A 72089-nucleotide genomic window follows, 5' to 3' on the forward strand; every position below is an offset into this window, starting at 1 on the left:
CACCGAAGGTACTGTTCCATGGTCTGATTGGTGCGTTCGGTCTGTCCGTCAGATTGTGGATGATACGCAGATGACAATCTGACGTCCACCCGCAACACTGAACACAATTCCTTCCAAAAATGTGAAACAAACTGAGCCCCCCTATCTGTCACGACCGCAGAAGGCAACCCATGGATTCGCACAATGGAGGACAAAAAAACCAAAGCCATTTCCCGGGCTGTAGGGATCTTCGGAAGAGGAATAAAATGAGCCATTTTTGTAAACAAGTCGACCACCACCAATATAGCAGTAAACCCAGAAACAGACGGAAGATCGGTCACGAAATCCATACTGATGGTGTGCCAAGGGGAAGGGGGAACCTCCAGAGGCTGCAACAAACCCGATGGTTTACTATGTGAAGGCTTACTGATGGCACATACCGGACAAGCCGCAACATATCCCTTTACATCCTTGGCCAATGAATCCCACCAAAACCATCTCGTACACATCTCCTTAGTCTTAGGGGTCCCAGGGTGTGCCACCAAGGCAGATGAATGACACCACTCCATGACCTGACTCCTTAAAACAGGGGGTACAAACAACCGATCCTCATAATACAACAATCCATCCCGAACTGATGCCTGAGGCAAAGTCAACCATGGTGTAAGATCCATCTCACGCAGTTGACGCTTAACTAATGTAGTAAACGTCTCGCTTTCCACAGCCCCAACAATCCTGTCTCCAGATATCATAGGCCTACTCTCTTTTTCCTGAGATAGCTCTTTGGGATCCACATGGATACGGGACAAGGCGTCAGATTTAACCTGCTGCGCTGCTGGTCTATACGTAATGATGAAGTCAAACTCATTAAAAAAAAGAACCCACCGCATTTGGCGTGGCGTCAAGGCTCGCGCCGAACGGAAGAACTCAAGATTCTTATGATCCGTGTAGATGGTAACGGTGTGTCGTGCCCCCCACAGATAATGCCTCCATTCCTCAAAGGACAACTTAACTGCTAATAGCTCCCTTTCAGCCACAGTATAATTGCGCTCTGCAGGCAGTAGGGTCTTAGAGAAGTAGGCAATAGGGTGCATACAACCTGTCTCGGCCACTCTCTGGGACAGCACTCCACCTACGGCACAAAGAGACGCATCCGTCTCCACAAAAAAGGGTAGAGCCGGATCAGGATGGATCAACACGGGTGCCGATGTAAATGCCCCCAACAACCGCCGAAACGCCCCCTGCGCCTCTGGAGACCACTCAAAGGATACCCCTTTACGTAGCAGCTGTGTCAGGGGAGCCACAATATCAGAGAAGTGCGAGATAAAACGCCTGTAGAAATTGGCGAACCCCAACAACACCTGTATATGTTTCACAGACGTTGGAACAGGCCAGGTGATAATGGCCTCGATCTTTCGCGGATCCATCCGCACCCCTCCAGCAGACACCACAAATCCCAGAAACTCTACTTGAGTAGTACTAAACTGGCATTTTGTCAGTTTCGCGTAAAGATGGTGCTCCCGCAACTTGCGCAAAACCTGAACCACATGGTGGTGATGCTCGGCCACTGTCTCTGAAAAGATCAGTATATCATCTAGATACACAATCACGCTCCGATCCAGGAACTCCCGCAACACCTCATTTATGAAATACTGGAATGCCGCCGGCGCATTACATAGCCCGAACGGCATCACACAGTATTCATAAAGGCCATATTTTGTTTTAAAAGCAGTTTTCCACTCATCCCCAGTTCGCACACGCACCAGATGGTAGGCGCCACGCAAGTCCAACTTGGTGAACACCCTTGCACTGCGCAGCTGATCTAGTAACACGGGGATGAGTGGAAGCGGGTATTTATTCTTGACAGTGGCTTTATTTAGCGTGCGGTAGTCCACACACGCCCGCAAAGTGCCTTCCTTCTTCGGAATAAAAAAAATAGCCGAAGAAACGGGCGAACACGATGGACGAATAAACCCTTGACGTAGCATCTCATCAAGATACACCTTCAAGTGCAACTCCTCCGGCTCAGAGAGAGCATACACCCTACTACAAGGAAGAGGTGCCCCGGGAATAAGATCGATCTTACAATCGAATGATCTATGTGGGGGCAAACCCTGCGCCTCTTCTACATCAAATACCTCCCTGAACTCCTGATATTGCAAAGGCACTGTGTCCATGCCAGTGGCAGCACAGGACAACGACAACTCCTTTTCACCTGCATCCTTATAGCAGTGCTTCAAACAATACGAGGAATCAAGAGACACTAGCCTTTGTACCCAATCTATCCTGGGATTGTGCTCCTGCAGCCACGGCACGCCCAAAACCATCCCGAAAGAGGGAGCATCAATGAGGTCAAAACACACCATCTCTGAATGCCCATTCTCGCACACCAGACACAACGGCACCGTCCTTTTCGTAATAGAACCCGATGTCAATTCAGTGCCATCAATCGCCCGCACAGGTTCCGGCTGATCCTTTACACAACATGGAACATTCAATTTCTTAGCCAACGTAATGTCAAGGAAATTGCCTGTAGCCCCTGAATCCAACAAAACCGATACCGGCACTTTTCCGCTGTACAGCGCCAAATGAGCATTAATTATGAAGTGCCTAGGGGCCCTATCTACTGCTCCAAGTACACTGTACTGTTGATCCATCCCTTCATAATACAAACAGGCCACTCTCTTTCCATAAGAGGTTCCAGAGGGTTTCACGGGACATTCCCTCGCAAAATGCCCCCCCTGGCCACAGTACAAACAAAGTCCCATCTCTTTTCTTCGTTTCTTCTCCTCATCGGACAAAGGCCCCCTTACTCCACCTATCTCCATGGGTTCAGACACACTCTTTGTCTCTCCTGCTCCCAAGGACTTATGATCAGGTCTCACAAACCCTCCCCTTGGCTGATAACGGCTTTTCTCTCCCCGTCTCTCTGCTAGGCGATGGTTAAGTTTAACTACGAGGTCAATAAAAGCCGCACAGTCAGTAGGGGGGTCTACGACCTGTGAGACTATGTCCTTCAGATCTTCGGACAGTCCCTGATAAAATAAAGAAGTCCTCTTGTCTTCGGGCCAATGTGTCTCTGACACCAAGCGATTAAAGGTGGATATATATGTCAATAAATCCTGGCGCCCTTGTCTTAACTTCAACAATTCCGCGTCACTTGCCTGCATAAAGGCGTGCTTTGCAAACAAACCACGCATTAGTTCCTTAAATGCAGGATAGTTTGTTAATACCGGATCATCCCTGTCTACGAGAGGTATAGCCCATTGTGCCGCTGTACCAGCCAAGTATGAGATCGTGAACGCCACTTTGGCCGAATCATTAGGAAAAGCAGTAGGTTTGCACATAAAGTGCAGTTGACATTGGTTCATGAATGTGCCAAATTTGGCGCTATCCCCTACAAACCTTTCAGGTGGTGCCAAAGGGACCGGAACCGGAGTATTCACGGTAACCGCCACCGGTACCCCCCACTAGCTCCCTGCCCTTGCCCACCAGAATATTGAAAAGTGGCTGGGTGTATCACCTGGGCCTGAGGAGTCCTAAGCTGTACTCTTTCCCTACTAAGTAGTGCCCCAACCTCTTGCTTCATAGCCACGTTCTCTTGTCGCAAATCATGGATCTGGCTTTGAAGGGCAGTCAAAGCACCCATGACATCCTGCAAAGTGGGAGTAGTACCAGCCGTAGCCCCCACGTCCTCATCCATCGTCGCTCAGGCAGTGCAATTATTACGTGGGCTCGTTATTCTGTTAGTTCCTGACCAGCTATGCCCATACACTGCAGGAGCGAAGATAGCCCCGTTCCTCTGAACCTACCACTCCGTGGCGCATACCATAAATAGTACCATGAGCCAACAGAATAGTAAGGGACAGGGGGCGGGAATAAGGGAAGGACAGACAAGGAATCCCAGATCTTCTCTCCGAGGGGAAGGGTCCTACTGCAGGGACCACGTCACTCCACGTACTTTATCACAAGGAACAGTCTGGAACAGTGTCTGCACACAAAAAGCAGATATCAGCAATATGAATACAAACAAGAAACCCTCTTTCTCCCCTCATGCACCCACACACCACCCTATAACACTCCTCCTTACCACCGTTACTTGTAATAGTCGCAGGGTGGAGTACTCCGTCCTGGAGTATAATTCCAAAGCCAGCAAGTAATATGCAGGAGAGCAATATCAGAGGTCCGGGATCAAAGAAGGAGGGAGGGTGGGCTAGACGGCAGGGATAATTGCCACAGGTAACCAGAGACCAAATGGGGGAAAATGATAAAGGAGGAAAAAGTCGTTAGAACGACTAAAAAAACCTCCTTGTAGCTGTGGATTTTAGTGACGTCCTAACATGCCGCCTGGAACAAGGACCAAAATCAGGGCAAAATAGGATCTACTCGCAGCACAACACAAGCGCTCCGTTGTGCGCTCTCCAATACCCGGAAACGCCTGAACCAGCACTCCGCCTCCGCACAAAGAGATGGACAGCCTGCACAAGAGGCGGAAGTGCGGAACAGCGTCTGCGTCACCGGGACCAATAGTCAAACAGCAGGAACAACCGGACAATCCAGCCGGATCACCCGAGTTCCACAAGAAGCGCCGGAGCCCCAGCACCTCTTAATCCCAGCCGGGATAAAAATCACCCCAAAGTAAGAATGTGATACCTAACACACAACAGAGACAAGACGAACAAACAACTAATCCTCAGGGACCCAAACACAAATAAACCAAACAGAAAGTCGAGGGAAGCAAGAAAATAGGAGGGAGCTAGGGGGGGGGGTCTGGGTTTAACAAGACTCTACAGGGATTAACAGGAGCCAACAAAATGGGGAATGCCACGAGCTCGTGAATGCAGCAAGGATCCTAAGGTACAACAAACAGCTCCCAGCACGAACCAGGAACCACAATTCAAGATAACGAGCACCGGGAACAGGGAAAACAACCCTTTTAACCCCGCCCGGCCCGTCACATGGGTGTTGTGTACATGGTAGGAGAAAGAGGACTTCTAGGCCAATTCCTAACAGGGTCCCAGCGCCTCAGACTGGAGAATACATGAATGACCCAGCCCTCAGACTTGCGTGTGCGGCAAGGGTCCTAGCGCCTCAGACTGGAGAATACATGAATGACCCAGCCCTCAGACTTGCGTGTGCGGCAAGGGTCCCAGCGCCTCCAACTGGAGAATACATGAATGACCCAGCCCTCAGACTTGCGTGTGCGGCAAGGGTCACAGCGCCTCAGACTGGAGAACACATGAATGACCCAGCCCTCAGACTTGCGTGTGCAGCATTGGTCACAGCGCCTCAGACGGGAGAATACATGAATGACCGAGCCCTCAGACTTGCGTGTGCGGCAAGGGTCACAGCGCCTCAGAAGGGAGAATACATGAATGACCCTGCACTCAGACTTGCGTGTGAGGCAAGAGTCCCAGCACCTCAGACTGGAGAATACATGAATGACCCAGCCCTCAGACTTGCGTGTGCGGCAAGGGTCACAGCACCTAAGACGGGAAAATACATTAATGGCCCAGCCCTCAGACTTGCGTGTGTGGCAAGGGTCACAGCGCCTCAGACTGGAGAATACATGAATGACCCAGCCCTCAGACTTGCGTGTGCGGCAAGGGTCCCAGCGCCTCAGACTGGAGAGCACATGAATGACCCAGCCCTCAGACTTGCGTGTTCGGCAAGGGTCACAGCGCCTCAGACTGGAGAATACATGAATGACCCAGCCCTCAGACTTGCGTGTGCGGCAAGGGTCTCAGCGCCTCAGACTGGAGAATACATGAATGACCCAGCCCTCCGACTTGCGTGTGCGGCAAGGGTCCCAGCGCCTCAGACTGGAGAATACATGAATGACCCAGCCCTCAGACTTGCGTGTGCGGCAAGGGTCCCAGCGCCTCAGAAGGGAGAATACATGAATTATCCAGCCCTCAGACTTGCCTGTGCGGCAAGGGTCTCAGCGCCTCAGACTGGAGAATACATGAATGACCCAGCCCTCAGACTTGCGTGTGCGGCAAGGGCCCCAGCGCCTCAGACTGGAGAATACATGAATGACCCAGCCCTCCGACTTGCGTGTGCGGCAAGGGTCCCAGCGCCTCAGATTGGAGAACACGTGAATGACCCAAGCCCTCAGACTTGCGTGTGTGGCAAGGGTCACAGCGCCTCAGACTGGATAACACATGAATGACCCAAGACCTCAGACCTGCGTGTGTGGCAAGGGTCACAGCGCCTCAGACTGGAGAACACATGAATGACCCAAGCCCTCAGACTTGCGTGTGCGGCAAGGGCCCCAGCGCCTCAGACTGGAGAATACACTAATGACCCAGCCCTCAGACTTGCGTGTGCGGCAAGGGTCCAGCACATCAGACTGGAGAATACATGAATGACCCAGCCCTCAGGCTTGCGTGTGTGGCAAGGGTCCCAGCGCCTCAGACTGGAGAATACATGAATGATCCAGCCCTCAGACTTGCGTGTGCGGCAAGGGTCACAGCGCCTCAGACGGGAGAATACATGAATGACCCAGACCACAGACTTGCGTTTGCGGCAAGGGTCACAGCGCCTCAGACTGGAGAACACGTGAGTGACCCAAGCACTCAGACTTGCGTGTGCGGCAAGGGCCCCAGCGCCTCAGACTGGAGAACACGTGAATGACCCAGCCCTCAGACTTGCGTGTGCGGCAAGGGCCCCAGCGCCTCAGACTGGAGAACACATGAATGACCCAGCCCTCAGACTTGCATGTGCGGCAAGGGTCCCAGCGCCTCTGACTGGAGAATACATGAATGACCCAGCCCTCAGACTTGCGTGTGTGGCAAGGGTCCCAGCGCCTCAAACTGGAGCATAGATGAATGACCCAGCCCTCAGACTTGCGCGTGCAGCAAGGGTCCCAGTGCCTCAGACTGGAGAATACAGGAATGACCCAGCCCTCAGACTTGCGTGTGCGGCAAGGGTCCGAGCGCCTCAGACTGGAGAATACAGGAATGACCCATCCCTCAGATTTGCGTGTGCGGCAAGGGTCACAGCGCCTCAGACTGGAGAATACATGAACGACCCAGCCCTCAGACTTGCGTGTGCGGCAAGGGTACCAGCCCCTCAGACTGGAGAATACATGAATGACCCAAGCCCTCAGACTTGCGTGTGCGGCAAGGGTCACAGCCCCTCAGACTGGAGAATAAATAAATGACCCAAGCCCTCAGACTTGCGTGTGCGGCAAGGGTCACAGCCCCTCAGACTGGAGAACACATGAATGACCCAGCCCTCAGACTTGCGTGTGCGGCAAGGGTCCCAGCGCCTCAGACTGGAGAATACATGAATGACCCAGCCCTCAGACTTGCGTGTGTGGCAAGGGTCCCAGCGCCTCAGACTGGAGCATACATGAATGACCCAGCCCTCAGACTTGCGTGTGCGGCAAGGGCCCCAGCGCCTCAGACTGGAGAACACATGAATGACCCAGCCCTCAGACTTGCGTGTGCGGCAAGGTTCCCAGCGCCTCAGACTGGAGAATACATGAATGACCCAGCCCTCAGACTTGCGTGTGTGGCAAGGGTCCCAGCGCCTCAGACTGGAGCATACATGAATGACCCAGCCCTCAGACTTGCGTGTGCGGCAAGGGTCCCAGTGCCTCAGACTGGAGAATACAGGAATGACCCAGCCCTCAGACTTGCGTGTGCGGCAAGGGTCCCAGCGCCTCAGACTGGAGAATACAGGAATGACCCAGCCCTCAGACTTGCGTGTGCGGCAAGGGTCACAGCGCCTCAGACTGGAGAATGCATGAACGACCCAGCCCTCAGACTTGCGTGTGCGGCAAGGGTCACAGCCCCTCAGACTGGAGAATGCATGAATGACCCAAGCCCTCAGACTTGCGTGTGCGGCAAGGGTCACAGCCCCTCAGACTGGAGAATACATGAATGACCCAAGTCCTCAGACTTGCGTGTGCGGCAAGGGTCACAGCCCCTCAGACTGGAGAATACATGAATGACCCAAGCCCTCAGACTTGCGTGTGCGGCAAGGGTCACAGCGCCTCAGACTGGAGAACACATGAATGACCCAAGCCCTCAGACTTGCGTGTGCGGCAAGGGTCACAGCACCTCAGACGGGAGAATACATTAATGACCCAGCCCTCAGACTTGCGTGTGTGGCAATGGTCACAGCGCCTCAGACTGGAGAATACATGAATGACCCAGCCCTCAGATTTGCGTGTGCGGCAAGGGTCACAGCGCCTCGGACTGGAGAACACATGAATGACCCAAGCCCTCAGACTTGCGTGTGCGGCAAGGGTCACAGCGCCTCAGACTGGAGAATACATGAATGACCCAAGCCCTCAGACTTGCGTGTGCGGCAAGGGTCACAGTGCCTCGGACTGGAGAATACATGAATGACCCAAGCCCTCAGACTTGCGTGTGGGGGGCAAGGGTCACAGCGCCTCGGACTGGAGAATACATGAATGACCCAAGCCCTCAGACTTGCGTGTACGGCAAGGGTCACAGCGCCTCAGACTGGAGAATACATGAATGACCCAAGCCCTCAGACTTGCGTGTGAGGCAAGGGTCACAGCGCCTCGGACTGGAGAATACATGAATGACCCAAGCCCTCAGACTTGCGAGTGCGGCAAGAGTCACAGAACCTTGGACTGGAGCATACATGAATGACGCAAGCCCTCAGACTTGCGTGTGCGGCAAGGGTCACAGCGCCTCAGACTGGAGAATACATGAATGACCCATCCCTCAGACTTGCATGTGCGGCAAGGGTCCCAGCGCCTCAGACTGGAGAATACATGAATGACCCAGCCCTCAGACTTGCCTGTGTGGCAAGGGTCATAGCGCCTCAGACTGGAGAATACATGAATGACCCAGCCCTCAGACTTGCGTGTGCGGCAAGGGTCCCACGCCTCAGACTGGAGAATACATGAATAACCCAGCCCTCGGACTTGCGTGTGCGGCAAGGGTCCCAGCGCCTCAGACTGGAGAATACATGAATGACCCAGCCCTCAGACTTGCCTGTGTGGCAAGGGTCATAGCGCCTCAGACTGGAGAATACATGAAGGACCCAGCCCTCAGACTTGCCTGTGCGGCAAGGGTCACAGCCCTTCAGACTGGAGAATACATGAATGACCCAGCCCTCAGACTTGCGTGTGCGGCAAAGGTCCCAGCGCCTCAGATGGGAGAATACATGAATGACCCAGCCCTCAGACTTGCGTGTGCGGCAAGGATCACAGCGCCTCAGACGGGAAAATACATGAATGACCCAGCCCTCAGACTTGCGTGTGCGGCAAGGGTCACAGCGCCTCAGAAGGGAGAATAAATGAATGACCCAGCCCTCAGTATTGTGTGTGCGGCAAGGGTCACAGCGCCTCAGACGGGAGAATACATGAATGACCCAGCCCTCAGACTTGCGTGTGCGGCAAGGTTCACAGCGCCTCAGACGGGAGAATACATGAATGACCCAGCCCTCAGACTTGCGTGTGCAGCAAGGGTCCCAGCGCCTCAGACTGGAGAATACATGAATGACCCAGCCCTCAGACTTGCGTGTGCGGCAAGGGTCACAGCGCCTCAGACTGGAGAATACATGAATGACCCAGCCCTCAGACTTGCGTGTGCGGCAAGGTCACAGCGCCTCAGACTGGAGAATACATGGATGACCCAAGCCCTCAGACTTGCTTGTGCGGCAAGGGTCACAGCGCCTCAGACTGGAGAACACATGAATGACCCAAGCCCTCAGACTTGCGTGTTCGGCAAGGGTCACAACGCCTCAGACTGGAGAACACATGAATGACCCAAGCCCTCAGACTTGCGTATGTGGCAAGGGTCACAGCGCCTCAGACTGGAGAACACATGAATAACCCAAGCCCTCAGACTTGCGTGTGCGGCAAAGGTCACAGCGCCTCAGACTGGAGAACACATGAATGACCCAAGCCCTCAGACTTGCGTGTGCGTCTAGGGTCACAGCGCCTCAGACTGGAGAACACATGAATGACCCAGGCCCTCAGACTTGCGTGTGCCGCAAGGGTCACATCGCCTCAGACTGGAGAACACATGAATGACCCAAGCCCTCAGACTTGCGTGTGCGGCAAGGGTCACAGCGCCTCAGACTGGAGAACACATGAATGACCCAAGCCCTCAGACTTGCGTGTGCGGCAAGGGTCACTGCGCCTCAGACTGGAGAACACATGAATGACCCAAGCCCTCAGAATTGCGTGTGCAGCAAGAGTCACAGCGCCTCAGACTGTAGAACACATAAATGACCCAAGCCCTCAGACTTGCGTGTGCGGCAAGGGTCACAGCGCCTCAGACTGGAGAATACATGAATGACCCAAGCCCTCAGACTTGCGTGTGCGGCAAACATCACAGCGCCTCAGACTGGAGAATACATGAATGACCCAAGCCCTCATACTTGCGTGTGCGGCAAGGGTCACAGCGCCTCAGACTGGAGAATACATGAATGACCCAAGCCCTCAGACTTGCGTGTGCGGCAAGGGTCACAGCGCCTCAGACTGGAGAATACATGTGTTAGAAATGGGATCCCTGGCTGGCCAGGGCTTGCGCCAAAGTCAGTCAGAGACCACCACTTCCACGTCAGGGCAAGGGAGTTACACGCCAAGATAACCCCTGCTCACCCCCTTGGTAACGTAGCACGAGCAATAAGGCTAAACTCGGAGGCAATGTGAGTTAAGTGTTTGCGCACGCAACCCCAGCAACAACACCCAAGGCTCACCACAAAGGAAACTCCACACAAGGTTATATATAAAAATAGCCTGTGTATTACACCAAAACACATTAGATGAAAACACACACTTTACAATGTGCCAACAGACACGGGCAGAATTTACAGGGGATATGTACAAGACAGGGCCACCTGGACCACTGTCAGGAATCAGTACTTTTAGAACTTAGCACTTAGAACATAGCATAGAAAATCACTGTAGCACAAATTAGCACACAACCAGTAACTACTGGTAACCAGGTAAGTACCACCTACGCAACCCTAAACACCTTAGGACAATGTCACGCATGGAACTAGGACTTTACTAGCACCACCTGTACTAGCAAGAACAACCACCTAAGTATCACAATACCTGTAGGGGTATAAGCACATAACACATGATGCATAAACATACATTCAGCGGTGTAAGGAAGGAAAACACATGATGCCTAAAAACATTCAGAGGTGTAGGAAATAACAATTGCGCAGAAATCACCTTAGCAAGTAAATCACAAGTTGCGCCAAACTCACATTAGTCACCACCTGTGACTGTCCCTAGGCTAACTGGCCTCTCTAGGGCTAGGCCGCCCTGTGTCCCAAAGTCAGGGGCCTAAATGTAGCAGTTGCCCATAAAGTGCTGGGCAACTGGTGTTGCAAGAAGGTCTCCTCGACCCTAGCCACGACAGAAAACATCGACAACCAAGAAGAGCTCCTGAACAAGGACCGACCGTCACTGGCCTGCTATCCAGATACTGAAGCGCTTGAACTTTCAAAATTCTCGGATCCCACTGTGCCATCCAGAGAAGGGTATTTCCTGCGTCGAAAGGAGGGAGCTTCGGCTAAGTAGGCCACGGACCGAGTTGAAATCTCAGAACGGTGACCTAGACACAACCAAGGGTCACCGGGAGAGAACTAAACGAAGTCTGTGGTTCTGCCCGCTACCGAGCACCTTGAAGATGATGGAAGCGCCAGATAAGAAGATGATGGAAGCAACAGGAAATACCCACTACAGAAACCCAAGAACAGACAAACTCCACAGCTCAAAGACAATTGTACTCTTCATCACCATCCTCTTCTGCTTTCTCCTCATGACCACGCTCTGGATTATGGAAGAACATGCACCTGCTCACGAAACATTCCTAACCACCGCTCAGCCTACCACCATGAAGGAACATTATCTGATTTCGCTCTCTCCTCAACTAAGAGAGAGGCGAAAGGAGTTTTGGAATAACTCTTTCGTGCAGCTACTTCACCAACACAATCTTGCCACCAATGCCACCAACTGCTGGATCTGTGGGTTGCTACCCCATGCCACTGGACATTCAATACCATTCATCCCTTCACCTTTCTCTGTTCACGGCTCCTGCCTTGCTTGGCTGATCCTCCTGCAAGAAAGCTATAAGGACAATGCCACCTCCAGCAGAACCGCAGCGCATTCTTCTCACGGGGTCGGGCGGAACAAAACAAAGACACACTTCTGCCCGCTGACCCCCAGCGACTCAATCCACGTGGACATCCCTGAAAAGGAACGAATCGAAATGCAGGTGTTTAACAATCCAACCAGACCCACCTTCTCCTATCTGCGGAAACGAACGGCTGCCACTCCGACTGTGGCCCTGTCGGTCATCAACGTCACAGGCCACATGTGTGTAGAAGGACTTGGGACACAGCTGGTGGGCCGCAGCGCTTGCCGCTTTACCAGAACTTTGGATTCCACGGATCCACCATCCTTTGTGTCATCCCCAAACATGTACTTCGTCTGCGGCACAAAGGCCTACACCTGGCTCCCCAAAGGCTGGGGGGGCACTTGTTTCATCTCCTTCGTCCTCCCCCCGACTTATGTGGCCCCAACGAATCACCATAGACAAAACGAGCCAAAGACATTGAGCAAGCCGACTCAACAGGAGCGCAGTTCCTCGATGCTATGAAAGGACTCGTCCCCCTCTGGGGCCCGATGGCAAACAGCCGTGCCATCCGACATCTGACTCAGGCAGTTGAAACAACCATGAACATCACAGCTGGTATCTTTGCTAACAACACTGCCGAGCTCCAAGCGGTCCGTCTGGTGGCTCTTCAGAACCGCCTTGTTCTAGATGTGGTTCTGGCGGACCGTGGAGGAGCATGCCGCATTATTGGGTCCAGCTGTTGTACATACATACCGGACAACTCACCCTCAGTGTACAAAGCCATCGAACATCTTCACAGACTCTCTTCAGAAGTCCACCAAGAACAGGAAGAATGGTCGCTTGGTGGTTGGTTCTGGGACACCGTTAAGAACTGGGGCTGGAGACTGCTCACCATTATCCTGATTCCTGTAGTTGTAATATGTGGTCTATGCTTAGGAATCCAATGTCTGCCACCTCTGTGTTCTTTATGTGCAAGTTGTATTTTCCCCAAAACTATGGACTTTGGAAGCGAACGCGTGAGGGCATTGTATGATACCGAGGTTAGGAATTTGATGAAAATTGACATTGAGTAAGCAAGTTGGCTAGATATGTTGAAAAGGGAGGACTGTTGAAAGTTAGGCTGAAACCGTCAACATTATCGGCGCCCTCTTGCTCTTCTCGAACCCTTTCGTGCCCGTAAACAGCCGCCATTTTGAACACCATGGCTTCCCTGCCCTTTTCTGATAACCAGCGCGTCTCTCTCCCTCTCCTAGCCTCGCAGGCATCCCCCGCATGCTGACAACCCCCTCGCCCTCACATGTCTCGGGTCATAAACCCCTCTTCAGCGCAGCTCTGCCTCGGAATCCCATCCTGTTCCCAGCACGACACCTCCCTTCATTCCTTTCATGGTCCCAGGTCCTTTAGATACAAACCCCTTTTTTCCTGTGTGCCCGTTTGTCTTCCCCGTTCCCAGGCCACCACCTGGCTCTGCGGATACTGTTTATTACCCCCAGTACAGTAGGAAGCTTCCTCCCATTAAAGGACCCTCGGGTCGATCAAAGCCCTCACCCTACGAGATCCGATCGAACCCCACACATTCCGTGAATCGGCGGAATATCCAACTGCGCGATAATCATCACCTGTTGTGACCGGGGTGGGGACTTCAACTGTAACTATGTGTGGGAACGGACTTGAAGGGGAGATTCCGAGGATGTCTTTTCATACATCAAAGTATTAACGAGAATGTGTTTCATGCAATAAAGTGATTAACTTGTGTATAAGAGGCCAGGCCTCAGAGATACGGGTAGAGCACCTCAGAACGATACCTGCTGTCCAACTGATGTGTTTCTCCTCCGGAGAAAATAAAACCTTGTTTCCTGCCTTCCAGTCTCCAGCGCCTGCCTCTTCATTTGTTAAATATCTTGTGGGTTCAAGAGGCGACACCGCCGGGCAATACTTAAGAACCTTATATTCTGGTTGGTGTCCTCCTCCCTTTTACACTGGTGCAAATAATGGGGCCACTTGTTGGAGCCTCGTGGGCTCAAGAACCAAAAGAAATGCCCCCTAGAGCCTCTCTGGGCTCTACAAACAAAGATGCAGCCTCACTGGGCGGTGGGGTCCCTCATGGGGGACCCGGGAACACTTGGGGCGCCTTGAGCCTCTCTGGGCTCTCACGACAGGTAGGCGCTTCTGAGCTTCTCGGGGCTCTTAAACAATTGTGGGCACTTTGGAGCCTCTCGGGCTCAACCAACAAAATATGCCCCCGGAGCCCTCTGTGGGCTCTGCACAAATGCCGCCTGCGCCGGAGTCCCCCCTCTGGGGACTCAGAATGAACAAATGCCCCCGGAGCCCTCTTAGGGCTTTAAACAATAAAGATGCCGCCTTGAGCCTCACGGGCTCACAACCACTCCGGCCCTTGCACTGGAGGGGAGGGGCGGGCACCGGCAATGTGCCCCGACTGCCCCCTCCCCTTTGCAGGCATTCACCGGGCTTGATGGCGGCTGGAGAAAGAGAGCTCCCGCTCCTCGGGACTCTCCTGAAGTCGCGGTCTCCTTGCTCTTCTATGCCGGTCACCACGGGGCTCTCCCTCACTCCTGGGAGCCCCGTGGCAGGCGCCGGCTACAGACTTCTTCTCCTCTCTCTCCAGTCAGGTCCCGGGCCGGCAGCCAATCAGAGCGCGGCCCGGGGAATGATGTCACGGGGTGTCCCGTAGTCCCACCCCCGGCCTGCCTGACTTCCTGGTCGCGGCTGGGCGGCAACGGGGACAAAGATAAATAAAGCGCTCCCAAAGCGCTAGTAAAAAAATAAAGCGCTCCCTGCGCTTTGAGGAACACCAAGCGCTTCCGGCGCTAGAGGGGCAATTACAGCGCTCCCAAGCGCTATAAGCAATAAAGCGCTCTCAGCGCTAGAAATACCAATAGAGCGCCATCAAGCACGTAGGGGGAGAAATAAAGCGCTTCCAGGCGCTTGGAGCAAAAGCAAAAGTCCAAGACAAAGGTCAGCCCCAGGTCCTTCAGGAATGCAGTAAGGCAGGGGGGGGGGCAAGTCTGGGCCAGAGGCCAGCTCACTGGGCCCTCCAGGCAGGAAGGCAGTTCCAAGTGGTGGTTCCTCCTGGCGCCATCAGCAGCAGCAGCAGCCCCCCTCAGTAAGATCAGGAAAAGAACAAATTGTAAGGGGACACAGCCCCTTCTTATACTTGAAATCCCTTCGTCTGTAGGTGCAGGGTGAGGGGAACCAGTCGCAGCTGGTTTTGGAGCACCCTTGATGGCTCTGTGCCGTACCAGAGGGCTGTCCCTGGTGTCCACATCGTGGATGCACCAGCTGGTGACGCCGGGGATGAGGGAGAAAAGGTCAGAGAACTGTCCCAGTAACTGGCGACAGCCCTCACGCTGCTCAGGGGTGAGGGAGGAGGAGAGACTCACTCCCTCTACGGAGCCATCTTTTTCCTGCGCACACAGGAGATCGGGGAGAGGCTCCGTTTCCTCTTCCTCTCCGTCGTCAGTGGCGAGGAGCAAACTCAGCTCGGACCGCACGAAGTGGGGTTTGAGGCGGTTCACATGGAGGACCCTCAAGGGGTTCCTGGGGGACTGCACATCGATGAGATATGTCATCTGGCTCTTGCGTTCCACCACCTTGAAAGGCCTGGTCCATTTGTATTGTAGGGCACAGGGTTCCACTGGGGCCTTCACCCAGACCTGCTGCCCGGGTTGAGACTCGACCAGAGTGGCTTTCTGGTCATACCAACGTTTCATCTCTTCCTGACTGGCCTCGAGGTTTGCCTCGGCCAGCTCTCGGAAAGTCCGAGTCTGGTTTCGGAGGGTGTGAGAATTTGGCCTGATATATGATGCTCACTAGTTCTAGTGATCACCTTGTATCAGTCCAAACAACCCTTATGGTGATTGGTTGTAAGTCAACCTTATAGACCAGCTATCCTAATGGTAGCATGGACAAAGCAGTCTTAGGCTAAACTCTTTTGGCATGTGAAGCCAGCTGTTTTACCACAATATAACCCCTTGAATACCAGATGAAAGGACACCACACAGGTTGTTATGAAAATAAACAGTATATTTATTAATAACACCACCTCTGAACTCTTTATGAGGTCAGAGAGCTAAGCACATGACAATCTCTTAAGAAAAATACGACAAGTTGCACAAAATTACAATGGTGCCCTAGAGGCACGACAAACCATATACTAAGTAAGTGGAAGGTGAAAGTCGATAGAAAGAATGGAGTTGTCCAGAGGCTGTAGGATCAATGGGACCACGCTACACTAACTCTAGGTAAGTAATAGGAGGCCCACGGAACGTGTGTGCAGAGTGTGAACTCACACGTGAGATGCGTAACAACGTCTATGGACAGTACAGTTCAAGTTAAAGGTGAGTACGGACAATCCTGACTAGGTAGGACTAAAACGACTGTGGAACTGAACACTAAGACAGTTAAACTACCCTTGAGCACCGAAATGCTCTCGTTACCTCACCCACGGAGTGCGGGTGCATAGGTGCCAAAGTGTGTCGGGTTCTCGCGTTCAAGTCAATGGAACCTGAAAGAAAAGATGCTGCAGGCGACCAGGAGGAAGATGTCCGGGGCGATCCAAGGGTGAATCGGTGAAGAAGAGGACCTGAAAGCAGAGGGGACAATGTTCACAGTCACTAGCCAGTGACAGGAGTGGAACCAGGAAGGAACCAGATGTCGTCGTCGCGATCAGGTGAAGAGTGGACGCTTGACTCTGCAGCCACATGGACCAGGAGGTGTCTTCGACAACCTGGATGGAGGCACAAGCTGTCCCACACAGGCTCTCGCTGTTGGCGGTGTTGGATCCGGAATCGGCGTCAACAGGCCTTGGCAAATGCAACCCACGCGGTGAGTGGAGAAAGCGTCTGGTGCGGACTAGGATAGTCCGGGGTGCCCCTCTTTTGGAAGGGAGCAAGGGCCAGTCTGGAGCAACCAGACCAGCAGCAAAGATTCAAAGGTTCGTCGTTTAGGAGGCCACTAGCCAGCTGGCAAGTGACCAGACAACGCGTTGAGCAGCAAACAAGCAGAAGGGCCCCACGCAGATCTCGTGGATGCTGGAAGGCTGATCTTTGGTGCAGGGGCTGCTCGGGGCTGGGGATTCTCAGTCCCCAAAGCACTTGGTCGAGTTTACCTCGGGAGTCGTGCTGGAAGCGAAGTGCTGGTTCGTTCAAGATGGCCGGTCCCACGTGTCTCGTCGCACCCACGGGTCTCAGCTGTGCTGCAGATGTAGGTAGAGGTCGGAGAGGTCTGGGAATCCGGGTCTCGTCGGGCTCTGAAGTCTGGATCCTCGAGGGAAGACGACAAAGTGAAGCCGCTGGACGCTTGATGGTGCCTGCAGTTGCAGGGTGGACACTTCGTGCCCACAAGGGAGATTTTCTTCAGTCTTCTGTGGAGCAGAACGTCGAAGTCCAGAGTTTCTTCTTGTAGAGTAGTTCAGGATTAATCTAATTTGGAATGGGACCAGCTCCTACCTTTATCCTGCTAATGGGGGCTGCACTACTGACTAGGTCCCTCCCCTGGGTGGGACCAGGAAGGGGGGTGGCTACACCCCCTATCCTTTGTCCGGTTTCCCTCCAGAGCTGGGGCTGGAGTGCCCCAGCAACTGGTTTGAACCGGTGTATGCACAGGGTGCCTTGTGTGCCCCAGGCATGTCTCATTCCTTTCAGGCCTCCCTACCTCAATACACAAAATCCTGTCTGGGGTGGTGCTAGCACCTCCCAAGGCAGGGAACCCTTTATCCAAGCCGCCCTCGCTGGAAGGACTCCCAGCAGCAGGAGGTCAGACTTGTGTCTGTGGTGGCAGCATCCATTTTGTGATGCCAAGGCTCGAGTTAACTTTAACCAGGGTTTGCAGTTACATACATGTCGTGTCCCTCTAGAAGGGTGGAATGCTACCCCCGTCGCTAGAATTGGCGAGGGGGTAGTATTCCAATTCGTATGACACCTTACTCAACATGTTTTGATAATGTTATACCAGAGTTAGCATTTAACCGCGAGGTTGATAATGCACTTAAGAGTATATGGTATAGCGTTATCATGGAACAGCTATTAGGACTTGGTTCCGCAAGCTGCAGACGGGCTCAGCTCATGCCAGAGCACCATCTCACATAATTCCAAGCACTCAGCCTTCAGGATTGTTAAGGCCTGCCTTAGGAGTGACTGATAGGAGGATATGTGTCCATTTTAGGGTTAGATATAGGTATACTATATCTACAGCAAAGGGTGATTACACCACCTTGCCCCAGCTGTCGTGTAGCCAGTTTTGTCAGTTTTAGATGGCCAGCCTGGGGTGGCATAATACATGCTTCAGCCCCTGGTAGGCCCTGGGTACACCTATGCCCTGGATACCTAAGGTGTACTGTACAGGGACTTATAAGGTGGCCCAGTACCAATTAGTAAATGCACCTAAAGTACATGGTTGTCAATTTAGAGAGAGAACAGCTAGGCTGTGGGTCTGATTAGCAGGCCCACAAACAGGGAAAGTCGTAAACCAGTGAAGCAAAAAGCAAAAATCTGGGGTGACCATAGGATTGCAGACCCCACTCTCCTACATAACCCCACCCCAAACTTAGGGACATTAAACTAACCTTGACCAGGTGAGTCTTCCTGTTCTAAGTGGAAATACCTGGAGAGACCATCTGCATTGCCATGGTCAGTCCGTGGTCTGTGCTCCACTGTAAAGTCCATCCCCTGTAGGGAAATGGACCACCTAAGAAGTTTGGGGTTTTCACTCTTCATCTGATTTAGCCATAAGAGGGGCTTATGGTCGGTCTGAATCTTGAAGTGAGTTCCAAACAAGTAGGGCCTCAACTTCTTCAGGGCCCAAACCACAGCAAAGGCCTCCCTATCAATAGCTGACCAACGTTTCTCTCTAGGGGTCAGCCTTTTGCTTATAAAAGCAATGGGCTGGTCATGACCATCAATATTCAGTTGAGATAGAACAGCTCCCACACCCAACTCAGATGCATCTGTTTGGACAATGAAGGTTTTGGAGTAGTCAGGACTCTTGAGAATAGGTGCAGTACACATGGCCTGCTTTAGGTCATCAAATGCCTTCTGACAGCTAACTATCCACTGAACTTTCTTTGGCATTTTCTTGCTTGTCAGGTCATTAAGTGGTGTCACAATGGACCCATAATTCTTGACAAACTTCCTATAGTAACCAGACAGGCCCAAGAAAGCTCTGACCTGTATCTGGGTGGTTGGAGGAGCCCAGTCCTTTATGGCCTGTATCTTGCTCTCCTGTGGTTCTGAAAATTCTGGACTCATATAAATAATTCTGGACTCGAGAATTAAACTTCGTCGAAACATGACGAATTCGGTATTAAAAGACCGAGAATGACGAGTACACCATGTACAAGCATTTTCAGCATATTCTAGTGACGATTTCGCCTCGAAATCGTCATTATCGTTCAGAACCCTCGGCTTCCATTTTATGTATGGCAGCCATTTTATGAGTTGCCCTTTACATAGGCTTATAATCCCGCTGAATTCGATCCCAAAAGGACACGTACACCTTAATCAACCTTCCTATGACCTGTGCAAGTTGGAACCATTGCCCCAGGCCGAACCTGTTAGGTCAGTTCCCCTCCCAGTGGCCGAACAAGATAGCATCAGAGCTCAACTAGCCATAAAACCTTTTCCATCGCACACACCTGCCGTATCTTGCTCACATCTGCCTCTGCTCTTTTTGCTTCACTTGCTTTATGATGGGGAGGTGCCCGTTTTTATTGGGGGTCCACTGATATCTGATGGAAACTGGACCTTGCCGGGTAATTTATTATGGGCTGGACGAAGTGAAATATGGACATGTCATCATGACTCTGCTTTTCCTTTTGTAACAGAGAAATGTAAATGGTATACTGTAAATTCGAAGAATGTTTGCCTGAAGCTGAATATTTTGTATAAAAAGAGAAGCCTGGTTTGATGAATTCGAGCAGTCTCCTGAGAATATACTCCCCGTGTGGTGTACTTCTAGGACACTTGTTACCTTGGTTGCAGCCAATAAATCGATCCTTGACTTCACCTAGAAGACTCTGAGTTTCTGTGGTCTAAATCAGGAAGGACTCGAGGTCTCTGGGTGTACCCTGACACCACTGGGTTACCGGCTCTGTGCCGGTCCTTAAAAACCCAGTACCTCAGTTGGCGCCCAACGTTTGGGGCGATTCCAGCGGTACCAGCCCAGCCAGAGGTTCGTGAGGAGCTTTGTGTGAAAATTCCGGAGGACGGCCAACCACTTCATCGACCCCTGCATGTCGACGTGGTCTGAAGGTCTTTGCTGCGAGGTTCCCCGCTTCCCGACGGCTACGAAGGACTGCTGCCCTGGCGATCGCCCTGATTTGGACCCTTGAAGTTTGGTAGAGCGAAACACTAAGACGAGTCTTCAGGTGACGTCATCGATATTTCAGTTAAGTATAAGTGGAGCGTCTCCCAGTCCTTAGTTGGTTTTAGTCTTGGGTATCCTTTGGGACCATTTTGGTACTTGCAAGCACCAAAGCCGAAGGACTCGTGTATTCACGAGAAATATCGTAATCGATAATCCTTTGAAGTTTGGAACTAGACTAGAGAAGCGAAGATGCCTGGTCTTAGACTTGGAAATTTGTTTTGTCTCGGTGGTAATAATAGGGACTCCCGATTGGAGGACTCATGTCCGGTTCCTCCAGTTGGAACTCCAACTTACGAGTTATATGTGAAACACGGAGTAGGCCCCCTCACGTACAACGAAGTATGGATCAAATACACCAGGAAAGATGGTGTTTTAAAATGCCCCCAACATGGTAGCTTTGATACCGAAATCTTAGATAACCTCGAAGTTAAACTTTTCAAAAAGAAAGCCCGGCCGGCGATGTTTGACTCTTTCCGCCTATGGCGTAAAGAAGCCAAACAAAAGGAAATTAAATTAGAGAAGAAAAATAAGAGAGAAAGGGGTATTTCCGTAATGCAAGCTGCTATGCAGTTTAAAGACAATGAAGAGGAACAGATGAGTGAGCAGTTGCACAGGCAACGTAAAATGGCGATAGATAAGTGCTATCCAGTTTTACCGCGTCAAAAGCAGGATGCAGCGAAAAACGTTGAAAAAGATCCATTAATGACGCATTTATTACGTTCACCACCCCCCTATGCGCAGAATCATACAGCACCTCTGCAACCCTTAGTTGCGCAACCTGTGATTGCATTGCCTCCTGCTCCTCTACAGCAATCACCAGCTGTTCTCCAGCTGGCTCTCGCTCCTTCGGTGCAGCCTCCTCAAGGCACACCGACTACATCTACTTCACCTGTGCTTTGTACGACTTTGCCTAGTGCACCTTCTATTTCTCCTAATGCTCCCTCTGCCATTGCCTCTACTTTAGCCTTATCTCACCCCGTTTTTCCACCTGTTCTCCCTTCAGTTTCTCCTTCCGTTCGGCAGAGTATGGCCAGCACTGTGACTAATATTTTCTCGCCTCTTTTCGGGTCGCCTACTACGACCCCTAACACAGGACGAAGACAGTTGCGGAGTCAACTGCCTGATTATCAAGAGAGAGATTTATTGAATAGTTTAGCTCGTAAGTGGGTTATGGATACTGTAAAGTATGATGTAGAATGTGTCATGGGAGTCTTCCGTCAGTGGGAAGCACCGACGCAGAGATATGTTTTTGAACAAATGTGTATTTTCCTTTGTGACGATTTGGAAGACAATGATTTGGAATATAACCCGCAAGAGTTGTGTCGTGTACGGTTTAGGTTTGGAGAGGGCATGATCGTAGGTCCCGATGTCGAGCGAGCAATTGAGATATTATTATCATATCGGAGTAAGGGGAGCAATTCTGGGTCACAATCTGAGCATGGTACATCCAGTAGGAAAAAGGCGCGACAATACCCCATGAGAGAAGTTCCCCCGCACTGGAGAGAGGGTGACACAACTACCGACCCACCTATTCTGCCACACTTTCAGCGTGTGTGGGTACATGTCCCATGGAAGCGTGCTGAAGTTTTAGCCCTTATACAGACATTACCCGATCCGCGTAAAAATCCTGCAGAGTATTACAAAGAGTTGTCACAAACTGCTGGGTCATGCATCATGAATTTAGCGGATATTGATATGTTATTTGGAAATGTTGTTCCGCAGCCTCTATAGAGTAAGATTCGTCATACAGATCATGATCAGGAATTAGGTGACTCATGGGCTAATATTACTGCTACAGATGCCCGACAAGTTGGTGGTGCTAAACCCGAGCCTTTAATCGCCGAACTCCCTGGTAAAATAGTTGATTACATGAAAACAATAATGCCTGCAATACGTGTAAATTGGGATAAGCTGTCTGCATGTAAGCAGAAGAAAGATGAAACGGTGTCAGACTTCTTCACCAGGTTTGAAGAAACATTCGTCGACCACAGTGGTCTAGATATGACCACGGAAGGTGGTCAGAGATTGTTCGTCGATAAATTTGTGCACAATCTGCTTCCGGAGTTGTGTAAGAAGTTGAAGGATTCGGAAAGTTCTTGGGCAGTTTCGTCTTCAGCACAGATATTGGCTACAGCACAATATTACGAAAATAGAGACAGGGACGAAAAAGATAGAGTAGAAAAGAAGACTAAAGAGTTGAAAACGAAGATTTTGTTACAGCAAGCATATCCGCCACGTGGTGGCGGTAATCAGAATAATAGTGGTCAGAGTAACTATCAGAATCATTTTCAGCAGCCTCAACAGTATCAGAGGAACTCGCACAGAGTCGAGTACACTCAGCCACGCGTCTCTGTAGGTCCCAACCAGTGTTCATATTGCAAGGAGGAGGGTCATTTCAAGTATAGTTGCCCTATTCTGTTACAGCGCGCGAATGGTGGTTCAAACACAAGAGGTAGAGGTGCTCAGCAAGCGCCTAGAGGTAGAGGACGCGGAAACATTCCCCAAGACGCACGTCCCCTTCCACCTCAAAATTCTATAACAAATTCGATCAGCAGAATAACGCATCTGGTAGGACAGCTCAGTACTACGCTGACGATTACTATACAGAGAGTGAGAATTGGGAAAGTAATGATTGCTAGGACAGCCATAGACAAAGAGAGGGAGTTGTTTCAGTTCCAGTAGATCAGAGTGGACCATATGTTGAGGTGATTGCATCAGGTGTGTCAGAACCTTTTCTGTTGGATACTGGTGCTACAAAGAGTTCTATTATGCACTCTAAACTCCCTGGCGCACCTTTGTCTGGTGAAATGAATGTTTCTGTAGGTTTTTCAGGCGCCCCGGTTCGGAACCCGATTTCTGACCCTTTGCCCCTTTCTGTTGGTCCTCGTGAATTAGAAGCACCCCTTATTCTGACAACGGGTTGTGGTGAAAACTTGTTGGGAACAGATCTTTGTACTGTTCTCCTTCAGGAGTACAACTTACTTTAGGTAAGAAAGTGGTTCCTGCAATGTATTTGTCAAGGGATGAACTTCCAACAGAATTGTCGTTTCTTCCTGATATTCCTCGGGCTACTGGTCCTAATGATGTGGGTCTTCTAGAAATACCACCATATGTTGTAACATTGAAAGCCAATGTTCAAATGCCACGAATTCCCCAATATAGAATTTCTAGTGAGGGCGAGAAAGCTTTGTTAGCGATCGTTTACGAGCTAATTGAAAAAGATGTGATTGAAGAGACAAGAAGCAACGTTTGCAATAGTTTAAAACGAACTGATCCCTCTCTGCCACCAGTGTACAGATTCGTGATTGATCTTAGAGAGGTGAATAAAATAGTTGTGCCACAATTTCCAGTTGTCCCCGACATTACGACATTATTAACTATGATTCCAGCTTCTGCCACTTGGTTCTCGGTGATTGACTTGAAGAATGCCTTCTTCAGCATCCCGATTGCCGAGGAGAGTTGGGGTATTTTTTCCTTCAGTTTAGGAGGACGCAGTTTCCGCTTTAAACGCGAACCCCAGGGCTACTGTGAAAGTCCATCAATATATAGTCAAGCTCTAAAAACACAGCTTGATACGATTGCTTTACCCGAAAATGCTACTCTTGTACAGTACGTTGATGATTTGCTCATTGCCGCAGACACTGAGGAAATATGTAAAGAAGCCACGTTGTCATTGTTGCGACATTTGTGTGATCTAGATCACAAGGTGTCTCTTTCAAAATTACAATACTGCCGACAAGAAGTGACCTACTTAGGTCACCTCTTATCGAAGGAGGGAAGGAAACTGACCCCAGAAAGAATACAAGCAATAGCGAAATTCAGTGTGCCAAGAACACAGAGAGAAGTGCGTGCTTTCTTGGGCATTACATCGTACTGTAGACAATGGATTCCAAATTTTTCGTTATTAGCCAAACCTTTGGTGGCAGTAACGTGTAAAGACACACCCAATCCAGTTCCTTGGTCTGAAGAGTGTCAGAAAAGTTTTTCTGAATTACGCACGGCATTATGTTCGGCTCCTGTGTTAGGTAACCCCAACTACAGTAAGCCTTTTACATTGTATGTCCATGAGAAGGAAGGTTGTGCATTGTCAGTGCTGACTCAGTTATTTGGGGACAAACAACGTCCATGCGCGTATTTTTTGTTGACTTTGGATCCGTTAGCTAGAGCATTGCCAAGTTGTTTAAGAGCCACAGCCGCAGCAGCTGTTTCTATTCGGCAGTCTGCTGGTTTAGTGATGAATAACACGCTAGTCGTGATGGTCCCACATGCAGTAGACACGTTGTTAAATAGAACCAAGACACAGCACTTAACTAATGCTCGATTGTCAGGTTACGAATTAACCTTGCTAGCCAGTCATGTGCACATAAAAAGATGCAACGTGCTAAACCCAGCTACGTTGTTGCCTTTTAGATACTCCTCTTGCGGAATGTGATGGTACATTGTGGGTGGATGGTTCATGTTTCAAGCTCCCGAATGGTGATACGACTGCAGCATATGCTGTCACGACTTTGCATACAGTTGTTGAAACCGCACGTATTCCACATAATTCAGCTCAAGCAGCGGAATTGATTGCACTCACGAGAGCATGTGTGTTGTCGAAAGGAATGAAAGTGACTGTCTATACCGACAGTCAGTACGCATTTGGGGTGGCTCACAGTTTTGGGCGATTGTGGAAGGAACGTGGATTCCTGACTTCGCATGGAGCTAAGATTCAGCATGGTCAGTTGGTGACTGAGCTTCTCGAATCACTGACCTTGCCTCTGCGAGTGGCGATCGTGAAATGTAGTGCTCACAAGAAGGTGACTGATGATGTTGGTCGTGGAAATGCATTCGCTGATGAAATCGCGAAAGAAACTGCAAGGAATGTGAAGAACCGAATGTATGTTGCAGGTCCAGCAAGATGGGTTTGTGATATTGGAATGTGTGAAGACACGATAGAGAGCGTGAAGTCCATTCAAGCCGAGGCCACAGAGAAAGAGTTGAGCATGTGGAGAGAAAGTACGGGTAGAATGGATGCGAATGGTTGCTGGATTGAATTATCAGAGCATCAGAGATGGTTGTTACCCAATGCGTATGTGCTTGCAGTAGTTACAATGGCTCATGGAATGGCTCACATTAGCGTGAAAGGGATTTGTAAGTTGTTGGCTCCAGTATGGCAAAATTCAGGAATTCCGAAGTGTGCAGAGAATGTGGTCAAGAATTGCATGGCGTGCTTGAAACACAACCCGGGAAGGGGAACCCCAACTCCAGCTGGTCATTTTGCGCCTCCTACGTACCCGTTCGAGGTTTTGCAGCTAGATTTCATCCACACGGAGAGGTGCAACAATCTAAAATACGTGCTCGTTGTTGTTTGTGCTTTCTCAAGATGGGTAGAAGCATATCTCCTAAAAGACAACATTGCCTTGTCCACAGCAAAAACCCTTGTAAAAGAGTTCTTCCCTAGATTTGGAATGCCTAGAATGATCTGGTCTGACAACGGAAGTGAATTTGTGGGTCGTGTGATGAAGAATGTGTGTGAAGGGCTGGGCATTCGGCAAAAATTTCATGCTGCAAATCACCCCCAATCAGCTGGATTAGTAGAATGTTATAATGGCACTCTTAAACTTAAACTGGCCAAAATCCAAGCGAGCACAGGCCTTAAATGGCCTGACGCTCTACCCTTAGCACTCCTATTTATTTTATTTTATTTTGTTTGAATTTATATGGCGCACAACTACCCAACAAAGGGTTTCCCGGCGCGACAGAATGACTGTGCATTCGCGAGTGAAACTTAGCCCCTATGAAATAGTCTTTAAGCTGCCCGGCCAATATATGGGGAGTGCCTAGACCCACGAAATACAGCGAGATAGAGCACCCTGTTTTGCTTGATTACCTGTACGAATTGACGGCTAAATTGCGTGTTTTGCATCAACAGGTACGCGACACCCTGCCTCCGGTCTCTGAGACTCCAGGACATGCCATAGAACCTGGATCCTGGGTGCTGGTAAGAAACTTCCAGAGGACTAAGAACGACCAGCCCAGGTGGACGGGACCACACCTCGTCCTTCTCTCTACCAGATCGGCGGTTCGGGTGGAGGGGAGGAAGGCCTGGATCCACGGGGTCCACTGTAAAAGGATCCCTCTACCTCTGCCGTATGACCAGTGGGTCCAGGAAGGTGTCGGCGACACAGAGAAAGACACCGTGCCCCGCTTCCTACCTTTCAGAGACGCACGTGTGAAAGGAACTAACTCTGAACGTGAAAGTGAGAACATTTTGCAAGAGGCTGTGCCACCATCCAAGCGATTGAACACTGCAGAGCCTGAACTCTTGTTTTTGGATCAGACAGTACCAGGGAAATGAAGATACAATTTGAGATCGAGAAATACGAACTAATAAAGTGATTTCCTTTACAATTTGAGACCAAGTCCTATGGACAAATAAACAAATATTGTTTTTTCCTTCCAAGTGCTATTTTTGCAAGTGCAGCTCTCCCATCTGAGAAACTTGCTTATTTTTATTTTTCGAACCGCCATCCGGGTTCCGCTGCTAGGGCCGCGGTTGCCCAAAAAGTCTTTGGGGTGCAGCTGACGACGTTAGGTCGGTAGTTCTGGTTGGTCCAAGGGAGTTGCCCTGGACCGACAGAAGCATTCCTTAGCAGAATCAACCTACCACCGCAGGCAGCACCTTAGAGAGGATGGAGTTTCCCGATGGGGAGAGACCTGCCAAACATACGAACTTTAAACGCAAATTATGTAAAGTGATGACAAAGAAAAGTTTTATAATATTTATTTATTTTATTTATTTTATTGAACTTGTATTGCGCACAGCTACCCGCAATGGGTTTCCCGGCGCCAGGGACAGACTAGAGAAGAAAAACAAGCAGTAGCTGAGAGAAAAAACAGAACTGAAGAATTTAGAACAGAAAAGTCTTTAATTTTTTACGGAAAGCAAAAAGGCTAGCTTCTGTTTTTAGCGCCAACGGGATAAATATTGTGCATATTTATGCTATTCAGTGTGATGATGTTTTTAATAAGTTATGTCTTATTTTCTTTTCGTGTAACATTTGCACCCACTGCATCGCCCATATCCCCTGCTACTGTTTCCTCTCATTCTTTCCACCCTCTTCCTGACCATGAATCCAATAGAAGGTTAGAGTTCATTAATAACTCCTTTGTTCAGCTGTTACACCAACACCAACTAGTAATGAACACGACTAACTGTTTGGTATGTGGCCTTGTGCCTCACACAACAGATAAAGGTATCCCTTATCTGGTTCTGCCTTTCAGTCATAATGGTTCTGTGTGGGCATACAGGACAATATTCATATATGCACGAGAGGTCCACCCCCTACGTTCTTTAAAAGATAACCCCAAGAATAGTGCTTTGGTTAGGGGTATAGTGGACATGATTAAGGGAGAAATCTCTTATGAAAACACCCCGAGCGATGAGATATTTGCATATGTAAATTGGAACGTGACCGGATATGAAGCCACTCTTAGTGAGAAACAGCAAGCTAAGGGATCGCCCCCGATTTGGATTGTACCCCATCAGGGCCACCTGTGTCTGCAAGGTATTGGCAAGAATCCCAGAGCTCTGTCGGGGAAGAGTGTCTGTACTGAAACATATGCTTTTGGGTCTCAGACTTCCCCTGCGTTTTTGGCAGCTAAGGGTACATATTTCATATGTCATGACAGAGCCTATACCTGGTTGCCCCCTGACTTCTCGGGCTCATGTTTTGTTTCGTTCCTGTTGCCTCCTACCTACACAGCAGCGGCAGACTACCACAGGACAAGGATAGTTAGAGGTGTCTTGAGCAAAGAAGACACTGCAGGACAAGAGTTTGGGGATTTCACAAAGGGTTTTCTGCCGTTCTGGGGATCCATGGCTAAAAGCAGGAACATAAGGCAATTGACAAGGGTAGTTGAGTCCACCATGATAGAAACTGCTGGTGCCCTTAGTAACTTGACTGCTGAGCTCCAGTCGGATCGTCTTATGACCCTTCAGAACAGGGTCGCATTAGACGTCATACTTGCAGACCGAGGTGGGATATGCAGATTGATCCAATCGAGTTGTTGCGTTTTCATCCCAGATAACGCTCCAACAGTGTATCAGGCCATCTCCAAACTACATAAGATTTCCGAATCTATTCATGTGGATAAAGGGGATTGGTCGTTAATGGGATGGTTCTGGGAACTGATATCCGCCTGGGGATGGAAGATTCTAATGGTCATTGGGATGGTCTTAGCCATTCTTTTCCTGTTCTGTCTGTGCATACAATGTGCTCCTGCAATATGTGGCCTCTGTGTTATATCATGTGTAAGGAAGCCTGTATCAAGAGATGAACTCCGTACTAGAATGATGTTACAGCAACATCTCAATGACTTTAGGGATATAGATCTGGACTCAGATTGACATGAGGATAGATTAATTGCCTATGTAAGGGCAAAAGGAGGGTTTGTGGTTCTGAAAATTCTGGACTCATATAAATAATTCTGGACTCGAGAATTAAACTTCGTCGAAACATGACGAATTCTGTATTAAAAGACCGAGAATGACGAGTACACCATGTACAAGCATTTTCAGCATATTCAAGTGACGATTTCGCCTCGAAATCGTCATTATCGTTCAGAACCCTCGGCTTCCATTTTATGTATGGCAGCCATTTTATGAGTTGCCCTTTACATAGGCTTATAATCCCGCTGAATTCGATCCCAAAAGGACACGTACACCTTAATCAACCTTCCTATGACCTGTGCAAGTTGGAACCATTGCCCCAGGCCGAACCTGTTAGGTCAGTTCCCCTCCCAGTGGCCGAACAAGATAGCATCAGGGCTCAACTAGCCATAAAACCTTTTCCATCGCACACACCTGCGTATCTTGCTCACATCTGCCTCTGCTCTTTTTGCTTCACTTGCTTTATGATGGAGAGGTGCCCGTTTTTATTGGGGGTCCACTGATATCTGATGGAAACTGGACCTTGCCGGGTAATTTATTATGGGCTGGACGAAGTGAAATATGGACATGTCATCATGACTCTGCTTTTCCTTTTGTAACAGAGAAATGTAAATGGTATACTGTAAATTCGAAGAATGTTTGCCTGAAGCTGAATATTTTGTATAAAAAGAGAAGCCTGGTTTGATGAATTCGAGCAGTCTCCTGAGAATATACTCCCCGTGTGGTGTACTTCTAGGACACTTGTTACCTTGGTTGCAGCCAATAAATCGATCCTTGACTTCACCTAGAAGACTCTGAGTTTCTGTGGTCTAAATCAGGAAGGACTCGAGGTCTCTGGGTGTACCCTGACACCACTGGGTTACCAGCTCTGTGCCGGTCCTTAAAAACCCAGTACCTCACTCTAATGGTTGAACCTGGCCTCCACCCACAAGGTGGCCCAGGTACACAACCTGACTCTGCCCTATCTGGCACTTAGTAGCCTTGATAGTGAGGCCTGCCTTTTGCAGGGCCTCCAAAACTTTCCTCAGGTGGATCAGGTGATCCTCCCAGGTGGAGCTGAAGACAGCAATATCATCTAGATATGCTGCACAAAAGTCATCCAACCCAGTGAGAACTTGGTTCACCAACCTTTTAAAAGTGGCAGGTGCATTTTTCAAACCAAAGGGCATCACCACAAATTGGTAATGACCTCCTGGGGTAGTAAATGCTGTTTTGGCCTTGGCATCCTCAGCTAACCTGATCTGCCAATAGCCAGCTGTTAGGTCAAATGTACTTAAGAAAGTTGCAGAAGCCAACTTGTCTATCAATTCATCTGCCCTATGGTATTGGATGGCCATCTGTCTTAGTGACAGCATTGAGACCCCTGTAGTCTACACAAAACCTCATCTCTCTCTTACCATCCTGGGTGTGAGGCTTTGGTACTAGAGCTACAGGACTAGCCCAAGGGCTCCCTGAGGGTTCAATGACTCCCAATTCCAACATCTTTTGTACTTATTGTTTTATGCAGTCCCTGACGTGGTCAGGTTGCCTGTAGATTTGACTCTTTATAGGCAGACTGTCACCAGTGTCCACCTCATGGGTGCACCAGTTTGTCTGACTGGGGGTCAGAGAAAACATTTGTCTGAAGGATTGAAGAACCTGTCTACAATCCCCTTGTTGATGCTCAGAGAGGCTGTCAGAAAAGACTACACCATCTACTGACCCATCATCAGGGTTCTGAGTGAGCAGGTCTGGGAGAGGGTCACTCTCTTCCTCCTTCCCCTCATCTGTGGCCATAAGCAAGCTCATGTCCTCCCTGTCAACAAATGATTTGAGCCTGTTCACATGAAGCACCCTGTGGGGGGTCCTGGGAGTTCCAAAGTCCACCAGGTAGGTGACTTCTCCCTTTTGCTCAATGATGGTATGGGGTCCAGACCACTTGTCTTGGAGGGCTGCTGGGGCCACTGGCTCCAGCACCCACACCTTCTGTCCTGCATGGTAAACAGTTAGGACAGCCTTTTGGTCATGCCAAGCTTTTTGAAGTTCTTGGCTGGCCTCAAGGTTTTTGGATGCCTTCTCCATGTACTCTGCCATCCTGGAGCGGAGACCAAGTACATAGTCCACTATGTCAAGTTTAGGCTTTTTGAGAGGTAACTCCCATCCTTCCTTCATAAGACATAGGGGTCCTCTTACAGGATGCCCAAACAGAAGCTCAAAAGGGCTGTAACCAACCCCCTTCTGTGAGACCTCTCTGTAAGCAAACAGAAGGCAGGGTAAAAGGATGTCCCATCTTCGCCTAAGCTTGTCTGGTAACCCTTTTATCATCCCTTTGAGGGTCTTGTTGAATCTCTGCACAAGCCCATTGCACTGTGGGTGATAGGGTGTGGTAAACTTGTAGTTTACACCACATTCCTTCCACATTGCAGTCAAGTATCCTGACATGAAGTTTGTACCTCTGTCAGAGACAACCTCCTTAGGAAACCCAACTCTAGTAAAAACTGCAAGTAGGGCCCTGGCCACAACAGGAGCTGTAGTGGTCCTAAGGGGAATAGCTTCTGGGTACCTGGTGGCATGATCCACTATCACCAGTATGAATCTGTGCCCAGATGCTGTTGAGGGGTCCATTGGTCCAACAATGTCAATCCCCACTCTTTCAAAGGGAACCCCCACCACAGGTAGCAGTATAAGGGGGGCCTTTGTTGTGCCACCTGATTTGCCACTGGCTTGGCAGGTGACACATGAGCGACAATCATATGAGGCATATGAGGCCAGTGAAAGTGTGGGGCAAGCCTGTCCCAAGTCTTGTTCTGGCCTAAGTGACCTGCAAGGGGAATCTCATGGGCTAAGGTGAGAAGGAAACCTCTAAGAGACAAGGGGATGACCAGCATCCTGGTAGCACCAGGCTTGGGGTCTCTTGCCTCAGAGTATAGGAGTCCATCTTCCCAATATACCTTATGGGCACCTGTAGCATTCCCTGCAGCCTCAGCAGCAGCCTGCTGTCTGAGGGGTTCAAGAGAGGAACAGTCTAACTGTGCCTGCCTCAAGTCTGCCCTGGAAGGTCCCCCTGTCCCCAGAAACTCAACCTGATCAGGCTCAAGCTCTTCTAGGACAGTTCCTTCTGGGGTCTTGGGGTCAGCCTCCTGAGAGGACTGATCCTCAACCTGAGGCAGGGGGGAAGGCTCAGCCTTACCCCTACTGCTCTTTCTCTTGGGTAGTGTCTGGTCCATTCTTCCAGGATCCAACACTTGTTCAGCTGGGCATTTCTTGGCCTGTGACCTGGTCACAGCAAGGACATGTGAGGAGGGACCTAGCATTTCTACATGAGTCCTGTACTCCACATCTGACCACAGTGAGGATTCCAAATTATTGCCCAAAAGACAATCTACTGGGAGGTCTGAACTAACTACAACCCTTTTGAGGCCAGTTACCCCTCCCCAGGAGAAATTAACAACTGCCATACTGTGATTGGTAGTGACATTGCTAGCATTGGTCACTAGGTAGTCTGAACCTAGCATGATCTGGACAGGGTCCACAAATGTTGGTGTCACCATAGTGACACTGGCACATGTGTCCCTGTAGGCCTGAGCCATCTTTCCATTAATTAAAGGCGTTTGCCTGTATTTGCCCAGTGTACTAGGACTTATAGTAGGGGTCATATCCATGTCCCCAGTATAAGCAAGAACTGCCTGAGTAGGAATTCTAACTAAGTCAGAACCCACCTCATTTCCCAGGGTTAACCCAACTATAGCCTTGGGAGGTGCACTACCACTAGTAACTGTACTAGGGGGTGCAGGTGTCTTAGGGACAGTAGTGGTAGGAGTTTGGCCTTTCTTGGTGCACTCACTAAACCAGTGAGTCTTACTTTTACAGTATTGGCACCATGGTTTCTTAGGACCATCATTCTTCTTCTTTTGGGAAGTTTGGGACCCACCCTATTATTATTATTATTATTTTGGAGTTTTCTATAGCGCTAGCCAGACCCGGAGGTATCGGAGCTCTTTACAACATTTATGTAAACAGATTCCATTGTTATAAACAGATTGTAACACCAGGAGTGCTCAGGTAAATAGTGAGTCCACGGTCTAAGGGGTTCGGTAATCCGCTTTGATGTAGTTTCTAGTCTTTTGTTCTGTGGTCTGGAGTTAAAGAGGATCCGTTTTTACTTTGTGAGGGTTTGATTGAGGAAGAGCGTTTTGAGCTGGCTCTTGAAGGCTCTGTAGGAAGAGTTCGTCCTAATGTGTATGGGAATGGCATTCCAGATTTTGGGTGCATTTCCGGTGAAGGATCTAGATAGAGTCTTTTGTTTGCAGGTTTTCGGAGGGATGAGAAGCAGAGCGTTAGTGCTTCTGAGGTTTCTTGTCTGTCCCGCTTTCTTGAGTTTGGCAGCTAGATAGGTGGGTTTGCCAGTATGTAGAGCTTTGTGTGTGAGGCAGGCGGTTCTGAAATTAGCACGCATTTCTACTGGGAGCCACTTGAGTTCAGTTAGCGCGGGAGTGATGTGTTCATATTTCTTCACCCCCGACACCATTCTGGCTGCTGCATTTAGTATTGTTCTAAGTGGAGCCAGGTGTAGTTTAGCTGTGCCTGTGAGGGTGGCGATCCCGTAGTCTAATCTGGATAGGACAAGGGACTGCGTGGCTTGTTTGAGGTCCGTTGGTGGGATGAAGGGTTTGATTTTACTTAGTAGCTTTAGGTTTAAGAAGGCACCTTTAGCGGTTCTCTTTATGTGTTTAATCATATCCAAGTTGGGGTCCAGAGTGATACTCAATGACTTCACTGAGTCTGCTGTGATGAGAGTGCAGTCTAGAGCATCAATAGCCTTTAACCATTCCGTGATCTGCGGGGTCTTTTCCTTACTGGCTAGGAGAAGAATTTCCCTTTTGTTTTGATTTAGTTTCAGATGGTTGCGGGATAGCCACTCTTGTACTTCTCTTAGGGTGATGTTTAGTCTTTGCATGACTGCTAGGGAGGAGGTTTCTAGGTTTATCTGGGTGTCGTCGGCATAGAGACGGAAGGGAATGTTGGCTTCTTTAAGGATGATGGTGTGTGGCTCCATGTAGATATTGAATAGCGCGGGTGATAGCACCCTCCTTAGGTTGTTGGGGCCCTTTTGAAAACTTCTGGTCATTTTGCTTATTATCATTACCCTTCTGGTCTGCTTTCTTCTGGCCCCCACCCTGGTTCTGGTTCTGCTGCTTGACCCTTGTCCTGACCCATCTGTCTGCCTTCTTTCCCAATTCTTGGGGAGAGGTCAGATCTGAGTCAATCAAGTGCTGATGCAACAACTGGTTCTGACAATTATTTAAGATTTGCTCTCTCATAATTAGATTATACAATCCTGTGTAATCAGTAACTTTACTTCCCAGTAAGCAGCCTTCCAAAGCCTTAGTGGCACAATCAACAAAGTCAGTCCAATCTTGAGCCTGAGTTTTCTGGGTGTCTCTGAACATTAACCTGTACTGTTCAGTTGTTAAGCCAAACCCATCAATCAGTGCATTTCTCAAGACTTGGTAATCATTTGCATCCCCATGTCTAACAGTGAGGAGCTTGTCTCTTCCTTTACCTTCAAAGGAGAGCCACAATATAGCTGCCCACTGACTCTCGGGTACCTGCTGTACTTTGCAGGCTCTCTCCAAAGCAGTTATCCACTTGTGGATATCATCTCCTGTCATATAGGAGGCCACTATTTTACTCAGGTTTCTAGTATCAAAACCCCTTTCTCTATCCCTAGAGATATTGCTGCCACCAGTGGGGACTACCCCACTCAACTGTTGCTCTCTAGCAAAGGCAAGCATCTCCTTGGCAAGGGCAAGTTCTTCCCTTTGGATCCTCAGATTAGCCTCCCTCATCTTTGCTTCATGCTCTCTCCTCTGAGGGGAAGTCATTCTCCTTTGAGCAGATGCATGAGAGTGCACAGATCTGTTGGAGTCCCTAGAATGAGATCTATCTCTTCTAACTCCAAAGTTAGGCCTGCTTAGGGTCAGCACTGGGGGTCCCCCAGTTCCTTCCCTATGCATGTCTAAGTTGGCCCTGGTTTGTCTGCTGACTACTACAGGACCTTTGTCTGCCTCATCCCCAGAGGGTTCCTCATCCTCCTCCTCCTCATCTACATTCTCTGTTTCAGGGAGGTCTCGATCACCACGAGTACCCTCTAAGGCTGGCATGCTCCTATCTGGATTAGAGGGGTCTGTATCAGCAGCCCTTCTGGCATCATATGTCTCTAAAAGACCTAACAGAAAAGGAGTGGTAGGGTTAGAACCCTGTTTCAATTTCCTGGAGGTACACAATTGTCTAATCTCCTGGAAACTGAGAGCTGCATATCTGGAATGGAAAGGACCTGTGGAGGGTCACTAACCGCTAGGGGAGTCTCTGAAGTCTCTCAATGGGTAGACATGCTTTCTAGTGAGGTGTAAGTGATGCACCTACCTACACTATGGGTTTTCCTACTGATCCCTTGCTAAGAGTTGTAGTCAGGGTGTGCTAGGCCCTTTCTACTATACCAGCTAGAACTCAGAGTATTTCTAAGCTTGTTATATGTACCTAGAGTACCTTATTTGATCTTTCAAATGATATTTCAAGATTATATGTGGTAAAAACAACAGCAAGCTCAAATCCCAACCGCTGCACACCAATGTGAGAAGTTGGCCTGATATATGATGCTCACTAGTTCTAGTGATCACCTTGTATCAGTCCAAACAACCCTTTTGTAAATCAACTTTATAGACCAGCTATCCTAATGGTAGCATGGACAAAGCAGTCTTAGGCTAAACTCTTTTGGCATGTGAAGCCAGCTGTTTTACCACAATATAACCCCTTGAATACCAGATGAAAGGACACCACACAGGTTGTTATGAAAATAAACAGTATATTTATTAATAACACCACCTCTGAACTCTTTATGAGGTCAGAGGGCTAAGCACATGACAATCTCTTAAGAAAAATACGACAAGTTGCACAAAATTAAAATGGTGCCCTAGAGGCACGACAAACCATATACTAAGTAAGTGGAATGTGAAAGTCGATAGAAATAATGGAGCTGTCCAGAGGCTGTAGGATCGATAGGACCACGCTACACTAACTCTAGGTAAGTAATAGGAGGCCCACGGAACGCGTGTGCAGAGTGTGAACTCACACTCAAGATGCGTAACAACGTCTATGGACAGTACAGTTCAAGTTAAAGGTGAGTACGGACAATCCTGACTAGGTAGGACTAAAACGACAGTGGAACTGGACACTAGGACAGTTAAACTACCCTTGAGCACCGAAATGCTCTTGTTACCTCACCCACGGACTGCAGGTGCATAGGGGCCAAAGTGTGTCGGGTTCTCGCCTTGAAGTCAATGGAGCCTGAAAGAAAAGATGCTGCAGGCGACCAGGAGGAAGATGTCCGGGGCGATCAAAGGGTGAATCGGTGAAGAAGAGGACCTGAAAGCAGAGGGGACAATGTTCACAGTCACTAGCCAGTGACTGGAGTGGAACCAAGAAGGAACCAGATGTCGTCGTCGCGATCAGGTGAAGAGTGGACGCTTGACCCTGCAGCCACATGGACCAGGAGGTGTCTTCGACAACCAGGATGGAGGCACGAGCTGTCCCACACAGGCTCTCGCTGTCGGCGGTGTTGGATCCGGAATCAGCGTCAACAGGCCTTGGCAAATGCAACGCACGTGTTGAGTGGAGAAAGCGTCTGGTGCGGACTAGGAGAGTCCGGGGTGCCCCTCTTTTGGAAGGGAGCAAGGGCCAGTCTGGAGCAACCAGACCAGCAGCAAAGATTCAAAGGTTCGTCATCTAGGAGGCCACTAGCCAGCCGGCAAGTGACCAGACAACGCGTCGAGCAGCAAACAAGCAGAAGGGCCCCACGCAGATCTCGTGGATGCTGGAGGGCTGATTTTTGGTACAGGGGCTGCTCGGGGCTGGGGCTTCTCAGTCCCCAAAGCACTTGGTCGAGTTTACCTCAGGAGTCGTGCTGGAAGCGAAGTGCAGGTTCGTTCAAGATGGCCGGTCCCACATGTCTCGTCGCACCCACGGGTCTCAGCTGTGCTGCAGATGTAGGTAGAGGTCGGAGAGGTCTGGGAATCCGGGTCTCGTCGGGCTCTGAAGTCTGGATCCTCGAGGGAAGATGACAAAGTAAAGCCACTGGACGCTTGATGGTGCCTGCAGTTGCAGGGTGGACACTCCTTGCCCATAAGGGAGATTTTCTTCAGTCTTCTGTGGAGCAGAACGTCGAAGTCCAGAGTTTCTTCTTGTAGAGTATGTAAGAAATGGGGTTACCCAAATCTCCAAGGGGGTAGCATGGAACCAAGCGCGCAGGCCAAACTTCGAAGGACATGTGAAGCACTCACACAGTACCCACAGTCAACACACCAGGCACACCACAAAAGAGGCAGGACACCAGTTTGAGTTGGAAAATTAAGAAGTTTAGTATCTCCAACCTGTAAAGCAAAAATGCATAACAGTGGCATCGTAACACGGCGCCAACTGGCACCAGAGCCAAGTGTATCAAGGGGGATTATTTACATGGGAAGTAGGGGCTGAGTCTGTAAGTCCATCTGAAATAAAGAAGAATCAATTAACATTGAACTTGGGGCCAATATGGCGGGGCCAACTCAGGCTCTCCTCCTTAGTGATAGACTGTAATGCAAAATACCATTAGTATGAGTACACATAACCTGCATTATCACTCCACCACGACCCCTGTAAGGGAAACTTCAGGGCATCACAGTAAATCCCAACATACAGGAACACCTGCAATAAATCAGCATAGGGATATCAAACATCAGGCGGGAAGCATTAATATGCATTGGCATCAGTAACCTCATATAACTGTAGGCCATAAGTCAGCAGCTTCCTTTAGGCAGGCCTAAACACTTTAGTGAAAATCAGATAACCTCGTGCCATCCTAATTCTTTAGCATTCCTGTAACATCTCATTAGAAGAACAAACGCTGCATTAACATCAGGTAGGGTCCTGGTATTCAATAAAACCTTAGATATGCGCGCTAGGCATCAAAGGGTACCTGGGGAACATGACTCCTTAGCCCCCCAACCTGCAACACAAACATCAGGCAGTACATTGACATCAATAACATATGCACCAGGCCTGTATCACATTTTCCATGAGCACCCCTGAATATCTCCTCGGGCAAGCAACACTTCCTTAGAGGGGGGCAGTCAGCCTCATCAGCATAGCGCCTGGGGATGCCCACCACTAACAGGGGCATTAACTTCCAGGCCTAAGAACCTCAACCTAGGGCAAACCCTCCTCTGGCATACACATATAACTGGGATGTCAGGCCTAAGTCCTTCCAGGAAAATCAGGCAGCAGGCAAAAATGTGCATGTCAATGAGCATCCCACTTGGCATATCAAACCGTTCCCCTGTGACTTCTAGGACGAGCAGGGGCTTCTGTAGGCAGTTCAGTAGGCCTTACTGGTATCCTGGGATTCTGAGGCAGCAGTCGCTAGGAGCCTTTACCCGGTTTCTGGGCACTTGGGCCCCACTCAGTCAACAGAGGGGATGGGGCGGACACCGACCCTGTGTCCCGTGGCCCTCTCCACCCTCCACACCGTATATTGTTGCCCGCACTCACCGGGCTGTCCAGGGGCTCCTTGGCGGTAGGGGCAGGCACCGACAATGTGCCTCGAGGCCCCTGCTGCACTGCGCTTCACTCGCGCCCCTCCCAGCGGTTTCTTCCTGCTTCTCCCGGGCCCCTCTGCCTCACGGGGACCCGGGGCTTCAATGCGGCGGGGGCAGGCACCGGCAATGTGCCTCGAGGCCCCGCCGCGCAGCACTCTCCACACGGAGCTCTCCTCACAACCGAGGGCTCCCTCCAGATGGCCAGCCGCGCTTCTCTTGGGGCACAGACCGGCGGGGTCGGCTCCCGCTCCGGTCGTTCTCTTGGCGGGGCTCCCCCTCGACCACGGGGGCTCCGCACTGGTGCTTCACCCGGGTCCCCCCCCTTCCTCACGGGGACCCGGGTGAAGCAAGGGGGTAGCATGGAACCAAGCGGGCAGGCCAAACTTCGAAGGACATGTGAAGCACTCACACAGTACCCACAGTCAACACACCAGGCACACCACAAAAGCGGCAGGACACCAGTTTGAGTTGGAAAATTAAGAAGTTTAGTATCTCCAACCTGTAAAGCAAAAATGCATAACAGTGGCATCGTAACACGGCGCCAACTGGCACCAGAGCCAAGTGTATCAAGGGGGATTATTTACATGGGAAATAGGGGCTGAGTCTGTAAGTCCATCTGAAATAAAGAAGAATCAATTAACATTGAACTTGGGGCCAATATGGCGGGGCCAACTCAGGCTCTCCTCCTTAGTGATAGACTGTAATGCAAAATACCATTAGTATGAGTACACATAACCTGCATTATCACTCCACCACGACCCCTGTAAGGGAAACTTCAGGGCATCACAGTAAATCCCAACATACAGGAACACCTGCAATAAATCAGCATAGGGATATCAAACATCAGGCGGGAAGCATTAATATGCATTGGCATCAGTAACCTCATATAACTGTAGGCCGTAAGTCAGCAGCTTCCTTTAGGCAGGCCTAAACACTTTAGTGAAAATCAGATAACCTCGTGCCATCCTAATCCTTTAGCATTCCTGTAATATCTCATTAGAAGAACAAACGCTGCATTAACATCAGGTAGGGGCCTGGTATTCAATAAAACCTTAGATATGCGCGCTAGGCATCAAAGGGTACCTGGGAAACATGACTCCTTAGCCCCCCAACCTGCAACACAAACATCAGGCAGTACATTGACATCAATAACATATGCACCAGGCCTGTATCACATTTTCCATGAGCACCCCTGAATATCTCCTCGGGCGAGCAACACTTCCTTAGAAGGGGGCAGTCAGCCTCATCAGCATAGCGCCTGGGGATGCCCACCACTAACAGGGGCATTAACTTCCAGGCCTAAGAACCTCAACCTAGGGCAAACCCTCCTCTGGCATACACATATAACTGGAATGTCAGGCCTAAGTCCTTCCAAGAAAACCAGGCAGCAGGCAAAAATGTGCATGTCAATGAGCATCCCACTTGGCTATGCATATCAAACCGTTCCCCTGTTACTTCTAGGATGAGCAGGGGCTTCTGTAGGCAGTTCAGTAGGCCTTACTGGTATCCTGGGATTCTGAGGAAGCAGTCGCTAGGAGCCTTTACCCGGTTTCTGGGCACTTGGGCCCCACTCAGTCAACAGAGGGGATGGGGCGGACACCGACCCTGTGTCCCATGGCCCTCTCCACCCTCCACACCGTATATTGTCGCCCGCACTCACCGGGCTGTCCAGGGGCTCCTTGGCGGTAGGGGCAGGCACCGACAATGTGCCTCGAGCCCCCTGCTGCACTGGGCTTCACTCGCGCCCCTCCCAGCAGTTTCTTCCTGCTTCTCCCGGGCCCCTCTGCCTCACGGGGACCCGGGGCTTTAATGCGGCGGGGGCAGGCACCGGCAATGTGCCTCGAGGCCCCGCCGCGCAGCACTCTCCACACGGAGCTCTCCTCACAACCGAGGGCTCCCTCCAGATGGCCAGCCGCGCTTCTCTTGGGGCACAGACCGGCGGGGTCGGCTCCCGCTCCGGTCGTTCTCTTGGCGGGGCTCCCCCTCGACCACGGGGGCTCCGTCCTGGTGCTTCACTCGGGTCCCCCCCTTCCTCACGGGGACCCGGGGCTTAGGGTCGGCCCGTCCTTCGCTGGCTGCCCGGCCGGCAGCCAATCCCTGCGCGGCCTTTCCAGGAGCACGGCCGCGCGGGCAAATCAGTGCGTGCCGTTGGCGGGCCGATGACGCGGCCGGTCGCCCCCGTCACGTGACACGGGCCCTGACGGCCTCAGGGCCTAGCGCGGCCCTCTCTTCACCTCGGCGGCCCTCTCCTGGCACCGGGGGCCGCCGCAAGGAGGCTCTCCACAGCGGAGGTCCCTCCCTTACAGCGCCGGGTCGCACGGTGATTTTCGGCGATATCCCACCGGCGCAAGGCAGCGCCAACACTCCTCGGGCTGAGGTGGTAAGGACGGCCACAACAAGGGGTAGGCTCCCTTTTATTAATTATTATTAATGCAGCAAGCGCGCCACAACGAGGGTAGGCTCCTCCAGCGCTCTTTCCCCTCACAGTTCCTTCAGGCCACCCAGCCCCAGCGCTTAGTAGGCAGTCCAGGGGCAATTTTTCTAAGGCAGGTCAGCAAGACACAGTTCCTCGGGGGCACAATTCTCCCCGGGCAGCTCCTCCCAGTCCAGCGTTTCCACAGGGGCCACAACTTCCTAAGGGGGCGGACAGTCCCAGTATAGATCCTCAGGGGCCCCTTCCTCACCTCCTGGGTGCTCCTTTCGCGCTGTGCTGGCGTAATTCACGGTTCCTTAATAGTGACAGGGACCTGGGTGGGCCCTCATAATTCAGGGGCGCAAGGGACAGCAGAGTAGGGGTGTTTTAGGGGTACAGGGCCCAGCTCACAGGCTCATGTGGCGGTAGCACCTCGCAGCAGGTCCCCTCTCTTTCTTGTCCTAGCTCTGACTGACTCTCTGGTGGCACATCCCCCTTACTTATACCCTCCTCCCAGGCAGTGCCAGAACCTTCTAGAATGTTGGCAAAACTGGCCTAAACTGGCTCAAGGGGAGGGGGTGAGCACCCTGGGTGCCAGGCTTTCCCTCCAAAAGCTAGGGGTAGCTGGGTAATAATAACTAGACTGCTGACCTATGCCAGTCCAGTGGCAAAACAACCCATGGCCATGGCATCCATCTTACATACAGTGCATTAGACAGGTGCATTTCTAAAATGGAGAAATTTACAAGTGCTCACACCATTACTTGACATTACATTTTTAACAAGGGGTCTCACACCACTCATGGCCTATACAGGTTTAATCCCATGGGGGAGACATTTCAAATTAGGGGGGGAAAAGCGAAAAATTTGGGGGGAAAAGGCCAAGTCCAACACTTAGCTCTCTCAGTGGTTGCCCAGGGAGCATCCCCTGTCTGGATTTTAGAAATACGGGTCTTGGCTTGTTGATGGTATAGTTTGCGGGCTAGAAATGAGCAAACCTTGCTCTTCCCCTAATAATACTTCTGTTTTAAGGCCAGTGGAGAGCGTTCAGCCTTGTTGGTCCTATGCACTCTCAACTGTCCCCACAGGATTGCAAGTTATCCTTTGATGTGTCTGGTGAGGGTGATTTGCTCAAGCATCTCAAGGGCCTTAACGTCTGCTGATATGTCCATTTCTACCAGTCCGGCCTCCCTCATTCTGCATTTGGTAATAGAAGAAATAACCCTCCTAATGGGAGCCTTGTACATGCTCCAAAGCATCTGATGCAGTGTGTCCAGGAGGGCATTGAGATCAAAAGACTTTATAATCCCTTTTTGGATCTTTTCTGTGTCTCGAGCCACTAGTCCATACCAGCTCCACTTGACCATAATCTGAGATTTAGATGTATGAGATGGTTGCGGTATCGAGATCCCGGAGTAAGGAGTATGTATGAAAGACATAATCAATAGGGGAGTAGGGGGCATGTACATGAGAGTAAAATGAGTAATCTTGCAAGACAGGATATCTATAACGCCAAGCGTCTACTAACACCAGATCTGCTATGCCACGCTTCAGCTTAGCAGACTTTGTGACGGTGCGATGATATGAAGCCATGCTACAGACCAAGCTACAGACCAAGATAAGTCTCCTTCCACTATACCATCACCCACCACATCTGCTTGTTGATCCCAAAGGATGCTCCAAATGTAAATGTCGAACATTTGATTGGGGGAGTAAATGTTAGGCAGGGTGAGAGGGCATGTGCCCCTTAAGATACTCAACTTTAAAAGGTGGTTGTGGAGCTGGATCACCCCTTGCACAGTGTGTCCACTCACCACTCCCAGCGTTTCAGTAGGGGCATGTGCCCAGTAACAAAGCAGATATTTTGGGTGTGACATTTGGTGATTGTCCTCCCTCAGGAGATGTGTCTCTTGGAGAAGGATGATGTCCAGATCATGTCTCAGGAGGTATCGCCAAACCTGCTTACATTTGTTAGGCGACTTTAAGGCGCAAATATTTCGAGAAAGCAGTTTATTGTGTGGGACTGTCCCCATGGCAGGGGTTAGTGCCCACAGCCACTAGAACAGAAGGTGGGCCCCTGTTATGGCTTGACAGGGGTAGGGCACGGTGGCACAGGCAAGGGAATGCCATATCCCAGGGGTCAAATAACCAAGATGCTGCTGGTCTCGTGAGCATTGTGTCTGTGGGAGGAGAGAGCGGGACAGGGAATCAAGGAGTGAATCACGTGCCGAAGTGTGGTTGTGTATAATTCAGACCATTAGAGAACTGAACATAGGCTCAGCAGTGGGCACTTGACCAAAGAAAGTAGGAAACAAACAGAGACAACAAATAACAGAGGTCCAACAGGCCCTAACATGTCCAGCAAAGATCGGCGTGTAAGCGCACAGATCCCACTAGAGGTGTCAGGGATGTCTGATTATAAGGGCAAACTCAGGTGATTTTCTACAACCTGCTCCTACAAGGGTGTTTCTCAATGGTCACAAGAGCAGACGCCAGGTGTCTCCCTGGTGCAGGCGGGTGTTGAAGGTGGGTTGGGTGGAAGGACGGAGGGAATTGCAGTTCAAGCAACAATCCAGGTATTGCGCCGGCTCCTCAACCTCAAGGTGCGACTCTACACACACTGAAGGAGTCTTGTTACCAGCAGTCCTCCCAGCATCGGAGGCAGGTCAGGACCAGTTCAAGGCTGGAAGAGGCGACCTCCAGGGGCCCTAACGTGGGTGGTCCCGTGCAGGTGGGGCTGGTGATGCTGTTTCTTGGCACTAGGTGAGATGCTTTCCAGTTGCAACAGGGGGCCAATGCAAAACGTGACACAGACCACAAGAATGAAGAGGGGGGCCTCAGAAGTTTACAGGTCCCAGGGTTGCCCACAGGCCTGTCACAGTTTCACGGGCCAGCAAGCGCTGTTGTTGCGACATGCAGGTGGGCAGCAACTGCTTCTCTCCTCTCAGGGCTTGCAGGCGTAACCCTATGTCAGGGCCTTGATTTTGGCATTTACCAGCACCCTCTGTGTCGGCACAGCTACTCACTGTTGGGGTGATCAGCAATTGATGCCTCACACTTTCCACTGGGTTTTATGCTGCAGGTCCAAGCCACCCACAGGCATGCCCCCGGGATCAAACAGAGACCAGGGGCACCCAATTCCATGCAGGTCTGGGTCCGCCCAGCCCCCACATGGCGTAGCCATGTCGGATGAGCCCCGATGATCAGGCATTCACTCTCAGCAGGGCCTGAGGTGTCTCGCACAGCCAAGTCGCTCCCGCAAGATGGCAGACCTTGATAAACCCACCAGCTTGCAGGATCCGCGATCACCCTCGGGGGATCCCCTCTCGTCTGGTCCACAGAGCTGCCCCGCCTATGGGGGTGTCCAGGAAGATGCCCATGGGGAACTGCACAAACAAGCAGGTCCCGGTGCTTCAATACTGCATGAAAGGCCCACGGGGATCCAGAGCAGAGACAAAACATGTCACACTCCATTTCCGTCTTCGCCACGGCCCCTGGGAGGCTTCTTTTAGTGGTTGTCTGAGGACCCAGGTTGAATTATTACCACCACCAATGCCACTATCATTTGTACTACACCCACAACCATTACTTCTCCTGTTACCATCTCCACCAACAACACCATTACCAACCACGATTACAATCATCAAAATAGTAACCACATGAAAGCCAGGCCTATTCTCTTTGCATTGATCGTTTGGTTTCTATTCAAAATATTTGGTAACTGTATTGATTGTTCTTCTTTATTGTTGCCTTTTTTCAACATGTTCTCTCTGGTTTTGCTCATGCCTGCCCCTATGCATCTTTTCAGTCTTTGTGCTTTTGTCTTCGCCCCCAGGAAGATCCCCATTTTTTGTTGATTTCTACAGTTTTTCTCTGTGTTCCTTCATGTAAGTTTCCATTCTATACTCCTGCAAATCTTCTTATTAGCAGGTTTATTGCCCTCTGTGAGAACCTATCATGAGCATATGGATTTTCTTCTAAAATCCTTAGGGTTTCAACAAATAGAGGAGCAGGGATTCAGATTACACCCTACTGCACAGGGTAATTGAGGTGTTTGGCGAGTCTGTACCTCTTTCCAAAGTTGTGCCTCAGGGGGGCACACTGATTGTACCTCACCTCATGTGTGTTGTTATGTTATGTTATGTTAGTGATTCTTGTATCGCGCGTGAATCACCCAGGGGCATCTCAGCGCTGTACCTGAAAGAGGAGACTCAAAGGGAAAGAGAGGACTGGCGTTGTACAGAAGGTTAAAACAGCCAGGTCTTTAGTTGTTTTCTAAAGGACATGTAGTTTGTGGATTCCCGCAGTGTCAGTGGAAGTGAGTTCCAGTACTTTGGTGCTACAAACGAGAATGCTCTGCCTCCTGTGCGAGTGAGTCGGATCCTGGGGACAATCAGAAGGGCCAGGGAGTTGGATCTAAGGTTACGCTCATTTAAGTGCTTGGTAAGTTTATTTCTAAGATAGGCTGGGCCCTCACCTCTGAGCGCTTTGAAAGTCAAACAGCAGATTTTGAATACGGAGCGCCTTTGGATTGGAAGCCAATGTAGCTGTTTGAGAAGAGGAAGAGATGGAGTACCGGGAGGGCTAGCTAAGACCATTCTGGGGGCCGTGTTTTGTATTACCTGTAATTTGGCAAGGGCTGTGTTTCCAATCTCTGCCAACAAGGCATTGCCATAGTCTAACCTACTTCCTATCATAGCCTGCACTATAGTTCTCCGGTGTTCCAGGGGTAAGTATGGAATAATTCTCCGCAGTAGCCGTAGATTGTAATAACAAGAGCCTGTAATGTTCTTTATATTTTCCTTCATGTTTAGCTTGGCGTCTAATTGAATTCCCAGGCTTTTTACGGAGGAAGATGGTGTTGGTGCTTCACCCAATTTGGAGGGCCACCAATCGGCAGTCCAAAGGTGTGCGGATTTCCCCAAGAGCAGTAGCTCTGTTTTTTCCGGATTGAGTTGTAGGCACTGTTCCCTCATCCAGTCTGCGACCGCTAGCATCCCATCCGTAAAACGTTGTTTCTCATCCGGAGGGTTGTTGCCAATTGGAAACAACAGTTGCGTGTCGTCGGCATAAGAAATTGTTTCAAAGCCAAAGGATTGGATGAGTTTAGCCAGGGGGGACAGATAAACATTAAACAAAGTAAGACGGAGGCACGATCTCTGTGGCACCCCTTTATTTAGCAGGAATTTATTTTTAGACGTGAAAGGTCCAAGCGTGGTAGTTTGCCATCTGTCCTTTAGGAAGTCTTTCAACCATTGTAGGGCAGTGCCCCCGATACCACATATACCTAGTCTCTCCGCTAGCCTTCGATGAGATATCGTATCGAAGGCCACGGAGAGATCTAGGAGGACTAGGATTGCTGAGCCCCCGGAATCGATGGTGCACCTTAAGGAGTCGGTGACGTCCAGCGTTGCAGTTTCGGTACTAAACCCTGGGCGAAATCCCGACTGGGAAGGATCTAGCCAGTTATTAGCTTCCAAATATTGGCTAAGCTGGGTATTTATATTAGATTCCAGCAATTTTCCCAGTAGAGGTAGCAGGGATATTGGCCGGTAGTTACTCAACTGCAGAGGGTCTGCAGTAGGCTTCTTCAGAATAGGCCGGACGGACGCCTCTTTCCAGGCCCCAGGAATAATGCCTGTTTCAATCGATGTATTAAAAATTCGTTGAACGGCTGGGGCACAGACCGAGGATATAAGAGCCATTGTACTGGGCGGGCAAATGTCCTGTGGGGATCCTGATTTGGCTGCTGATAGCAGTTTTATCGTCTCCAGGAGGGAGATGGGCTTAAAATGGTCGAGCGAAGCTCCGTTGGATACGAGGGGGATGCCTAACTTTTTTTCCTGTATCACATCTGTGTCTTGATCCAAGAAATTTGAATAGATTTTTTCAATTTATTCATGAAAAAAGTATGCAATGGAATCACATAAGTCCTGAGATTCTACTGGTTCTTATTTACATACTGAGGGTGAAGAGAAGTCTCTAACAATATTAAAAAGGGCTTTGGACGAGTTCTTAGAATTTTCTATCTGGTTTTGAATATGGACGCATCGAGCCTTTTTTATTTCAAGATGATAATGGGCTAGTGCACCCTTATATATGGTCATGTCTCCTTGTAGTTTTCCCTTCCTCCACTTTCTTTCGAGAGCTCTACATGTTGTTCTTAGGGACCTGAGTTCCTCTGTGTACCAAGGGGCCGAGATTCCCCTTGGCAATAAAGTGGCCTTTTTTTGTGGGATCACTGAGTCCAAGGTTTTAGTTAGGGCTAGATTAAAACTATCTAACATCACTGAGGGATCTTTATCCACAAGTTCCATTTTTATGGCTTGATCTATGTAAGGTTTGGTAAAACTATCTAACTTCAGTTTGTGCCATGGTCTTTTATACAGTCCTTGTGGGTATGTGGGCTTAACCTTATTTCTTGGCCCTACTTGAAATTGTAGGGAAAATTGAACTAGATAATGGTCTGACCAAGTAAGCGGCTGCGGCTGCTGTACTTCCAGCAGTTCTGAATTAGTGAATATGAGGTCTAAGTGTTGTCCTATCACTGCACCTACCAATGGCGTATCTGTCCTTGCTCCCACCTTTGTAATATCCCCTGGAGTACATGCAATAGGTTCCTTCAATTTCATGGGTCACATGCAGTACAAATGAGGGAAAACCTGCTAGTGACTGCACCAGCAGAAGACATGCACCAGCGCAATTCATATTAAAGGGGCTGCCCAAGTGTCTCTGGCTCCTTCTGTAATACAATATTTCACTGCGCACAAAGGCATGCAGCATCATTAAGCACTATCTAAAACAAGACCACTGGTAGATTGAAAATGCCAGGAAAGGACTAGTCATTCTACAGAGACAGATTTCTCTTTTATCATTCACATTACTTTGCCAGATATACCCCTTCTCTAGAAATTACATTTCCATTTTGATAAATGCCAATTCTCCAAACCTAAGGCCTGAACCAACTTACTTGCACTTTGGGAAAAATCTGATAATTGTGGGAAATGTTGCCATTTTTCTCCAGTGAAGAGCACTCTGCGATGGTTGCTTTGACGAATAAGAGAATTGGGTCTGCCCGAAGATTACTCTAACTTGCGCCTCCATCATGTGTTGGTTTTCTGGTCCAGCCTTCTACAACTCTAATTTCTACTCTGATAATTAACAAACTTTCATTTCCTTTACATTCTTTTCTCAAATACTTCAGTCTGAAACAACAGTTCTTAACCTGTCGTCTGCAACCCCTACTCAGGGGAATTGTGGCTATTTTGAAAATTAAATTAAAATACCAGATTAATAAAGTGCATTAACATAAAAAAGAAACATGTAAAATCTTTTTTTTAAATGGTATATACATGTGAAGAAATTTGAAAAAGAGGGCTAATATTTGAGATGGTACCCACAGTCCCTATATCATTCTGTCTCCCAGGTAGCATCCCATTCTCCCTGGCCCCTCCTCTGGATCAGTTAATGGTCCTGGATCTGTCCATCCTCTTCTTGGGTGGAGCAGTTGACTGGGAGAACATTGTGAATGTGTGCTGGTTCATTGACTGGCTAATGCTATAATGTGCACGAACACTCATGTGACAGCCGTGCTCTCGCACCATGTCGCTGATCTCATAATGACCAGTGCTGTGCCGATAACGCATCAGAAAATTCATAACTTCAATCGACGATACTGTAGTGTTTAAACATTCTACGATGCAGAATATTGCACTGCTAGGCACTTTCCTCTCAGCACAGGAGAATTATAGCTGATGTCCATCTTTCTGCCCAGATTTTGTTGGGTTTTTCCCAAGCACAGAGCGGTTTTCCATGGACAAGTTCCATAAGGTTTTACCTGACCAAATGTGTCCATGAGAAACCCACAAAGTGTAGTACTGTTACTCTTTTTGCAACACCCCTTAGATCAGAAACTCCAGTTTCTGCGCAAAATCGAATTTACAAACTTGTAATGAAGCTGTTTTTGGTGTCACAATGAAGGCATGATGTAATGTCAATGTTTTTTGCTCAAATAACATTTGAGTTCTAAGATTGACAGTTCTATTTTGTTAAGGATGTTCTAAGTTTGGAATGAGAGTTCTAATTTGGAATTGAAAGAATTCCTTTAGAATGTAGATTGGAACAACGCTTCTAATTTGGAACGTTCGAGCTATGTATGGAATGCAAATTCTACATTTGGAATGCCTCTTGCACAAAACATACATTTCTTTTAAGGTTGAAGCAGCCAGCAGCTATGTGTGATATCTTAATTTTGGGAGCAGAAAACAGTACATCCCAAGACTACATATTCCTTGGGCACCTTGACCCCCAGGGTATCCAGAACTACCTTCTATTGAATGGATGTGTGCAATGCCCTTGAAGCTGTGTATAGTTACACAGGAAGGAGTCTATGGGAGGCCAGGCCAGCAGAAAGGCTAACACAGACGAAGACTCAGAGCCCAGCCATAAGACCGCTGCCAGGCTCTGCTAGTCAGTGCAGAAGACTGATGTAAGGTGTCTTCTAACCCTTAGATCCCACCCTGCCATTTGAATACCTGAATCACACCTGTGAAATGGGAAGAGCAGATAGGAAGAAACAGAATGACAAGCTGTGCATTCCTGTGCAGTACACTAGGCCCATCTCACCATCGCCTTTACAGATTCTGTAAACATGAATGCAACAAAGAGAAAACAGGAAACCTTAATAATAAGATTATTGTAACTGACTTCCTTCGCTCAATCTTCTACTTCTTTGATGTTATGCAAAAGATGGACCTATATCTACCAACATAATGTATCACTGGTCCCCAAAGGCAGCCTTGAGTGTTATCAGCATTTCCAATCAATCGGTTGTGATGTCATCTCCTACACCACACCCCTGACCCTGGCAGGTTTGTGACATCATGTACTACATCACACCCCTGTGTCTGGCAGGCTTTATGACATCATTCACCTCTTTGCTATATATATAGGCATAGTCGGGGATGCCTGCAGTGTGTGTGCAGTCTGTGGACTGGGCTATGAATGGTGTGAAAGAGGTGTGAATGGGGGACTTGGGGGCACCGAGCTAACATCAGACTCACAGGATGGCCGCGGCAATTCTGCTTCTCGAGGCCTCTGCCATGTGTTGTTTGGTTGTTCAGTGGGAGACAACAGGCAGCACCTCGCAGACCGCCAGAGAGATGCACTTTGAGGTGGGAGGGACGGAGCTTTCCATAAGGTGTGGGAAGGCCTTATGAGGTTCCGTGTAGTTGCAGTAAACAACTTTTAATTGCTATTCCTGGGGTTCTCTTTGCAGGCAAATTGAATGTTGCCTTTCGCTCCAGGAACTCTGGCACCGCCCCTATCTGGAGCGGGGTGCGGAATGTCTGTGAGTCTAATGGGAAGCACGGTAGTATGAATGAAAGTGTGAATGGGGGACTTGGGGGCACCGAGCTAACATCAGACTCACAGGATGGCCGTGGCAGTTCTGCTTCTCGAGGCCTCTGCCATGTGTTGTTTGGTCGTTCAGTGGGAGAAAACAGGCAGCACCTCGCAGACCGCCAGAGAGATGCACTTTGAGGTGGGGGCGGAGCCTTCCATAAGGTGTGGTAAGGCCTTATGAGGTTCCTTGTCGTTGCAGTAAACAGCTTTTAATAGCAATTCCTGGGGTTCTCTTTGCAGGCGAATTGAATTTTGCCTTGAGCTCCAGGAACTCTGGCACCGCCCCTATCTGGATCTGGGTGCGAAATGTCTGTGGGTCTAATGGGAAGCACGGTAGTATGAATGAAGTTGTGAATGGGTGACATGGGGGCACCGAGCTAACATCAGACTCACAGGATGGCCGTGGCAGTTCTGCTTCTCGAGGCCTCTGCCATGTGTTGTTTGGTTGTTCAGTGGGAGAAATCAGGCAGCACCTCGCAGACCGCCAGAGAGATGCACTTTGAGGTGGGGGCGGAGCCTTCCATAAGGTGTGGTAAGGCCTTATGAGGTTCCTTGTCGTTGCAGTAAACAGCTTTTAATAGCAATTCCTGGGGTTCTCTTTGCAGGTGAATTGAATTTTGCCTTGAGCTCCAGGAACTCTGGCACCGCCCCTATCTGGAGCTGGGTGCGGAATGTCTGTGAGTCTAATGGGAAGCACGGTAGTATGAATGAAGGTGTGAATGGGGGACTTGGGGGCACGGAGCTAACATCAGACTCACAGGATGGCCGTGGCAGTTCTGCTTCTCAAGGCCTCTGCCATGTGTTGTTTGGTTGTTCAGAGGGAGAAAACAGGCAGCACCTCGCAGACCGCCAGAGAGATGCACTTTGAGGTGGGGGGACGGAGCTTTCCATAAGGTGTGGGAAGGCCTTATGAGGTTCCGTGTAGTTGCAGTAAACAACTTTTAATAGCAATTCCTGGGGTTCTCTTTGCAGGCGAATTGAATTTTGCCTTTCGCTCCAGGAACTCTGGCACCGCCCCTATCTGGAGCGGGGTGCGGAATGTCTGTGAGTCTAATGGGAAGCACGGTAGTATGAATGAAGGTGTGAATGGGGGACTTGGGGGCACCGAGCTAACATCAGACTCACAGGATGGCCGTGGCAGTTCTGCTTCTCGAGGCCTCTGCCATGTGTTGTTTGGTCGTTCAGTGGGAGAAAACAGGCAGCACCTCGCAGACCGCCAGAGAGATGCACTTTGAGGTGGGGGCGGAGCCTTCCATAAGGTGTGGTAAGGCCTTATGAGGTTCCTTGTCGTTGCAGTAAACAGCTTTTAATAGCAATTCCTGGGGTTCTATTTGCAGGTGAATTGAATTTTGCCTTGAGCTCCAGGAACTCTAGCACCGCCCCTATCTTGAGCTGGGTGCGGAATGTCTGTGAGTCTAATGTGAAGCAAGGTAGTGTGAATGAAGGTGTGAATGGTGTGAATGCTCAGTAGCAAAGGTCAAAACCTTGGCGTGGTGCTTCTGCTCACAAGTTTACCCATGAACTAGTGCTAATTTGACCTGTTTTGGATGAAAGGGGTGTGCAATGTCTTTGATTTCATTTTCTTCCTGTTCTGTGCCTTGTTCCTAGCTGCTTTCTTCCTGTCTTTTCTCTCCTGCTTCCTGGAGTGTTATCAGCATTTCCCAACAATCCCTTGTGATGTCATCTACTACATTATACCCTGGCCTTTACAGGCTTTATGACATCATTCACCACTCGGCTGTGTATAGAGGCGTAGTCGGGGATGCCTACAGTGGGAGTGCAGTCTGTGGACTGGGCTATGAATGGTGTGAATGAGGAACCTGGGGACACCGAGCTAACATCAGACTCACAGGATGGCCGCGGCAGCTCTGCTTCTCATGGCCTCTGCCATTTACTTGTTTGATTGTGCAGTAGGACAAACCGGGCACCAGCTTTCAAACTACCAGTGAGATGCACTTTGAGGTGGGGGCGGAGCCTTCCATAAGGTGTGGTAATGCCTTATGAGGTTCCTTGTCGTTGTACCAAAGAGCTTTTAATAGCAATTTCTGGGGTTCTCCCTCAGGCAAATTGAATTTTGCCTTGAGCTCCAGGAACTCTGGCACCGCCCCTATCTGGAGCTGGGTGCGGAATGTCTGTGGGCCTGATGTGAAGCAAGGTAGTGTGAATGAAGGTGTGAATGGTGTGAATGTTCAGTAGCAAAGGTCAAAACCTTGGCGTGGTGCTACTGCTCACAAGTTTACCCATGAACTTGTGCTAATTTGACCTGTTTTGGATGAAAGGAGCTGGCACTGTCTTTGATTTCTTTTTTCTGTTACATATCTTGTTCCTAGCTGCTTTCTTCCTGCTTTTTTCTTTTCTCAGTTTTAACATCTACATCTCACCTCATTCTCCACAAACTTTCTTTCATTCCTTCCTTGTTTAATTCTTCTGTTTCTTATTGTTTTAGTCTTAATTTTGTTCTTTTATCTCATTGACTTCCCACGCTCCTTATTGCTTTTCTTCTGTCTAAAGTTGATTCTCAGACTTTTTCTTGTCCAGAATATCTTTTCTCATTCCTTCGCCCATACTTTATCTTTATCTTTTGTTTCTTCGCCATTCTTTACAATGTCTTTATTTCATTTTTTTATTTCTTTATCATGCATTTTTACTTTCATCATGTTATTTTCTCTGCTCCTTATGTCATTTCTTTCCGACATCGATTTTTCATGTCTTTTCTTTTCCTCACTTTATTCGCTGCTGTTTTGGTTCTCATCTTACTCTGCCATTCTTTTATTTCTTACTTGATTTTGTTTGTTGGTGCAATTCCCAAGTTGTTTTATTTGCTCTTGATTTTAGTTTTTACAAAATGCACACAGATAATATGATAGGGCATCGGGCCATCCATAGTGATGCTGCAGCCCCAGGAGTATGGGGGAAGGGGTGGGCCAGACCGGCATGCGCAGGTAGCCTTTCTCCATCCCTTAGCTGTGCTTTACAGCCAGGTGGAGAACCAACACAGGCTCCCAGTTCCTGTCTGGGGGTCGAACCAGGAAATAGTATTCCCAGCATGAGAAATGCCCTGGGATAGGCATCTGGGATCCTGCACAGTGTGCATCAGTTTCTGACGTCAGGAAGAAGAGGATCGGGAGCATGTGTGCAGCCGTCGGAGCAGGTAAGTGCAATTTTATATATTTTTAGTTCTGTCTTCAGTGATGTTTTTGGTTTGTATTCCCCCTCCCCGCTTCACCACTTCGCATTGGAAGCAGCCGCTACTTCGATATTCGAGTGCCTAGAAGTCCTTCAGCATGTCTCAGTTCAATAGTTGTACTATATAAACATTTATTTGAAAGAAAAACACATTTCAGACAACCCTCACATCTCCCAGACCTACCACAAATCCAGAACTCATGGTTGTTGCATGAGGGAGTGGGTAGTACACATTACCTGTCCACAATAACGTTTACAGTGTATTTCTAAAGACTCCCAAATGGTTAAAACTTTTAAAAGAAATGGGCGATACATTGACATCGCTGCTGGTGAGGCTGATGTAAAAGCAAGTGAGGAAGCGACCCAGTGTTTGATGAGAAACCGTCTGTTGCAGGCGCTTTAACATAAGCTAGGCACTATATTTAGTTGATACCGGACACAAGCATATCTATAGGGTTATGCTTGAAATACTTCAAGCATTGGTCTTTACTAAAACTTTGCTGCTGAGACGTTTTTTGTATTTTTCTACAACTGGAGGGCTTTCCCTCTACACGTCATTCACCACAGAAGCACACCTTAAGCTAGACGCATAAAATACCTTGCAGGCGTAACACAAACTGCTACCAAACAACAACAGATATACATGGACGTCAATTCACCAAAATGCCAGAGGTAGCAGAAGTGACATTACACGCCCTTTGACACCCACTTTCATTCACACACACATACTTACACATTAGTGGAATAAAGAATTGACAGAAAATAAAGAGTGGAGCCCAAGCTGTCCCTGTGTTCCTGGCACTGAATTTGCCACTTCTGAGGCCAGGGGTCGCTAAGGCAGTGCCAGAGGTAGCAAAGGGCAAGCCATGGGTCGCAGCTTCGACCCTTAAATGACGTCCATGATGATATACAGTTTAATGGGGCATTGTGGGTGATTTTGGTGTGAGAAACGTTCCCTCTTTCCTGGTACATTCAGTGACTGTTGCCCCATGAGTGAAAATTGCAAACGACACAGTTGATGGACAGAATGTAGAACAATGTCATACATTCACCCCAGTACAATGATCTGGGCCTAAACCCATCGTTTTTTTGCACTCCACACCACCCTGGGTTAGACACTGGCTATATGCAAATCAGTTCTGACCCTGTGCACCATGGGAACAGTCCAGTCCGAACTACCAAGCCATGTCTTTCCCAGACCAGAATCAAGCATCCAAGGACCGGTTTCTGGCTATCAGCCTTCATCAGCCTGGATAGCTTGACTCCAGTGGTGTGGAGAGCCTGGGACTCACGTCTGAGCATACCCAGCCCACTCTGGGTGAAAATTGCAAAAAACACAGTTGATGGACAGAATGTAGAACAATGTCATACATTCACCCCAGTACAATGATCTGGGCCTAAGTCCATCGTTTTTTTTTCACTCCACACCACCCTGGGTTAGACACTGGCTATATGCAAATCAGCTTTGACCCTGTGCCTCATGGGAACAGTCCAGTCCGAACTACCAAGCCATGTCTTTCCCAGACCGGAATCAAGCATCCAAGGACCGGTTTCTGGCTATCAGCCTTCATCAGCCTGGATAGCTTGACCCCAGTGGTGTGGAGAGCATGGGACTCACGTCTGAGCATACCCAGCCCACTCGGGGTGAAAATTGCAAAAAACACAGTTGATGGACAGAATGTAGAACAATGTCATACATTCACCCCAGTACAATGATCTGGGCCTAAATCCATCATTTTTTTGCACTCCACACCACCCTGGGTTAGACACTGGCTATATGCAAATCAGCTCTGACCTTGTGCCTCATGGGAACAGTCCAGTCCGAACTACCAAGCCATGTCTTTCCCAGACCGGAATCGAGCATCCAAGGACCGGTTTCTGGCTATCAGCCTTCATCAGCCTGGATAGCTTGACTCCAGTGGTGTGGAGAGCCTGGGACTCACGTCTGAGCATACCCAGCCCACTCGGGGTGAAAATTGCAAAGAACACAGTTAATGGACTGAATGTAGAACAATGTCATACATTCACCCCAGTACAATGATCTGGCCTAAATCCATCGTTTTTTTTCACTCCACACCACCCTGGGTTAGACACTGGCTATATGCAAATCAGGCTGAAGACGGCTGGAATGCCAGAAACCGGTCCTCGGAAGCTTGTTTCCGGTCCAGGGAAGACCCATGCAGTTCGGGCTGGACTGTTCCCATGAGGCACAGGGTCAGACTGATTTGCATATAGCCATGTCTGAACTGGGGTGGCAGAGTGGGCTCAAGAACGGTGATGGATTAAACCCAGATCTTTTGACTGGGTGTGAGTGTTTGATTGATTCAGATGCTCCGTCCATCACCACCCCCTTTTGTACCGCATTTGGCCGCCATAAGTGTGGCAGGGTATGCTCAGACGTGAGTTGCTCACTTTGCCACTGGATTCAAGCAAGCTGGGCTGAAGACTGCTGGAATGCCAGAAACCGGTCCTCAGAAGCTTGTTTCCGGTCCAGGGAAGACATGGCTTGGCAGTTCGGGCTGGACTGTTCCCATGAGGCACAGGGTCAGACTGATTTGCATATAGCCATGTCTGAACTGGGGTGGCAGAGTGGGCTAAAGAACGGTGATGGATTAAACCCAGATCTTTTGACTGGGTGTGAGTGTTTGATTGATTCAGATGCTCCGTCCATCACCACCCCCTTTTGTACCGCATTTGGCCGTCATAAGTGTGGCAGGGTATGCTCAGACGTGGGTCCCTTGCTCACTTTGCCACTGGATTCAAGCAAGCCGGGCTGAAGACGGCTGGAATGCCAGAAACCGGTCCTCGGAAGCTTGTTTCTGGTCCAGGGAAGACATGGCTTGGCAGTTCGGGCTCGACTGTTCCCATGAGGCAAAGGGTCAGACTGATTGGCATATAGCCATGTCTGAACTGGGGTGGCAGAGTGGGCTAAAGAACGGTGATGGATTAAACCCAGATCTTTTGACTTGGTGTGAGTGTTTGATTGATTCAGATGCTCCGTCCATCAGCATCCCCTTTTGTACCGCATTTGGCCGCCATAAGTGTGGCAGGGTATGCTCAGACGTGAGTCCCTTGCTCACTTTGCCACTGGATTCAAGCAAGCCGGGCTGAAGACGGCTGGAATGCCAGAAACCGGTCCTCGGAAGCTTGTTTCCGGTCCAGGGAAGACATGGCTTGGCAGTTCGGGCTGGACTGTTCCCATGAGGCACACGGTCAGACTGATTTGCATATAGCCATGTCTGAACTGGGGTGGCAGAGTGGGCTAAAGACCGTGATGGATTAAACCCAGATCTTTTGACTGGGTGTGAGTCTTTGATTGATTCAGATGCTCCGTCCATCACCACCCCCTTTTGTACCGCATTTGGCCGCCATAAGTGTGGCAGGGTATGCTCAGACGTGAGTTCTTGCTCACTTTGCCACTGGATTCAAGCAAGCCGGGCTGAAGATGGCTGGAATGCCAGAAACCGGTCCTCCGAAGCTTGTTTCCGGTCCAGGGAAGACATGGCTTGGCAGTTCGGGCTGGACTGTTCCCATGAGGCACAGGGTCAGACTGATTGGCATATAGCCATATCTGAACTGGGGTGGCAGAGTGGGCTAAAGAACGGTGATGGATTAAACCCAGATCTTTTGACTTGGTGTGAGTGTTTGATTGATTCAGATGCTCCGTCCATCAGCACCCCCTTTTGTACCGCATTTGCCCGCCATAAGTGTGGCAGGGTATGCTCAGACGTGAGTGGCTTGCTCACTTTGCCACTGGATTCAAGCAAGCCGGGCTGAAGACGGCTGGAATGCCAGAAACCGGTTCTCGGAAGCTTGTTTCCGGTCCAGGGAAGACATGGCTTGGCAGTTTGGGCTGGACTGTTCCCATGAGGCACAGGGTCAGACTGATTTGCATATAGCCATGTCTGGACTGGGGTGGCAGAGTGGGCTAAAGAACGGTGATGGATTAAACCCAGATCTTTTTACTGGGTGTGAGTGTTTGATTGATTCAGATGCTCCGTCCATCACCACCCCCTTTTTTACCGCATTTTGCCGTCATAAGTGTGGCAGGGTATGCTCAGACGTGAGTCCCTGGCTCACTTTGCCACTGGTTTCAAGCAAGCCGGGCTGAAGACGGCTGGAATGCCAGAAACCGGTCCTCGGAAGCTTGTTTCCGGTCCAGGGAAGACATGGCTTGGCAGTTCGGGCAGGACTGTTCCCATGAGGCACAGGGTCAGACTGATTGGCATATAGCCATGTCTGAACTGGGGTGGCAGAGTGGGCTAAAGAACGGTGATGTATTAAACCCAGATCTTTTGACTTGGTGTGAGTGTTTGATTGATTCAGATGCTCCGTCCATCAGCACCCCCTTTTGTACCGCATTTGGCCGCCATATGTGTGGCAGGGTATGCTCAGACGTGAGTCCCTTGCTCACTTTGCCACTGGATTCAAGCAAGCCGGGCTGAAGACGGCTGGAATGCCAGAAACCAGTCCTCGGAAGCTTGTTTCCGGTCCAGGGAAGACATGGCTTGGCAGTTCGGGCTGGACTGTTCCCATGAGGCACAGGGTCAGACTGATTGGCATATAGCCATGTCTGAACTGGGGTGGCAGAGTGGGCTAAAGAACGGTGATGGATTAAACCCAGATCTTTTGACTTGGTGTGAGTGTTTGATTGATTCAGATGCTCCGTCCATCAGCACCCCCTTTTGTACCGCATTTGGCCGCCATAAGTGTGGCAGGGTATGCTCAGACGTGAGTGGCTTACTCACTTTGCCACTGGATTTAAGCAAGCCGGGCTGAAGACGGCTGGAATGCCAGAAACCGGTTCTCGGAAGCTTGTTTCCGGTCCAGGGAAGACATGGCTTGGCAGTTCGGGCTGGACTGTTCCCATGAGGCACAGGGTCAGACTGATTTGCATATAGCCATGTCTGGACTGGGGTGGCAGAGTGGGCTAAAGAACGGTGATGGATTAAACCCAGATCTTTTTACTGGGTGTGAGTGTTTGATTGATTCAGATGCTCCGTCCATCACCACCCCCTTTTTTACCGCATTTTGCCGTCATAAGTGTGGCAGGGTATGCTCAGACGTGAGTCCCTTGCTCACTTTGCCACTGGTTTCAAGCAAGCCGGGCTGAAGACGGCTGGAATGCCAGAAACCGGTCCTCGGAAGCTTGTTTCCGGTCCAGGGAAGACATGGCTTGGCAGTTCGGGCAGGACTGTTCCCATGAGGCACAGGGTCAGACTGATTGGCATATAGCCATGTCTGAACTGGGGTGGCAGAGTGGGCTAAAGAACGGTGATGTATTAAACCCAGATCTTTTGACTTGGTGTGAGTGTTTGATTGATTCAGATGCTCCGTCCATCAGCACCCCCTTTTGTACCGCATTTGGCCGCCATATGTGTGGCAGGGTATGCTCAGACGTGAGTCCCTTGCTCACTTTGCCACTGGATTCAAGCAAGCCGGGCTGAAGACGGGTGGAATGCCAGAAACCGGTCCTCGGAAGCTTGTTTCCGGTCAAGGGAAGACATGGCTTGGCAGTTCGGGCTGGACTGTTCCCATGAGGCACAGGGTCAGACTGATTTGCATATAGCCAAGTCTGAACTGGGGTGGCAGAGTGGGCTAAAGAACGGTGATGGATTAAACCCAGATCTTTTGACTGGGTGTGAGTGTTTGATTGATTCAGATGCTCCGTCCATCACCACCCCCTTTTGTACCGCATTTGGCCGCCATAAGTGTGGCAGGGTATGCTCAGATGTGAGTCCCTTGCTCACTTGCCACTGGATTCAAGCAAGCCGGGCTGCAGACGGCTGGAATGCCAGAAACCGGAAGACATGGCTTGGCAGTTCAGGCTGGACTGTTCCCATGAGGCACAGGGTCAGACTGATTTGCATATAGCCATGTCTGAACAGGGGTGGCAGAGTGGGCTAAAGAACGGTGATGGATTAAACCCAGATCTTTTGACTGGGTGTGAGTGTTTGATTGATTCAGATGCTCCGTCCATCACCACCCCCTTTTGTACCGCCCCTGGGGTGAAGGCCTGGAGGCCTGCAGGATACACGCCGCCTGCTGGTGGGGCATGTGTAGTGCCTGCTCCAGCTGTCAAGTTGCATTATAACCCTGGCAACACATTTCATGTGTCTGAGTTCAGGAAATAGGAAAAAGAAACTGGTCAAAAGTAGCTAGGAAAGTTCCTGTACTCAAAAGGGGAGAAGCAGAAAGACACGGAAAGAGAGGTTCCGCTTTCATAAGATCAAAAAAATGTTGAAATCCCCGCACCTGTCCATAGAGGTGACAATCTCTGGGAGGAGCTTCTCGGCACTGCAAGTACCTTAAACGTAAAAAGAGGACTGGGCAGTAAACCGTGGAGCTACACCCCCACCCACAACCCCAATGCCTCCCCCACGGATCAAATTACCCACGTAGTCAATTAAGGTGATAAATGGGAGGAAAAATGTCCCTGGAATTATAGATATCCATTTGCAGTAAAGTGCCTGGTAATTTCGTGTCTACGTCATCTTTCTCCATTCTGGAAACACAAGCTCATCATTGCATGTTGCAGGGGTGCCATAAGCAGCTGTAATCAGTAATTTTACCAAGCAACTGGTACCCAGACACATGGTCTTCTGTGACGCTCATCTTGAGATCCACTGATGCCTATTTTAGCTTGGGGTCCATTAATGCCTATTCTAGCTTGGGGTCCATTAATGCCTATTCTAGCTTGGGGTCGATTAATGCCTGTTAGAGCCTGTGGACCATTGATGCATATTATAGAATGAAGGCAATTGTTACCTGTTACACCTTGAGACCCATTGATGCTGATTACAGCTGGAATCACATTAATGTCTGTTACTACTTGGGGCTGATTGATGCCCAGAGCTGCTTGGGGCCAATGAGGCCTTTGAGCGTGTCACGGGCTCGGGGCCTAATAACGGCAATTACAGCTTGGGACCTACTGCAACCTGTTACAGATCGCTGCCCATTTGATTCATATTAAAGCTTCAGACCCACTAAGGCTTGCCACAACTCACTGCCCATTGATAGATACATGTTACATCTTGACCCGCTCCGGCCTGCTACAGATCGCTGCCCTCAGATACATATTAAATGTTGGGACCCACTTCGGCCTGCTGCAGCTCGCTGCCCACTGATAGATGTTACAGCTTGGGACCCCCTGTGACCTGTTACAGCCTGCTTCTCATTGATTCATGTTACCAGAATTCTGGTAACATGGACTAATGCGTTCACTTCAGGGTCCTGTGTTCGACCTCCTGGTCACATGTTCAAACCTTGGTGGGTCCACTCAGCCTTGGTGGGTCCACACAGCCTTTCATCCATCTGAGGTCGATAAAATGAGTACCATTGAGTTGGGTAACAATGAATATCTGTTATTCAGTGCCAAGATACCTCTGGGTGAACATGCGCTTTACAAATACTCATGTTATGTTACCTCTTGGAACCCACTGAGACCTGTTACAGTTCACTGCCCATTGATTCATGTTACCTCTCGGGACATACTGAGACCTGTTATAGCTCACTGCCCATACACATGATACTACACATACTACAACTTGGGCCCACTGCAGCCTGTTACAGCTCGCTGCCTATTGCTACATGATACATCTTGAGACCCACTGAGACATGTTATATGTCGCTGCCCATTGATACGTATTACAGCTTGGGACCCACTGAGACCTGCTACAGCTCGCTGCCCATTGGTACCTGTTACAGCTTGCTATCCAATGAGACACTGAGATTGAGAGGCCACACACAGATTAACACAAAACATGCAACATCAAGTCCACTAACAAGAACAATTCCATAATTATAGACAAATATTCTTAAAGAGATCTTTTGTTATTTCTTTTTTCTTTTTTCCAAACTTGGGGGATTGTTACAAATGGATGCAACCAATATGTTTCACCTTAAACAAGGGCTTCTTTAGGGCTTTAAAAATTCAAATGTTGAGGTGAAGCTGTAACTGTGTAGCGGGAGTCCTACCAAGGTTCCAGGTCTTTCACTACCCGCTGTATGATTTCAGCCTGAAATTTGGGAAGTCCACCATGATACTTAAACCGGATATTTTAAGATCAGTACATTCAAGTGTCTGTGTTCCAGAAATATGAATCCCAGCGCTACAAGTGCTCTGTTTGGCAGCGCCGTCTAGCCTGCCGCATCTGTGTGTACTTGCTACCCATCAATACATGTTACAGCTCAGGACCCACTGAGACCTGTTACAGCTTCGTACCCACTGCGGCCCGTTACAGCTCTCTGCCCATTGATAAGTAATAAAGATTCGTACCCACTGCGGCTTGTCACAGCTCGCTGCCCATTGATACATATTACAGCTTCAGATCCACTGAGACCTGTCACAGCTCGCTGCCCATTAATACACATTACAGCTCGGGACCAACTGAGAACTTGGACCTGTTTCAGCTCGCTGCCCATTGATACATGTTACAGCTTCGGATCCACTGAGACCTGTTACAGCTTGTCCTACCTTATGCTTAAAATGCACCCTGCCCTTGGGCCTACCAGGGGGGTGACTAATATGAAGTTAAGGGAAGGTTTAGGGACTGGCAAGTGGGTGCACTTGCCCAATCAGCATGACAGTACCAGACTGCACGCAGGTTCTGCAATGGCAGACCTTAGACACATTTTACAGGGCTGGTTCTGTGGGTGGCACAACCAGTGCTGCAGGCCCACTAGCAGCATTTGTATTTACAAGCCCTGGGCACTCCTGGTGCACTTTACTGGGGTCTGACAGTCAACCAAATAAGTCAATCATGGAAACCAATCAACATGTACACTTTATACAGGGAGCACTTGCACTGTGGCACTGATTGGCAGTGGCACAGTGCTCTGAGCAGCTAACATCAGCAAAACACATGAGGCAACAGTAACAAAAATGGAAGGGAGACCCACGCCAATGGTGCCAGGTCTAACAAGTGTCCCCTCCAGCTGAAATGTGGAGAGAACTACCCTACCCCAGGGAGTTCTCATCACTAAGGTGGAAAAATCTGGACAGACGGTCAGCATTGGCGTGATCTGTACCAGGGCGATGTTCCACCGTGAAATCCATACCCTGTAGGGAAATGGACCACCTCAACAGCTTTGGATTCTCACCCCTCATTTGCATCAACCATCTGAGGGGCCTGTGGTCTGTCTGAACCCAGAAGTGAGTCCCAAACAGGTAGGGTTTTAGCTTCTTTAGTGCCCAGACCACAGCAAAAGCCTCACGCTCAATTGCACACCACCTCTGTTACCTTGGAAGTAACCTCCTATTGATGAAGGCTACGGGTTGGTCAAAGCCCTCCTCAGTCATCTGTGAGAGAACAGCCCCTACACCATGCTCTGAAGCGTCTGTCTGCACAAGGAACTCTTTGGAGAAGTTGATTGCCAGGAGCACGGGCGCCATGCACATAGCAGTTTTAAGGGTCTCTAACGCTTTCTGACAGGTGTCAGTCCAAATCACTTGAGTGGGCTGCTTCTTGTAAGTCAGCTCTGTCAAGGGTGCAACAATGTTGCCATAACCCTTGACAAACCTCCTGTAGTACCCTGTGAGTCCTAAAAGGCCCTCACCTCTGTCTGGGTCTTTGGGGGTTCCCACGCCAGGATGGTTTCAATCTTGGGTTGGAGGGGCGTCACCTAGCCGCTCCCCACTTGATGTCCCAAATACACCAGGGAACCCTGCCCGATCAGGCACTTACTCGCCTTGATCGTGAGGCCTGCCTCGCGCAGGGCCATAAACACTTCCCAGAGGTGGCACAGATGTTCTTCCCCTGTGACACTGAACACTGCGATGTAATCCAGGTAGGCGGTATTAAACTCATCCAGCCCAACCAACACCTGGTTGACCAACCTCTGAAAGGTGGCAGGGGCATCCTTCATCCCAAATGGCATAACCTGGAACTGGAAATGCCCATCTGGTGTGGAGAATGCTGACCTCTCTTTGGCCCCATCAGTCAGGGCGATCTGCCGGTACCTAGACGTCAAGTCAAATGTGCTGAGGTACTGTGCTGCCCCTAACCGATCGATGAGCTCATCAGCTCTGGAGATGGGGTGAGCGTCAGTCTTCGTGACTGAATTGAGTCCTCTGTAGTCCACACAGAACCGGAGTTCGGGTGTGGCACCCGGCGCTGCAGCCTTCGGGACCAAGACCACTGGGCTGGCCCAAGGACTGCTGGAGGACTCAATCACCCCAAGAGCAAGCATATTTGAGACCTCTTTGATGCAGACCCTGACCCTGTCAGTCACCCTGTAAGCCTTGTGCTTCACAGGTAAACTGTCTCCTGTAACCATGTTGGATTTGGCCTTTCTGGAAGGTTCACCCGTGAACTCTTTGCCTTTTAATGTTTCATCATTATAGTGATTTCTGGTCTTTGCGCACTTTAGCACTGTGGCGCAGTGTAAAGTGCGTGCGATCTCTGAGTGCGTGTGTGAGATTGACCAGGCCTCCCATAGGAATGCATGGGGGATATGTGTGTTCATGGTAATTCCTTTTTTTTTTTTTTTTTTTTTTTTATAAGTTTTATTTTTATTGCAAACAAGTCAAGAAAAGAAAAATAAATTACATAAATTTTTTCTTCACAGTACATGATGCATACATCTTCCATATATACAAAAATCAGACATAGCCTCAACAACTGAGTCCATACTAACTTCTTGTTTCTTCCTGAATCCAAGACTGTAAAGGTAACCAGATTTTCTTTCCCCTTTGTTTTTTTTTCAGTCCTTTAGTTTCATAGATTGCTGATTCGAGGTTAAATTTAGCTAATAACCGAGCTCTCCAAAAAGAAAAAGACGGTGATTCAGAGCTGATCCACTCTTGGGTAATACATGCTCGAAACACAGACATCATGATGAAAATCAAAGATTGATATTCATTCTTGAGCGGAGCAGACGAGACCCCAGTTATAACCCATTCCGATGCTAATATAATTGGTATGCCCAATATGTTTGAAAGAAAACTCTGAATTTCATTAAGTATTTTAGTCAATTTAGGGCAGCTATAGAACATGTGTATTGCATCTGCTCCTCTCAAGGTACATCTATTACAACATATGCCTGTGTTTACTCCCCATTTCATAACTCTAGCCGGTGTATAATAAAGGTCAAACAAAACCATATAATGCTGTGTACGTGAGCGTCCGGATAAAAGAATGGAATTTGCAAACTCTATTGATTTCTCTATCAGTACAGTATCCACCCCTAATTTTTCTGACCATTTCTGTTGAATCACGGTTAAATCATCTGGGAGCACTGTGATGAGTTCATTATAGAAAAAAACAATCTTTTTTTTGACATAGAGGCTATCTATCACTCCGATTTTTTTTAGGCCCTGTTGTTCAAAGGATGTAATAGAACTTAAGAAGCTATATATCTGAAGATATTTAAAGTAGTCCTGTACTGATATATTAAATCGTGTTTGAAGTTCAGGGAATGTAATTATGCAGTTATCTTTCCACAAATCTCCGAAATGAGTAATCCCTTTATTCCCCCATTTTCTCATAATAGAATCTCTAAAGATTGAAGGAAAGAAGTGTGGTGAAATTAAAGGAGTATATCTTACTAAATTTGGGATCTTCAAAATTTTCTTAATCATTTTCCATGCCCTATATGCTGCGACTATCACCTTGAATTTTGTTTTTTTATAGTAGCTTGGTTCTATAATACTTAGTAAATGGCCACGAGCTTCTGTACCTAATGCAAATTCGTAAATAGATGGTGTATGTGCTAGAGATATTGGGGCTTTAGCACCTACTATTAAAGGGGCTATAAATTGCAACACTGCAGCAAGATAATAAAACAAAAAATGTGGGACACCCCATCCTCCACTAAGTTTTGGGACGATAATTTTTTTGTAAGCTCTTCGGTTGCCTCTATAGCCCCATAAAAATCTGGTCACCATCTTCTCCACTTGTTTAAAAAAATCTAATGGGAACTCCAGCGGTATTGTTCTAAATAAGTATAGAAATTTGGGCAGGATTAACATTTTTAAGACATTATTTCTGCCGTATAAAGATAAATGTAAAGGGTCTATACGTTCAAGGGTAGAGTTAGCTTTTTTCAGAATTGGAGTATAATTTAGCTTTGGTATGTTAGAAACTGGGGTTGTTAAATTTATTCCTAAATATAAAGCTTCTGAGACTAAATTAATTCGAGGGGGAGGATTTTCACCTACAAATAGTGTTTGTGTTTTAAGTAAATTCAATTTATAACCTGAAAAAATTCCAAAAATTGTTGGTAGTTCCTCAATCTTAGGGAGAGCTTTTTCTAAATTTGTCGTCACCACCACCACGTCATCCGCATATGCTAATGCTCTATAAGTCACACCTGTGACCTTCAATGGAATTATCTCTTCTTCTCTGTTTAACACATTCAAAAAAATATCTATATAAATAGCGAAGAGAAGTGGAGAGGAGGGGCATCCTTGTCGGGTGCCTCTCTGAATAGGAAATGAAGCAGACTTATTAACTCCTAATTTAACACAAGATATGGGATTTAAGTAGAGCGTTTTCAAAGCTATTATTATGCTTGGACCGAATCCCTTTAGATGTAATAAGTCCCATAGATATGACCAGGTCACCCTATCGAATGCCTTCTCGGCATCCAATAGGGTGATCCCGATGGATGTCTTAGTAGCCTCTGCCCAGTCCATTAAAGCGATGAGTCTCCGAATATGGTCTGAGGTGTCTCTATTTGGAATGAAGCCATGCTGCCATCGAGAAACTATTGTTGGGATAATTTGTGATAACCGAGAAGCTAATACCTTTGAATATATTTTACTATCAGCATTAATTAATGAGATAGGTCTATACGATGCCGGGTTTAATGGGTTTTTATCTTTTTTGAGAAATGTCATAATTGTAGACTGGGCCCAGGAAGATGGCGGTACGCCTCTCTGTGCTTCTAAAAAAGTAGTCAAAATATCTTGTTTTAAGACATTTCTGAATACTTTATAAAATTCTAATGGGATACTATCAGGTCCCACGGCTTTGCCTATTGCTAGGGATAACAAAGCTTTCTCGATTTCCTCCCATGTAATATCTGCCTCGAGATCTTGCCTTTGCTCCTTAGTTAAGCAAGGAGACAGATTTATAACCCCAAAATTAAGTAAAAGATCAGAAGAATAAGGAGAACTGTCACACTGATATAGCTTAGAGTAGAAGTTACGAAAAACCTCCAATATTGACTCGGGTGTGTTATAAACATGGCCAGCTTCATCTTGTATTGAACTTATAGTATTAAAAACCTCTTTCTGTCTAATTTTTCTAGCTAGAATCCTACCAGAGTTTTCCCCCATTTCATATATCTGTGAACGATAATTTGCCATTTGATTAGCCAATTTAGATGCAAAGCTCTCATAAAGACGTGCTTTGCTAATGGCTAGTTTTGTTTCTATAGCCCCTGTTTCTTGTGAAAGTGAAATTGCTGCTATTAATTTCTTCTCCCAATTCGAGACCTGTCTATAGTCTGCATCCGTTTTCTGATGTATGATTTTTTGGTTTTTAATTACATAAGATAATGATTCTCCCCGAACCCCTGCTTTGAAAGCATCCCACACAATCTGTGTTGATGCTGATCCTCTATTAAATTCCAAAAATTCTTTTATCCATTTTGACATGTGTTCCAAATAAGCGGGATCTAACAATAATTTCCTATCGAATGTCCATATTCTAACTTGAGGTGTAGATACCATGTCAATTTTAATCTGTATCAAAATTGGATTGTGGTCGGAGATTATACGTGGATAAAGTTCAAATGTAATATCTTTAATTAATGCGAAATCAGTAAAAAAATAGTCTAAGCGGACAAATTTCTTGTGTGGAGAAGAAAAAAAAGTGAACCCAGGTGCAAAAGGATTTTTTGAGTAGGCTACATCATGTAAACCATAATCCATTACCAAAGATCGAATTGCTCTATACAGTTTCTTCTTAACACCCTGATACGATGAGTTGCCGCGTATATTAAAACCATTTGCTAGATGAAGATTTAAATCACCACAAATTATCAAAGATGGCGACCACCCAGCTTACTCTGTATTTAGAAAATCGATCATAACTGGATCATCTGAATTCGGGGCGTATATTGAGCATAATGTCCATAATCTGTTATTGATATCAATTTCAGCAATTACCCATCTTCCATATTTATCCACTTTACTATGTTTAAGGCAACCCAGGCCTTTTCTTATCAAAATTGCAACCCCCTTTGTAGTTGTCCCTTGACGAGTACATGCTAATAAAACCATCCCTAGGTCTTTATACATCTGTCTATCATTCCAGGTGATATGTGACTCTTGAATGCAAAGAATATCTAACTTCATAGTCAATATTATTTGTGCAGCAATTCCCCTTTTTTTCTTATTGTTTAAACCACAGATATTCCAAGAGCATATTCGTAATTTCCCCATATTTAATCAATTTATTTCGCAAGCAGTTAGCACTTTCCATATACATATTGCGGCGATGACACTGAATCTATAACAAGACAGAGCATACTTAAATTTACATAGGTGATCAGTATGCATCAGAGTGTCTTTAATTGTGTCGAGGAAAAAAAAATCAAGCAATCCAGCACTTTTTTTGACATTGTTTGCACCCCCCTTATCCCTCCCCACCCACCCCCGGCTTGACCCCAGCCGCCCCTCCCTCAACCCCCCGACCCAAATGAGGCAAAGGGACTTTCTAGTCCCTACTGTTGATGTCATGAGAAGCTATGAGTAGCACCCGCCTAAGCTCGCCTCTACAGATACCAAACATCAAGTACAACCTACATCAAAAATAAAATAAAAAAAAGAGCGTAATAATGATTAGTAGGTTGCTTAGAAGCCATAACAGTTTGAGAAGAAAAAAAAAGGCTAATACAATAATGGAGCTCTAATTGAGTCATCCTCCCTGAGGTCCTAAGACCTAACAGATTTTACCATTCGTTATTTAAGTGTTATCAAAGATCATAATAAACAATAAGAGATAGTCAATAGTCAGGAGTTGGAGAATAATCAAAATCAAAATGAGTCTAATAATTCCTTTGCTGCCTTTTCCGAAGTTACGAAATAAGATCGCCCTCTATGAATAACCTTTAACTTAGCAGGGTTAAAAAGAAAAGCTTGGGCTCCCTTTGCTTGGAATGGAGAGATAAGCTGTCGAAGCTGCCAACGCAGCTGGACCGTGGCATGACAATAATCGGGACGTACAAAAAACTCTACTCCTTTACCCTTGCGTTTCCTGTCAGGCCTAGCCAGATCGTAGATAGCCTCCCTAGCTAAAAAGTTGTTTAGAGAAACCAGAATAGCACGAGGTTTGGAATCTGATTTTTGACGAAGATTCCTTTGAAAAGGGAATCTATGGGCTCTCTGAAGTTCGATCTCCCATCTCCATTGTGTTAATTCAGGAAAGGCTTCTGAGAAGAGCTCGATAACAAATTGCCTCACATTACTAGACTCCATTTCCTCTGGTATTCCCAAAATTCTAAGGTTATTCCGTCTCGATCTATTCTCCAAATCAACCAGTTTCCAGTTTATCTCTTCCTTCAGCCCTTCCATCGCCTGAATTTGAATCTTTTGTTGAGTCATTTCGTCTTCTATTATCGAAATCCTGCCTTCTGCCTCCGTTACTCTCACATTCGTTTCTGTGGATGTTTTAACCAATTTCATTAGATTATTTTGTAATTTTTTCACAGCGCCCTGTGTGCGAAGATTCTCAGCTCTCGTTTCTTCCCTGTGCTGGAGCATTACCTGATAAAGCATTGCTAGTGTAATTTCCGGTGTTTCTGAACCCTCAGCCCCTTCAAACAACGGCTCCGATGAGTTTGTCAGAGGAGTAGCATGGGGGTTATTGCCTTGTATCGTAATGACCGAGTTCCCCTCATTCCCCCACTCAGGCCTTTTTGACGAATCTTCAATATCGGAAACTTCCTCTTCCTCATCCTCATCAACGATGAGGTTCCTTATATCCTGCGCAGAGGCTGTATCGCTCCAATCTTTATCAAGGTCAGTACAGTCCAAAGCATGAGACAAATCATTCATGGAATAAAAGTTTCCAGCCGAATCAATAGATTCTACGTCTTCCCCAGTAGATTGCGTTTCCACCAATGTGGGCATAGCAGATATAGTAGATTCGCCATTAATGACATCATTTTGTATTTGTATTTGAGGAACCTGTAGCCCCAACAACCGTGATGTTTCTGTCGAAATGACGGGGTTTAATAAAGTGGAGTCTGGAATAATCAGATCACTAGTATCAAGTGTTCCTGCTGTTTGTAACTGCACAGTCTGGTCAGGATATACAACAGATAATGTTTCCAAATTTTTAGCTAAGACTATTGGCCCCTTAGCAAGAGCTGGGTTCTTTTTAGAAAACATTCCTGGGATTTTTGGTGTAGTACCTGTAGTGCCTGTCCTACAAGTCCCAGAATTCAGTAAATTTGACTGAACTATGTTGCAGCGTTATCAGGAACACTAGTTATGCAGTCTGTAGATAGTCTGGCAGAAACAGTGTCAGTAACAGCATTCAACAAGTTCAAAACAGGTACCTCACCATTAGGCTGCATAGGCTGCGTTGGAGCTTGTACCGTGGTCGCTGTAGCTGTAGCTGCCCTTGTCTTCGGTCTCTGAGATTTAGAGACCGCTCCTGCATTAGGATTCTTCGGAGCCATCTTTGTTCGTGAAACTCCACTCCAAACGAGCTGCCGATAAGAAATTGGCCGCGTCTGCTCCGTCGAAAAGTTCCCCGCTCGTTCAGCCTCTGCTTCCTGGCTCACACAGCTCAGGCTCTGCTCCGACCGAGAACCCGTCCTCAATAGAACACCAGGTGCGCGGGCCGTCGATGAAACCAGTGAACGCCGCCACGCCAGCCGGAGCGTCCTGCGGTAGCAGCCCCAGAGGTCAAACCGCATCCCAGTCCGGTAAGAGATCTTTATTTTTTTTTGTCTCGGAAGTTCGGTAACTTCAGTTAAAAGGCATACAGCCTTTAGGTGACTCAGAAAAAAAGCTCCGTTCAAAGCGTAGGGGCGAGCCTGGCGAGAGCCTCCACCTCCAGCTGCTCACTCGGACGCTGCTGTTCATGGTAATTCCTGATGCGTGGGGAGTGCAAGGTTGAGTTTGGTATGTGCGGACTCGTGTGAATAAATGCTGCGCGATGATGTGTGCGGCTTTAATGTGTCTAGTGTGGAAGTGCCACTTCTAGAAGTTGGCCTGCCTGTGCAGTAAATGTGAATTGACTGCCTGGCTTGTGATTGGCCGGAGCTGGCTGGTGTGCCTGGCTCCAGAATCCAGGATGGGTCTGCCCCGGTGGTGAATGGGGAGATCTGCATGTTGATGGCAGGGAGGGTCTGCACCTGGGACCTGAATAGGGCTGGCCTTTCCCTCCACAATGCTGGCTCCGCCCCTTGTGGTGCAACTGATGACCCTAGCCTGTCCTGTGAATGGGAAGAGGGGCTGAGCAAAACAAACTGCTCCACAACCAGCTGCGTCTGGCTTTCCCCCATCCTGCACCCTAGAGACAAAGGGATTTTGTGTATAAAATGAGGCTGTGACCTCATGTTCAATGTTCTTGTTTTCCTGACTAGAATCTACCAGGGGGGTGCTGCTGCTGGTGCCCAGGGGAAGACTTGCCTCCCTGGGCCATGCCCAGCCCCTGGATTGCTGATGGACTTCTTGTGGACCCTTCTTCCTGGCCCTGGAAGCCTTGTCCTGTGATGTCCTGCATGTTGCTGGGCCCTTTTCTTTCCTGGGGGGGGTCATTCCTTGGGGGCCTGGTGGTCTCTGTGGCCCCCCAGCACCTGGTGAGTGCTTTATTCTGAATTTATAGGCAGAGCGCTGTTGTATTCCCTCTGGGGGAAGTGCTCCTGCCCTTGTGTACCTCACAGGTGCCCACCATCTGTTTTGCCCGTATTTAGATTTAACTAAGCGCGGGTGCCACCCCGCTTATTTTTTTGGTTATCACCGCGGGTGCACACCCCGCTATTTACTTTTTCTATGAGGCAGCCTACCCCTCATTATAGCCCCCGACATGAGAAGCCGCCGCCGCGGCAAAACCGGAAGCAGGCCCGCGCCCGCCTGACTGTAGGTGGGGCCTGGATTGACTCACTTCCGCTTCCCCCCTGCCAGGGGGAAGCCATGCCCGCTTTGCCGGTCTCCCGTAGGGAGAGGGAGACCGGGGATGCTGCCCGCGAAGGAAAAGCTGCCTGGAGCCTCGAGGGCTCTACACGAAGTCCCGGCCCATGAGGAAAGAGGACCAGGTAAGGCATGGCGCCTTTGCGAAGGCAGGGCTCCCAGACACGAGGGAGAGCCCCGCAGGCGTCACCGAGAGTTCCAGAGAAGCGGAGGGGCTCGAGGCACATTGCCGGTGCTTGCCCTGCCGCCCGATGAAGGGAACCTCCCCCCGCGCCGAGAGACGGTAAGTTGAGACGGCTGTGACGGGGGGAGGGGGGGAAGGCCACATGTGCTCCCCAGGCACCAGAGTGGTGCCCTTCTTCAGAGCGGCCCCAGATGGCAGCGGGCCGCTCCACCAATGGCTCTTTGGTAGTTTCAAGGGCCCCGTGGGGGTCCCGGGGGCCCGTGTCCCCCAGAGCCATGCGTGGCTCCAACGAGGGCCCCAATGATCCCAAAAGCCCCA

This window comes from Lissotriton helveticus, chromosome 1_1 (assembly GCF_964261635.1).
Source record: "Lissotriton helveticus chromosome 1_1, aLisHel1.1, whole genome shotgun sequence".
NCBI lineage: Eukaryota > Metazoa > Chordata > Amphibia > Caudata > Salamandridae > Lissotriton > Lissotriton helveticus.